The sequence below is a fragment of the Argiope bruennichi genome, chromosome 10 (assembly GCF_947563725.1).
Source record: "Argiope bruennichi chromosome 10, qqArgBrue1.1, whole genome shotgun sequence".
Classification (NCBI taxonomy): domain Eukaryota; kingdom Metazoa; phylum Arthropoda; class Arachnida; order Araneae; family Araneidae; genus Argiope; species Argiope bruennichi.
The window spans coordinates 101,639,462-101,711,550 of NC_079160.1; positions in this window are offsets into that span (position 1 = coordinate 101,639,462).

Sequence of the window (72,089 nt, forward strand, 5' to 3'; positions counted from 1 at the left end):
ACTTCATTTTTTGCTATTTTAAAATCTAATTATTTATTGATTATTAATTAAATTAAATTTTGTTTCGTACAAAGGTTGTCGCAAGTTTGTAGTTATCGTATTAAATTATAAACGAACAGCCGGACAGACAATCCTGTGAGCGGATTTTGATGAAACTTTGATAATCCACAAATTTAGTATAAAGACCGTGTACTAAATTTCGTCCTTTAGATCAATGCGTTTTTTAATCATCTTTATCACAGACAAACAGACGGACGCATATTTTCCAAATATATGTTTTTTGAATTTAGAGAGATCTGAAACGGAAGATTCGTCAAAATATCGAGATCGAATTTTTTGACGGTTACTATGCTTTCTCTGTACTACGTTTATAAAAAAATAAAAATTAGAAAAAAAAAAATAAATTAAAATATCATTTTTTCCCGCCGTTTTTAACAATTAAAGTCTGTTTTAAATCCTTTTTCGATAAAATTTATTTAGTTAGTTAAAAAAACATTTTTTTAAATCGTTGTAATGCGAATAAAAAAATGCTTAGCTTTGCTGATTACTTACTATATTTTAAAATCAAAAACAACAGCAAAGAGCTACAATTAGTACACGAAAATATCTGTAGGAAGCAATTAAAACGGAAAAAGGATTCATTAAATAAATACGCTGCATTACTTTATGAAGTCGGCAATCCTAAAAGCATTAAACACGCCTCTAAGATATTTAGCTGTGTTTTTACTTAGAAACTTATTATGTATGTTGCATTATATATTTTCATACAAAAATAGATAGTCAATTTTGAAGGCATTTAATGATAGTTGACAGAGCTGTATAAAATGAGCTTTTGGATTTAACTATCATTAACAAAACATAAAGCTTTTTTCTTTGACATAGATTTAGATTTTAGTTTCTCTTTTTCCACACTAATGTTTAATCTGGTTGGTAATTTTACTTATTAATGACTTTCTAGCAACATATGCCACTGATTGCTCTGCAAATAATGATTTTAAATGATGTTTTGCCAATCATTAAAGATTCAAGGAAGAAGTTGTTCCTTTAAAAGGGCTAATTTACTATATAATTAATAATTTACTATAAAAAGAAAGTTCACTGTTATCTCTGAGCAATGCACATTTTTCTATTTAATATATTAGAAATTCATCGAATATCACTTGCACATATATTATAGTCTTATGAGTGAGCAAAAATATAATAGTTTACATGATCCAAATGCACCTAAGCACAATTAGTTTATCTACAAATTATAATCTCTTCGAACAATAAAAAAGAATATATATGTATTGACCTTCTACAGAACAGACAATTAGAGCTAAGGCTATATAATTCAGCTTAATTTATTTTGAAGGATAAGAATGTGCACTTTGGAGCAATTCTGCTTGAAATTTTTTTTATTATAATTTCTACTAACTTAAGATTTACGCGAAATTTTGATGTTGCACCATTGTAATTTTAAAAGAATTTAGGGCAGAAAAATGAATTTTCCTTCGCCTTAAAATAACATTTTTTTCCCAATGATATACCAATTTAATTGCAGCAAATTTTTTGTCTGAATTTAAATAATTTTTGAAAAGTTTTTCTTAAGTATAAATTTTAATAGTATTTTTCATCTTTATAGTGAAACTGAAATCGCTTTATTTCTTGCAGCAAATATTTCATCCTGGAATTTTACTCCATTTATGATAATAAAGGTATGAAGATATAGCTTCTTCATTATTTAAAGAACTTGTTAATTGGAACTGATTTTTCTATAACAATAAATTAGATTTCTTCGGTATTCAGTTGCTATATTAATAGAATTTATTTCCTCAGGTCAACCAAATTTTATGAGCTAAATCTTATCACAACAACTACTTTGAACTGTATTTGCAAAATAAATACTTTGATTTATGATTGGTTAGAGATGCATGCAAATTGGCGAAATTGATACAGTTGCTGAGCCTGGGGTTAGCAACTGTACCAATCAAAATTTCATTGTGATGTCTCTCTTATGCCTGAAGGGTAGTTACAGGCAGGTCATCAATATTGTTGTAATCAGAAGCCATGGGATTTCAAATGAAATAAAAATTGACGAAATGGATATAGTGGTTTTTAATGGGGGTCTTTGTCAAGGATTCCTTCAACAGAGAAGTAAAAGTTTTGAGATTTCTCACTAAAATGGAGCATGATGAGATCAAGTGACCATTGATGATTCAGCAAGGGAATATTAGCTTTAATACGAAGTAAACAAATTGACGGGATCGGAAAAGCTACGGAACTATCAATGGAACTGGGAATTGTATCTGAAAATAAGTCTTACAATCTGTAACAATTGTAAGTAATAGGAAATAGGTCTAGCAATTGGACCGATTTTTAACCTTGACTTAGCCAATTGTTTTAAATATAAGGTTGTGATTATATTAATTTTGGGCGTTAAATGAAGAATATTTGAGGTGTTTAAATATGGTATCAGATATATTTTTATAGTTAGATGAGTTTTAATGAAATAATTTAAATTCTAATAACATAATAAATCGATCATTTCTCAGTTTTCAACTGTAAGAAATGTAAATGTAAAGTATGAAGTATGCTTTACAGTTTATCAATTATATAAGTATTTTGGTTAATATAATTTATTATAGTATAAGTATTAAGTTTACAAAGTTTATCAGTCACAAAATTATTATCTATACTTATATAAAGCTCATTTCGTGTGTATGTGTGTGTTGGCGCTCTACAGAAAAGACTATTTGACCTACAGTTACCAAATTTGGTACATGTATACCTTAGAGGTCGGGAATGTGCACCTGGGGTCCCTTTTTTTGAATTTTTATTTAGATTTTTAATTATTAATTAAAAACTAACTTTCCCGCCAAAAACTCTTTTCATTTTCCCAAACGCCAAATGAGTAAGACTTCAGTTTTTTTCCCCAACAGTAATGAGGCTAGGGTGAACATTTTTCGGCCGATTATTTCAAACGATTCTGTTTTTTTTCTTATTGTTTTATGCATTTAAAATTAAACATTGTTAATGAATCGATTTTTCAGATTCCTTCTGAAGTACTTTTGAATTAAAATAAAACAGAATAAAGGAAATTAAAAATTTCTAATCTGCATAGCATTACCCCAACTGGCGTAGAAAAATTCACGCATTTTCGTTAACGTAACTGGCGTTGAAAATTCACGCATGCTCATTGTGTTCTGATTGTTGACAATATTATCAACGGATGATTCTTGATTTAAATTATTTTTAGGTTAGTTGCATGCTTTGTAATTAAATTGTATTTATGTTAGTTTTATATTTTTTATATATGCTTATAGTTTTAAGTACATCGTTTTTTAAGTAGTTTTTTTGAACCTGTTTTCGACCGATTATTTTAAACGATTCTGTTTATTTTCTTAGTGCTTGATGCATTTAAAATTAAACATTATTAATTAATCGATCTTTTCGTGATGAGCTGAGAAAATTTTGTTGACAAATTCTTGAGATATTACATAAATTCAGAAAGATATTCTTTAGTGCCCATAAAGTTTAAACGCTCAGTGACTCTGTTATCAGTAATCATATTACAAAAAAAATGCTTTGTTTCAGTAAAAAATATTATTATATTAATTGCAGGTTAATTCTTTCCACTTTAATTTAAAGCATAAATTCTACTGGAGCTAACAGAAAATGAGAGATATACATATTACGTTATGACTGAAGGCCTTTATAATATTATGAGTGTATTATATGAATATCAAAATTTGAAGTTTTAAAATATTTTGATAAAGAATCTATTAAAGTAGGAATTGCGTAAAATATTTAATGGTACGACCGGAGTTTAACCTCCTGCTTGGAGCAATTTTTAAAAATCGCCAACAACGACCTTGCGAAATGTTCAAAAGCAAAGGAGCAGATGTTCAATTATAGTGCATAATAAAGATTGCCAGCTTTGGAGCGTTATCGCAACTTGACGAAGAAGGGGGTTAAACTCTGGTTCAACCTATTTAATTATTAAAATTTAAACGAACATTAAGATTGGCGAACCGGCTGTTCGCCTTAGGCGGCTGGTCATAAATAAATTATATGAAATCGCTGCATATATATATATATATATATATATATATATATATATATATATATATATATATATATATATATATATATATATATATATATATATATATATATATATATATATATATATATATATATATTTATATATATACATATATATATATATACATTTGTTTTTTCGTATGTATATATATATATATATATATACATACGAAATACGTATAGTCTATGTATATATATATATATATATACATAGACTTTTTTCGCTGAGATTAATAAATAAAGTTTGTTATGCACACTATATTTCTTGTGGATTTATTATATTTCTTCATGTAAAAATAAAAGTTACAGTGAGACAAGTTATATTTTCTTTTGTTTATGAAAAATAGTATAATTTGATATATACCTGTAGGAAATTCTAAAGCAAATATGTTGTAATGTTATTATTTTGAAGAAGTCATCTGAGTTCAGATGCAACATTAGGTGTGAATTAAATTGAATTTCAGTGCCCACACAGTTTTAGAACAGTGGCTACAATTTCTAAATAGCATTTTTTAAATAATGACATTCACTGCAGTAATTTTATTTTATTTACAATTTTTTCCACAATGTTATTTGGATTTTTCTGTCAATACAATCTAGAATAATCTGAAAACTTCAAAATGCTATTTTTTTAAAAATGTATCTGACAGGAACCCGGTTTTAATGTCAGTAATTAATTTATTTGCTGAAAGTTTTATAACTGAGCTCCTAAAATAAAAATTTATACGTATAAAATTAAATATTATTGGAAGTAGGCGATAAATTTGAAACGGAATTTCTTTGTATAAACAATTTTAACCTTTTTTTGGTGTAATTTCAATTGGAGAAAACTGCGCTCATTAATCTCTATAATTTAGAGACATCGTAAAATAAATAGGAAAATCAGAGAAGAGTTGCTAAACAACTCTGCAAATTATCAATATTAGGATGACATTCTTGGGTTAGAAAATGTAACTCATTTCAGATTATGCAGCAGGAAAATCTACTAGAAAAAGCAGTCTCGAAATTGTAAAAATCTAAAACCGAAACTGCCTTTATATCTCTAACTCTTTATTAAGGATAAAGATATATATGCAGGAAAGTGAATTTTTGCTTGATTCCTATAAGCTTTTGAAATACTTATCGAAATAACTTTTCAAAGATTTCTGTTTTACTTTATGTTTATGATGGCAAAAATTGAATATTATTTAAATTTTCATTCACTTTCTAATAGTTTAGAGTATTTTAAAAATTTGTACTGTTTTATAACATCAACAATTTTTTTATTATTTTGCAATTACTGAATTATCAGTTATTAAATGAATTCGATGAAATTTCGATTAGGTATCAGTGGCCTCTTTTGATAATAAATTTCAGAAAAAAATATATTTCAAGATTAATAAATATTTTTAAGAATGAGTTAGAAATCAATAAGTAAACAAAAAAAAATTAAATTGTAATTAACAGTACAATAATACAAGTATATTATTATTAATTGTTTTCATTAATTCTAATTATTCATTGAAGCATCTTAAATACTACGAATGAATTGTTATTTGAGATTAATGTGTAGCGAAGTGGAAAAACCAAGCATGAAAATTAATTAATACTAATGAAATAAATACAAGAAAATCATAGGATTATTTTAAAAGGAAAATTATTTGTTTCTGATTTCATAACATATACTTGTTTAATCATCTCAGATTGAAGTTCTACCATTTAGCCCAATATTTAGTTGCTGAATTTTGAAGATTAAATTAATTTTCTCAAACAAAAGTATCCGGGAGGCATGTTTAGTTCTTATAATCCACATTCAAATATTAAAAAGCAAAAGAACTGGAAAATAAATAGAAACTACATTCTATTTTATATGATCGTTCATGGCAATTTTCTTTGAAACAAAATGGCACTAGAAAAGTTTGAGGGAAAAATGGTAGAATATAATCTGACCACTCTGTCCTGCGTGATTGTGAAGATAAAAGGAACCCACTTGTTTAAACTCATGTGAATAAATTAATTTGAACCTATTCAATGAATTTTTTTAGTCATATAAGAGGAATGTTTTTTATCCTTGTTTTACAAAAATCCTCAAGAATAATTATTTTTATTTTCTAATAATAGAAAGCATCACTTGAATATAAGAAATATTTTTTAAAGGTTTATAAAAAAGGGAACATTTATTTTAATTAGAATAAATCATTGCTTTAATGATAATTATAAAGCAAAAAAATATTCTAGTAATATTTAGTTTAATATTTTAGTACTTCTCAAAATATTGATGATTATTTTTCACTTAATATTAGATAGTCTTCATATAGACAAACAATAAAATTTTGAAGTAGTCGTGGCAAATATAAATGAAGGTTGAAATAATAAAATATAACAGATTTTGAACAATAGTGTTCAAAGAAGTGGCATGTTGAAGTGGGGGAGAGTGCTCCGGAAAAAATTATTCTTAAACCAAGTTTTTAGTAGATTTCAGTACATGAATATGGATCTGGTTGTATTTCATTTTACACATAAGGCGATTTAATGCAAATTCAATAACTTTAAACCAAAAGACGGAATAAAATTTATAAGAACTTTTTTCCGAGAGGATGGGAAAAAAAAAAAGATTTTTTTAAAAAGCGAAAGATCAGAAGTTGAAACCACTTTGCAAATTCCAGAGGAATGCCAAATATCAATCCTATCTCTATTCGTCCACTTTCCGCCTATTTGGTCAAGAGATTCGCTTTCTGAAAAATTCAGTCATTTTAAAATGGAAAGAGAAATTTTTATCCTTTCTTTTATCTTCGAAAAGAGACATGAAGGAAGAACCGATATCTTTATTCTTGAGGACATTTTTGAAGTATGTGAATGTCTGAAATATAAACGACTTAAATATTTATTAAATTCTTCAATTTTGGTTTTTTAAAATAAAGAGAAATGATTATTTTCACTATTGAAAAAAAATATTTTAATGGGTAATAATATATTTCAAAATGTACTTCAATGGAAAAGGGGAAATTTAAATTTTGTTTATTGTATTAACTGTAAACTAGAAAAGTCAAAAAGTTATTTATTAAGAATTTCGTTACAAAAAGTTGCCTCTAATTATTAAGAATTTCTGAATATGCATAAGATATTATTTACGATTTTATTTAATTTAACTTGTTTATGATACTATTTAATAACCGAATTTTAACTAAGAATCCGTGGATTAACTATTATTTTACAAAATAAAACAAAAATTATACACGAATTGTTGTAATCATAAAACGATCTTTTATATTTAACAATACTTATATTAAGTTAAATAACTTTGCAATTTAATTTCAATTTTATAAATTTGTTTATTTTAAAATTATGTGTAAATCATGCATTTTAATCAATTGAGTTGTTATGGGTTAAGAAATCTGGATAAGAAAAGAAATCATTAATTCTTTAAAAAATTTTTTAGAATAAAAATCTGAAAAACGTTTCAAGATTATTACACGCAATTTTAACCAAAACTCAATTAAGAGTTAAGAAAAGAAGAATATTCGAAAATAACAAAAGTTAGCTCTTTGTAATTTTCCATCTTTAAAGTTGCAACAAATTAATGTTGTTTCGAAGAACATTCATTTTTCAGCGTTGTTCAAAAAATACAGGTCATTCTTTGTCACACAAAAGATTTATTAGAATTGAAAATTCATTCACACTTATTTTTAAAAAAAATCGGAACATAGTAAAATCCTAGATGGGCCTACCTCTTGGCGACTTATTTGAAATCTCGCCAAGTTGACTACTAATGGAATATTTGTTATTATTATTTTTCAATTAAAAAACGATACTTGAAGGCCAGAAATATTAATAAATAAAATAAAAAATATAATAAATAAATAAAATAAAAAATAAATATAATAAATAAAATAAATAAATAAATATATTAAAAAATAAAATAAAAAAAATGTATTTTTAATAGCCACATTGGCGACGTTATCGCCACTCGTTTGGCGAGAATTCAAAAAGACGCCAAGAGGTGGGCTGTGCTAGGATCCATCCCGGAACATTATCGAATTCCCTTTGCAAATGAACACGGTTGCTGTAATAAAATCCTCTCCACTCAGACTAATTTTTTTTCCTTGAAGCGGGCATAACTTGAATTAAAATCTTCCTTTCCAACCGTTAATTATCAGCTCCTGTAAACGTCACGGAATGAGTCTCTCCGTTTTCATTCATTAGATAGGCAAACATCAGAAAGTTACTTCAGATCTTAAAGTAACGGGAGCTTTAATTCTGTAAAACTTTGTCGGGGATTCATTTGAAGAAAGGCAGGGAGTTAGCAGTATTCAATTGCCACCTGTCTTCTCCTAAGTATAATGTTTCATATAATTTGTCGATGTTCAGAAACAAAGAAATTAGCATTCGGTTTGTCTAGCTGAATTGTTCTAATGAAGTTAAAATGAAGTCATTTGTAGCACTTTCGGAACAAACCGAAATTTGTTGTCATTTGTATTTTCTTTGTCTCGGTAATAATGTTCTTTAAAATTCAGAACGATTTTGTCCTCTTTGTAAATGAGAGACGTATTTCATCAGACTTTGTAATTTTCCTCGCCGCTTATATACTCTGACAAATATTGGTCTTAACGTTATTCGAAAGGTATTCTGGCAGTAACAAATTAACCCACCAAACAAATTTGTCAGCACTTGACATGCTTATTCTGTGCTGTCTGATTGCAAACTATCTTTTGACAAAGTCTTCTTTAAAAAAATTAATTGTTTCATTCGGCTTTTCTAAAAACGATTGAGGAATTGTATTATAAATATATGCTGGTATTGTCAACTAGTCGTATTCTGAGTTTGTGCATTTGTGGTGAATAGCTTATAAGCCAGTTAATAGCTACGCTACACGAGCATATGCTTTTGTATCCTGGTTATGTTACTGGACTGCGAACCACAAAGTCCCAGATTCTCTCCTCTCGCATACCAATCGGCCACATTGGTGACATTGGACGATGAACCTTTGTACAGCTGTTGTGGCGCCATCTACCCGCAGCTACCCAAAGTCGTCAGACTCACTTGGCGCAATAGCATCAGCAACCACTCACTCACACACGCTCGCCATAATGCTTTGCGCTACTCAAATTGTTACAGGCGCGTTAGAATCAACTGCTAAATACATCACCACTCAACAGCCATATCATTCGTCTCACCTCCGACTCACTGGAGGGAGAGTCTGTGGTGAAAGCTTATAAGCCAGTTAATTACTACGCTAAACGAGCAATTGCTTTTGTATAGTGGTCATGTTACTCGGCTCTCAGGTTCTATTCTCGCTCATCACAATTCGCTACATATTTATCCAATGAAATAATATGTAACAAAGACAGGCGAAGGAGAACTGCTGTGTTGCTGTTTAAGTATTTATTTTTATAAGTTCCTTATACATACACTTTTGATTAGGAAGGAAGGAAGGAATATTTTCAAACCTGATATCTTTAATTTAATAACATTTATATTGTAGATTTTCAAAAGTATCTCTTCATTTTGATCATGTGATGAAAAACATTACAATGCTATCCTCTTCATTCAAAGTTCGTGACCCGATTCCACCGAAAAACCGTCGTGTAAGGGGTATGTTGCACGTTAAATCCGTCAGACCAAACCTCCTCCCGCTGGTGTGGTGTGGAGAGTGGGGTGCCAGCTCAGGTGTCGTCCTCGTCATCTGACCGTGGTTCAAAATGACGAGGTCCGTTCTAAAATAGCTCTAGTGTTGCTTCACAACGGGACGTTAATATAACTAAACTAAACTTCATTCAAAAATATCTGAAAATAATCAACAGCTTATAAAATTAGAATATAAATACGAAAGGCATTCCAGTCTTTATTAATTTTTATTCATTAAAAACTATGCTTCCATGTATATATGATAGATTCCACCCCTAATTACTGCCATTGTTATTGAATGAAAACATTGTTGATATCTTAAAATAATTTTATTGGTTTGTCTTTGAGTTGCCACTTGCAATGTGTAAAAGATCAGAAATGTTCGTTTAGAAAAGAAAAAAGAACTGGAAGCAACATAGTTAAAAATTGTTTCAAGATACTAGCAGTCTAATTGGAATTAAAATGAAAATTTTGAAACGAGTGAAAACATCACCCTGCAAATATGAGCTACGGTAGATTCAGACTGAAATATAAAGACTCCTTTTAATTAATATAATCTGCAACACTCTTAACGTAAATATGCATTATGTTTATTTTAATAGCCTACTGATTCATTTCGCATTTTAAAAGGAAGAACATGTATGATAAAATTCTATTAACAAATTTTACAATGCCATGTGTTATATTGTGATCTAATGCAATATTAATTAGTTTTGCTATCGAGATACCGCAAATATTATTCAAATAATTGCCTTTATGTTTCACATTGCTCTTAGGATTGTTTATTTGCTTAGACAAATAAGCATTTACAATTAAAACAGAAAATAGGAATCATTATAAAGGTCATATCATATGCAAATCATGTTAATAGCATTGCGAAATGACAATTTGCGCTTCGTTTATTTCGTGGTGCACTAGCTTTTGTATATTTTAAATGACGCTCTTTCATACGAAATATCCTTAGGGGTTATTGAATCAAAGACAAGGATAAAAAGAATGTATTTAGGGACATAGGATTTTGATCAATTCATTGGTAATTACTAAAAAATGCAAATCCATTTTATATAGCAGAAATAAAGAGAGAAGAAATCATTTCAAAAGATTGAAAGATTATGCTTATGAAGGAAAAACAACTATTGAAAAGTGTAAAGTTAACTGACTGAATATGAAATTGATATTACAAAAAATATGCTACATTTTATCTTCAGTAAAGAAACTTTAGATTTAGAAACTTCAATTTTCCTTTCAAAGAGATAAATATTCAGAATCGGCATCAAATGAGGGACGATCCAATTTGTTCTGCGTTGATCGGGTTCCACGTCTTGTAAACTTTATTAAAGAAATAAAAAAAGTATCATGTGTTTGATCTTTTATGGAATAATACTTTATGATTTTATTTTGAAGGATTTTATAAGTTTTTTTCCCTGCAAAAAATGGCAGAGTAAGTATCAGAATTTCAAATGCAAGGACTAGAAGGAAAATAATAAATTAGATAGAAAGTAATTATTTAGCAGAATATATAGATTAATTTACTTAAAACATTTAGTGAACCAACAAGGTAAGTCCAACTTTTTATAGGAATCAACTTCTTTCAAAAATATTATTTATTTCATCATATTTTTGTTGTACCTAAGATCTGTGCTTTCTTACTTAATTAATACGAGGGAAAGTCAGAAAGTAAAGGGACTTTTGAAATTTCTCCTTCCAGCGACACTGTTGGTGACACTGTTGCTATCCAGCACTGAATGAGTGTAGTCAGCAACTCTTGTATGCGACGTGTCACTCTTATTCCCGGGATAGGCATTGGATTATAGCAGACTATTAAATATGGCAGCTCCATTTTCGATCTGCACCAAGAAAAAAATAAGGGTAGTGATTCACTTTTTGTTTGGGAAAGGTGTTAAACCTGTTGAAATTATTCGTCGAATGCAAGTGCAGCATGGTGACAGCTGTTTATGGCAAAGCAAGAACTATGAATGGATAGAGCGCTTCAAAAAGAGAACTTCTTTATTTGAAGAAGAAAGATTGGACAGGCCATCTTCGTCAACCACTGAACACAATTTAAAAGTCGTTGAAGGTATGGCGATGGAAAGCAGAAAAATCAAAGTGGACGAAATCGTTAAATATTTACATTACAGAACGGACGATTAAATATTTCCATATCAGTGCTGGTTCAGAGTATTGCATCTTATACGATGGGTAAATTTCGAAAAGTATGTGTTGCGGAAAGCAAGCAAATAATTCTGTATAGTTACTTTTAGCTTGAGTGGCGTCACCTTTTTATTGTTGTTATTCTATAAAACTACGTATATATTTGTAACGTTTACTGATTGTGAAGAAATAATGTTCTACTAACGTCGTTTCCCAATATATGGTGCCGAAACCCGGGAACGAACCAGGGACCTTTAGATCACGCTATTTACATGTTCTACGATTACAGCCTTGCATATCGAACTTGTTCCTGACCTTTCTATAGATAAGTTTCTTTTGGCCTTACAAAGATTTGTCAGCAGAAGAGGAATTCCACATACTATATACAATGACAATGCCACTACCTTCCATGCCGCAAGCAAGGAACTCATTTTCCTTTGGAATACAATGACTTCAGCGAAAGTGCAGCGATTCTATGCTCACAATGGTATGAAGTGGAAGCTTACTGCCCGATGAGCAGCTTGGTGGGGAGAATGGCTGGAGTGACTAATAGGTTTAACCAAACGATGCCTTCGAAAATCCCTTGGTCGCTCATTACTAGACGAGGAAGCCTTAACTGCGGTATTAATGGGAATAGAAGCCTCACGTGGATATACAGAAAGCTTTGACCCCAGCTCATTTCCTAACTGGTCGAAAGTTGACCACTGTCACTTCCAAACCTGAGCCTAAAAATAACAAGCTCACAAATATTTACAGGTAATAGCAAGATCTACTGGATGCATTTTGGGAAAGATGGTCCACAGAATATCTTTTGGAGTTATGTACATATCATCAAGTATGAAATGTAAAGCAATCACCACGAGTACGAGAATAAAACTTGGTCCTATTGCAAGAAGACCTACGACTACGACAGTTTCGAATAAAGCTCTCGTGGTGAAATTAATCGATGGTCGGGACTTAAGAATTCGAACCTGCATCCTTCATGTCAAAGTAAAGGAAATTTACCTGTCCAATTCAATTGGTCATACCTCAGGAGGTTGAACAGGGTTACGGCAAGCAAACAAGCAAACAATTCTGTATAATAACTTTTAGCTTGAGAAGCATCACCTTTTTATTGTTGTTATTCTATAAAACTACTTATATATTTGTAACATCTATTAATTGTGAAGAAATAAATATATGTTCTATTAACGTCGTTTCCCAATAGTATGTGCGAGATGGGTTCCCGAAGAATTTCGAACACTCACGATATAGTCCAGACTCCTGGCTCCAAGCGATTATCATATGTTTGGAATATTGAAGATAGCACTAAGGGAAAGAAGATCTGCAACCGATGAGGAAGTCATTGATGCGGTGCAAAATTGGTTACAGATACAATAGAAAAACGTTTCTTTTCTCGACGGAATAAAAAACAAACAAACTTGTGAAACGTTGGGAAAAGTGCGCTGAAGTCCAGGGTGGTTATACAGAAAAATAATGTATGTTTCAGTTTTCTGTCATTAGAATAAATGCATCTTTTCCAAATACCCCTTGAATTTTTGACTCCCCCTGGTAAATCCTTCTTTCATATTACTATAAAAATCAATATTGTATATCAAAGATTTTTAACTATACTGTAAACTCTTTTTTAACTGTAAACTTTGCTCAAAATGTTTTCTAAATCTCTTCCTTTTTCCCTTAATTCAAATTCTTTCCTTCAAGGAAAATTCAAAGAACATGAGAATATTAAAGCTTATATGATATTACTGGTGATTACTTTCTTCGGAAACCTTGTCCACAAATAGGATAAATGTCAGAAACTTCATGGCAATTATGTCGATACGCGAGCTTTTGGTGATAAATTCATTCTGTTCTCTACTTTGTCTTTTATATGGTGCATCGGTGCTGGAAAAACTTACGGCCCACCTGTTTGTGGATACCAGCTCTTAATATGAAGATAAATATTTGACCGCTGACTCTTTTTCCCGAAGAAAGAAGCAGTCACTCCCTTATATTAGATCGAATTGAGATGAATGGACTTCGGTCAATGTTTTTATCTTCTTCGTAAAGTGGACTTCATTTCTTTCACTTCTTCTTTGATTTGATCACAAATCCTAAAGGTTATGTAGTTGGTGATGGAAAAAATTGTTTTATTTCAGAAATTGTCTTTTATTTAAAGATGTTTCTCAGTTAGTTATAATGTATAGATAATTATTTATCTGTTTTTCCTTTCCTATTAAATAAAGTTGAATTTGATATGTCGCAATCGATGTTTTTATAAAAAATATGAAAGGAATAAACATTTTGAAAGTAAAACTCAAGTGTAAAAATTAATCGTCTGAGAATTTTTGTTGCTAAGAAATATGGCAATGTAATGTGTCTTTACCTTTTTAAAACAAGAAATTTCTCAAAAAGTAGAACTTTCTGAGCAATGATTATGTTTAAATCAGACAATAATTTTTTTAAAAAATTGAACCTTATTTATCAATTGCGTAAAGTAAAGATACAGATACTCACTTATTGTTGTTAAATAAATTTAATAAAAGTGATAAATAAGCTAAAATCTTTTTACACTTTTGTTTACGAGTCTTGCATACAAAGCAATTTACTCCGATGTGAAACAATGCGCATGATTAAGTTTAACTTAGTTCGTAAAAAGAAATATTATAGTCAATACAAGTATAAATACAATGAAAAAAAATCGTTTTCTCACACGTTTTAAAAGCTCTATTCTTCTATTTTCAACGGAACTAGTCTTCTAGTATTAGAATCAAATGCTCTGTTCGAACTGAAATAAGACAATTTCAGTTCGAACATTAGGACTTTATTTTACATTTAATACATACATAAATATTTTATTCTTTCTTATTTCTAAAGTTTCCTAGAATTGTATCCTCTTTTTTGGCTTCTTTCTAACTTTTTTTAATAGCAACCATGAATTATAATTAGTTTTAATTTTTATATAAATTTGCAATTAATCCTAAAGGGGATCTCTTTGGATAGCCGGAAGTGTTTTATGAACACATGGATAGAGCTGAGTTCTATCCAGATGTGTTCTTTCTTTTAATTTTCTTTTTTTTTTAAATATTGTATTTGACAAAGTAATTTTTTCTGCTAATAGATCACGGTTTGTTTCATTCAGATTTTATTAATTAGTTGGCAAATATTTCTAATTTTCTTTGGAAATTGTTTTTATTTGTTATTGCATTACCGTGGATTTCTGTGGTTTCGAAATTGACTTTTATCATGCTTTCATTTTCTTTTATGTAATGATTTTACAATATTATAAACATCTCAAGAACTTTCTGCATAAATTTATCATTTTATTGTTCATTTAAACATACTAGTTTGTATTGTCTGTTATTTAATCATCATTTATTTTCTATTTGAATTGAGTGATTAGTTTTGATTTGAGTATTCGTAAACTTTATGGATAAAGAAATTCCCACTTAAAGGAAAATAAACTTTTAACACTATTAATATTTACTTCTAAAGTTATAGCTGTCTTAAGGCGGTCATTACTGACAGAATCACTATTTTAATATTAGATCTCTCAACAACTTACATTGTTCGTATTAATTACACAAATAAGAATTAGTATTTCTTAATTAAATATTAAGAATTAATTAATATTCGATATTTAAGTATTTCAAATAAGAAATATTTGTATCAAACCGATATCTTTCATTTCTCTGACGAATATATTCCAGTAACAGCAATTTATGAACAATTCTTAATTTATCAATAACTTTCTATATTAAACAAAGACTTTGAGTTGCGAAAATATACAGTATTTTCTTTATTTTGAATCATTCCTCAAAAATATTTGGCTACAACTATTTAAAGAAAGTGCAAAAATGATTCATAAAACATTATAAAGAAAAATGTCTTCTTTCATGTTTCTTCTTTAAAATCAATTCAGTATTGAGTAATTCTTAAAAATAAATTATCTGGTTTTTTTATTCTAAAAACCACTGTTTTATTATTAAAAGACTATTCACAGACGATAAATATGAACTTCCATCCAATAAAAAGAATTCTTGAATTAATAACAGACCAAACGATTTCTAATTTTGTTACAAAAAAGAAAGATATTTTCTTACGATTCCAAAAATTTCGACGATATATTTCAATAAAGATATTAAATAAATTTAATAGTTAGGAACAAAAGCAGTTTTATGGAATCTGAGAAGATGAGCTCCTTTATTTTAAAGATTATATGCCAATAAAAACCATTAGTGCAGTGAAAAATATAATTCATCGTAAAATATTTTTGCTGTAATAGGTTTGAAACCATATCTGTTTTCAATTTAATGTTGTAAATAAATAATAAATATTGTTTGGGAATGATCGATCACTGATGATATAGTTGAATTTTTGTTGTATCTGAATATTTTTTGAAAGAATTGACAGTTTCTGAGAAATGATAAAATAATGGTTTAATGGATATTTTATTTTTCTTATAAAAAAACAGAATTTTTCAAATAAAAAAATAAATAAAGATGTAATTGACAGTGACAAAAACAACAACAGCTAAGTTTAAAAACATTTATCAAACCAGGAAATAACTCTTATCGGTGGAACTATGATCCATCTATGCAGGATGATCGGTAATTCATTCTAATCTCTTTAAATTACAAGCCAGGGAAGTCTCCTACAACCAGAGAAGTAACATTTGCCTACAGTAAAATGTTTTATGATGAATTCATAGAGACAGATTACAGAATTCGTAACAGCAAAATAATGCAGTTTCGAAAGAAACTTTCAGAAAATAAAGTAGTTTGGACAAAAGGTCCAAACAAAAAATTATACGATATACCATAAAAATAACACATAAAAGCATAAAAATATCTCTTAAAATTTCAATTGTTAACAGGAAATATGATTTTAAAATTGTTTAATTATTCAACAAATATTTCTGATAACATTTCAACTACAATCTTTTTAGCAATAATTTTTAGATTATTGCTTCAATATCAAACGATTTACTTATATGTGGAAGAAAAAATATTTTTGTTATTTATGATATATTAATATATTTAAAGGAAAAATATCGTTTGCTACAAAGCAATACTGAATATAATAATATATTATGAACAGCTGTCGTTTGATGGCTGTGTTTTTATTGTTTAATAGAGAAAAAATGATCTATTCAATCAGGAATCTTTCGTAATTCCCAAAAGCTGCTGTAACATCTTTTTAACATCTATTTCCTTCACCAGTCGGAGCTATGAAACGTGGAAATGCGCGATGGAGCAGGAGGAAACACTCTAGTTTTACTTTTTTCTAGCCTTGGAATAAAAGTCTCTCAACCAATTGACCCGATTGTGGAGTAATTGGATAAGGCCAAAAAGAAACTATTTTGACCATATAGTCATTTACCAAGGCAAATATTAATTATATATTCTTCCTATGCAGTCGCCTATGCTTTCTGTGATTTTATGTGAATTTATTCTTTAATTTTTTTATTATTATTTTAACAAATAATAATAATAATAATTTGTATGTGTATGTGGTGTTTATAATAGTCGTTGTATGGACGAAATTTGTAAAACTTTGTGAAACTGATTCGTTAATAATAAATGTTTGTGAAATTCATAATATGATGATATTTCACTCGAGTTATTTAACAATTATTGTCGAAATTGAAGGTTTATATTTTACACAGCGATTGAATATTATTTATTTTTTATTTATCTACTAAGGCAGAAATCTGCTTATGTATTTACCATTATGTAAGAAAATATGATAAATAAAAAAGATAATGAGCTAATGGGTAAACTTTGGCGTCTGAAATTTCCCCGAGAATTCTGGATGTAGATGAAATTGTAGAAGAAATCCATCCAAAGATTGACAACCTTTGAGTTTAATTATGTATAAGGTAATGTAACGACTCAAAACACATCGACCAAAATAAATTCAATTAGATATGTGTCTTTGATATTTAATTTGTCATCATTATATTAAATGTCAATTAAATTTGTCAATGACATTAATGGTACCAAAATTGGTGTCAAATGGTCAATGGAAGAAGTCCAGGATGCATACATGCTGATCTTTACTATATCACGAAACTAAAAAGGATGATGAAGTATGGAACACACTGATTATGTGCTTCGTAAAGGTGTCACACTGATAATGTGCGTATTTGCAAAGGTGTCACACCATTAAAAGCCTTTATTAGAATGTAATTCATTTTAGCAATTTCATTTAATTGCAATTAAATCTCTTATGCATAATTTTATGTCCATTATATCTGCAAAAGAGCAATTTTAAGCATGAATTTTTTATAGACTTTAAAATGGTACCGTCTTAATAACATGCTCTTTTATTGCATATAAGCATTCCAAATATGCCTGCTCTAAATCGATTTAAATTCTAAGCAATTTTTTTTAAATCACTCTGCGATTCGTATTTTTATCCCAACCAACCCAAAAAATATGTATAAACCAAATTTAAGAGATATAATTTAAATAGTTTGGTCTGTAGAGTCCAACATACACAACACCCTGACGAATAAGCGAGTACATTCTTTGTAGTAATAATAGAAATTGTATCGTTATTTCATTTTCCGTGAAATTCGCATTTTAAACAAAAATGGTCATCAAATATTGGCAAAAATCAACCAAAATATTTAAAATATCATTTGATCGGCAAAAATAAAATTCATTTATAAATAATTGAGATCAGTAGATAATTTGAAACAAACTTGCAAGCAATTTACAGAAAGAATTTGACAAAGGCATATAGTATCTAAATTTCAAAGATATCCTCATTTGAAAAGAAAAGGCATTTGCAGATATTAACAGCATTGTATTGTGATTAGGGATTGCAATACCGGTATACCGGGATACCGAATACCGGTATTTTGAGCCATTTGTACAATTTTGCAATACCGGTATTCACAAGTTTAAATACCGGTTTTTCGGTATTTACTAGACATTTTTAAAATTGCCTCCACTATATGTTCAGGTATTGCGAACATAGCAATATAGTATACTTTTTTGTTTTTATGTTTCCCTAACGGGCGAAATTAATTTGCTAATTAATGGCTTAATTAATTGCTTAAATCTAAATTAGCGAAACATGGATTATCCCTGAAAGAAAATATTGTATCCATAACGACTAATGGAGCAAAAATTATGAAAAAAGTTGGAAAGTTGATTGGTGCAAATCAGCATTTGTGCTATGCACATGGAATTCAATTAGGAGTAATAGATGTATTATACCAAAAATATAAAGAACAGAAGAATCCAAATACTGTGGATATAGAAACTTCGGATTCCAACTATATTACATTGAAAAATCGCACAGAAGAAAGGCATACCGAAATAGAAAATGTCTTATGGTATTTACATAATTCTAATGATTTTAAAAAATGAAAATGAAAAGAAGAAAAGAAAATAACCAATTCAAATCTGATTAAGTTAGAGAAAAGCTTCAAAAATTTTTTTCCCCACATACCTATCCATATTCAGAATTCGGTTCAATTATCGAAGATTATGATGTCCCTACTGTCGATAGTGAAAAGGAATTGTCTCTTGAAAAAAGTTAGAATTAGCAATAAATAAAAAAAATTTCAACGAACCAAAATACAATACAGAAATCAGCTACATCCAAAACCATCCGACGAGAAATCGATTTATTTGAAGATGAGGGATTTAGAGGTAAATACTTGGAATAAGTATATCGTGCATTGCTAACAGTACCACCAACTAGCGTAGATGCCGAAAGAGCGTTTTCGACAGCTGGTAATTTTTACACAAAATTACTTTTCAGGCTTAATGACAGTACAATGGATGCATTACGTTTTTTTAGATCACATTTCAACATTTTGTAATAGTACCACAAACTGAATAGTGATATTTACACTTTTTTTGTGATTTAAATAAATAAGATGTTTCTTTACTTTTTTGTGATTATACACTGTTATAATTTATAAGTTACAAATTATTTTTTGTGATATTTACACTCTCTAACAAAACTGGCAAATAAAAAAAGAAACACCTGCGTTTTCTTTCTTTTTCCAAAATTTCTAATACCGGTATTAAAACCGGTATCCCGGTATTAAGATTTAAAAAATACCGAATACCGGTATTGAAATTTTGGTCCGATATTGCAATCCCTAATTGTGATATTATTTTGAGCATCGTTTACATTCTAACTAACAGAAATAAGCAGATGTCAGGAAATAAACTAATACATTATAGGAAAAGATAGATAGTTCCCTATCATGACAAGGCAATACTCGAGCCCCAAATAGGTATCATTATATCCAAGCATCCACTCTCAATCTTAATCGTGACGAAAAGGAATTCTTTTTCTTAGGCAGTGTGGTCTCAGTGAAAACTCAATTCTCCTGTGGCCAGGAAAGTTGTCTGTGATGATGGATTGATGCACAGCTGAGGATGAGGTCTCCCAATTGCGCCATTTTATCTTCTTTGTGTAGACGAAACATCTAGAGAATAGTAAATAAAAAAAGAATACTTCAGAGAGTAAATGGAATTAAATGGATAATATTAGATTGAATCATTGTAAATGATTGAAATTAAAAGAAAAATGCAGGCGAATCCTTCTAAATGTAGCCCTAATTTTTGATATCTTTTCATATTGTACAACTGAAATTTTTCGCTTCAACATATTATTTTTTATTAAGTACAAACATTTATGTACTTATGTTTTATTATTGATATCCATTTATACGATTTGGTAGAAAATGTACGCTAGAGAATTACGTTATATTAATAGAGCGAATCACGAGTATGAAATTAATAGAGGGAAAATTTCTAGAATTCTTCGCTTATGCTGATTTTAAGCTTATAAAATCTGTAAGAGAATAATTTAGAATATATATGTCAGTACCAATGTCAGCACTGTACGAACAAACCGTTTGGCTTAGATTTATTGGTTTTAACATACACATACTTTTGATGATGATATATGCATTTCTAAATGGCCTTTTAAGTTTTAATCAATTAAGGACCAAATGAGATATTTTTAAAATTTTCAACAATAACCTCCTGATAATATTAGTGTCCATTTAAAAATTTAATAAAAAATTAAATCTCTTAAATCTTTTTTTATGATATCAATTCAACTATCATACAATTCTTTTATAAGTTTTGACAATCTTAAGAATTCTTATCTGCAGCTTTTATCATTACAAAAAAAAAAAAAAAATAAAGCCATTTCTATCAATTCACCAAATATTTAATCGCACGATTTTCTTTCCGTATTGAAAATGAGAGAAGTAACATCCTGCGTATTAATTTTTTTTTGTGACTGTTCACATAGAGAAACAGAAAAAATGAAATTGCATCACTGGAAAAGACAACATTCAATTTAATATAAACTGCTCAGACACTTCAGTTTTAATGGATTATGATGTCATGGGACTTGATTCCATTATGAAAGTTCATGTATATAATCAACAGAACAGATGTAAGGCTATTAAAATAGCGTTGCTTTATTATTTGTCCCAATTTGCATAGAAATTCTTTGTTGAAGGAATAATATAAACATGATAACAGTGGTTGTAGTCTCTCCGAAACTCTCTCGCATATTCTCCTGAAAGGGATGATTCCTCCTTTTCCATAAAATTGTGGACCTTGAGAAAGATAGAAAGCGCTTTTCATGGCATTTGAAAATAATAGTTTCGAGGTATAGTTCTTTGATGTGAATCTAACATTTATACTAATCCAATCTTTTTTACTTACCAACCGATTGAATTCGACATCTGATGAAGTGAAGACATTCATCAAGAATAAAGAATAAGATAATGCAGATGGAAAAACGATATATTCATTGCAATTAACAAAACCAAAGAAAATAAACAATCGGAAAAATTTCAAAATAAACAAACGATAAATTTGTCTGGTAGTATTGTTTTCTATAAAGAAAAAGTACTGAGTAAAAGATTTCAAAATTTTTGATCATAGTAAAATCTAGAAGTAACAGACCCGTAAATAAAATATTTACAAATTTCTAAGCTACGAATAAAATTTATCTAAAAAAATCTTTTCTTAATTGAATTGAATTTAATGGCATTCATTTCTTTCTATTAAATTGAATAGATTATATTAAAATTTTCGAAAATTATCACAAAAATGATTAAAATTTTATTTTATTTGATTAAAACAATTTACATGATGTTGATTATTTTTATTTGAACCTTTATAAAAAACTCACAATTATTTCAAGATTTTTTTTCTAAATTTGCCTTCATTTATTCTTAAAAGTGTCATGATTAAAGTCATGGTTGTTTGATTCATTCTTTAAACTTATTTATCATTAAAATTATCACCTATTAATATGATTGCAAAGCACGGAAGAATTCGTGATGCCTAAATTTTTACAAAATAACTTTGGAAATAACATGATTATTTATGAATTGTGATAAATTTATTACACTGTTATCAAATAACCCCCAGGGGGGCACCTCGAAATGAGGATGAGATGCTTCCGGCATGGTGGTTGGATCTCGCCACCCTGGAGGGTACACTAATAGGTGGGGCATCTGACTCCTCCCATCGATGACGGGACATATTTCCTTCGGGGAGGGTTGTACCATGGCCGGTGACGTCCTTTAGGACTGAACCACAGTTTCCGCCAATGTTGCTGTTGCGGCGGTCCGGTCATTCAGTTTCTATGGTTTAAATCCGTGTGCCTTCGTGGCGGGTCGGAGAGTTAGATGGCTGACTTACACTATTATTAAATCATTATATAAAGGTATACAGGTTTCGTATTTCCATACGAAATCTTTGAAATTAGAGCAGAATTTTAACCTCTAATATGTGTTGGACAAAATGTAAATTAAAATCTGAAAAATTTACGATGGACATATTTCAAAATCGGAAATTAAAAATCAGAAAGCAATCATTATTCAATGCTAATTATCTAACATTTGAATCTTTTCTCTCTTACAAAGTTATAGTAAATGAATGCCTAAAATGGAAAGATATTTATCTTTCACCAATTTTTGCCAGAGCTAAATTGTTCCTTATGAAACAAAGCTGACATTTCAGGAAAAAACCATGTTGAATAGGTCTGAAGAGCCATTGCTTGATATATTATCGAATTTACTCTGTTAAAAAACACAATTACAGTGTTAAAATCTCCTTGTCGGCACCGTTGACTTTCACCATTCTTTCTTTATGGACATTCCTTGGCATAAAATCTTCATTTGCAAACCGTTAATTAGGAGAGCTGGCGAGTGTAATGAAATAAAAGAAATCGTGTCTTCATTTCCATTCATTAACTCGGCGAATTTCTTCGGCTCTTAATGTTGCAGGAGATTTAACTCTGGAAAATTTTCTCAGATGAAGTTCCTGCAGAAGATGCTGAGGAAGAGAGAGAATTCAGTCGCATTCAATTATCGCCCGTCTTTTCCGAAACATAACGGATCCGGTTAATCCTCTGACATCAGAAGCGAAGAAATTCGCTTTCGCTTCTCTGGACTTCTGCATTTTAAAGGAATTTAAATGAAGTGATTGTTCTTTGAAATTTTCTAGACCATTGCGACATCTAGTTAATTACATAGTTTAATAAGGAGTACAAGAATGAAGTGGGTCAAATGAAGGACGCAACAGTTTATTCTTTGAATTGTTCTTAAACTTTATCAGTTATTCGAAATCATATTAGTATCATTCGGATGATATAATTGGTTAATAAAATGCGTTTCATATTACTCAAAGAATACAGATTCTCAATTCTTTTAATGCACATCAAAGCAAAGTGTTTGGCAAAGATGATAAGTGTTTCTCTGTGGGTATGTTTCACATCTTATCAAAAAGTGTAAACTTTGGAATAATGGTAGCATTCTGATAGAATGGAAATCGAATTGGGAACCTTATTAAAATTCCAACTTCTCAGGAACTCTGCCATTCTTATTGCTGAAAACTTATTGTCTACAGAACTAGACAGAGCCTAGGCATCAATAAACATGGATATCGACATATTTTCCGAGTAGAATTCTGTTTTATATTTATATATTTATTAATTTGTTTCCTTATTTTATTTACTATTTAATCTTATTGTTTAAAAGACTTTAGGGTGAATTTAGGCTTCGGGTCTTCGGTTTTTCTATTGGGTGATAGACGATTTTCTTTCGGCCTTTCCTAACGAATGGATTGCTTTATGGCGGTCTATCTTTCCCCATTTGGCTTTTACTTGGGCGGGTATCTTGCCAGTATCATCTGACAAGAATTGATGGTATTTTTCTTTGTCTCTTTTTTCATGATATTGTCACGTAAATGAGGTGAACGTAGTAAGTCCAATAGAAATGAACACACTCAAGATCAACTGAAGAGTTTAATAACAATCTAACCAATTGTGAAACTACTTATATACAGTTGAAGAACCTTCTAGAATTTGAAGGCCCGCAGAAAATTGGAAATTTACATAAATAACAAATCAGAATAATTAACATAAATTTGCATAATAAACATAAAGCGAACATGATAAACATAAAGCGAACTAATAATAAATTTTTGACAGTTCGCCTCGCTTTTATTCAAACCCGCAACCTTCCGCTCCGCTACGAGATGCTCGTTCAGCCGATTGAGCCATCGGTACTTGGTCGTAAGGAATAATTTTCGCTACAATATCGTTTATTGCACAATCGTCTATTTTCTGCATATAGTTGAATTTGGAAAAGATCTTACAACGCACTTTAAACCCATTTAAGCGTTATCTAAACCTTGCCACAACTAAAGAGAAATTTCGTTCTCTTCTCGATAACATTTTAAATCAATCAATTACTTTGGTAATGTTTATTCTAACTTGATTTTTGTTAAAGCAAGTCCTTTTTAATTCTCAATGTTTGCTAGAAAAAAATGGATCCCTTAAACATAAGAGTAAATATCAGATGAGAGCAAACTTTTTAAAATTCGTGCTTTAAAAACATGTAAGTGGTAAGGTTGTAAAAAGATATATTGTATGAAATAAGTAAATAGCAAAATTATCTTCTTATTTATTGCCTATAACTGATAAATAGGAAATAGAAGGCAATATTCAAAATCAACATACAAGTTTTCCCTTCGATTTGTATACTTTAGCAATCTAATGCCTTCTTTCATGTGCGCGTACTATCTTGTTATGTATCCCATGAGCAATTAAAGGTGATGAGCTTAAGTAGGAAGGAAGTGGAAGACCCTGTAAGGATATACTAATTCTCAATTTCTAGTGCTGTCTCTCCCCTCCCTTCCCTTCTTCCGATTTCCTCGCATTGCGACGTCGTATGGCACGGTTTGTGTTCCATAATATAATGGAGAAATTATATTAATTTTGATTGCATTCTACTCATTCGAACGAATGAAACTTTGGCATACATCTACAATTTTGTCCTAAAGATTTTCCTTTACCCTAAAGACCACATTTCACTTTCAACAAAGTCATTGTGCTGTTGAGTTATCATGGTTGCAAATGTCAACAAATGATCTCTTTTTGGCAGATTTTGTACAAATTTTAGTCAACAGTTCTGATGAATAATCCTATATACCAAATTGCGTCCATGTAGCTCTTCGCATTTTTAGAGACATTGTTTCACCGGAAAGGACATGAAAGTACTTCTTCTCGACAGAGTTTGTTCAAATTCTTATAGAAATAAAGAAATACTTTGATCTTAACTAAGCATGCCTAAATTTTATCAATCAGTCAATATAGTTTTGAGTTATTGTTTTTACAGCCCAACTAGCAGAAAAGACATATTTTCGAAAATATAGTTTTCGGACTCGTGATGTCTTAAACACGGCGATTCGTTAACATCCAGAGATCCAATGTTTTTGGAGATTAGAACTTTTTCTCATCTTCTAAATAGAAAGGATAAGAATTTCTTCAGTTTTTAAAAATATTTATCGAATGATTGATTACTTAACTTCTTTAACTTAAAAAAAATATTAACATTTTATTCAGTTGTTCAATTGTTATTATCAGTTTGTGTTCATGTATGTGTGTGTGTGTGGGGGGGGGGAATTTATTTTCATAGAGAAGATTGCGCTTAATCAAAACTGCTAGAAATTATTCCAAATTTGTTAGAAGAAAACCATTTTAAAGTAATCATTTCTGCATTAATTGTTTTTAAATTTTCTCTCTTTAATGTGTTACCATGGTAATTATATCAGATTAATAATTTTATTTTCATCCTCTGAAACAATAATACATATAATTTCTTTTCAAAATTGATATAAAAATTGATATTGTTTTACTAGAACCTTCTAAAAGGACAACAATTCGCTTTGAAGTCAAAAAAATTATTTAAGCTATAAAATATGTATTCTAATCAAAATGTAAAAAAAGTAAAAATTAAATTTTTTTACTCTGTTCCTCGACCATTTTATGTTCATAACTCTGAGAAAATTACATAAATATTACAAGAACAAGCAAGGAGTTAATTTGTTTTATCGTTGAGAAATTCCTAACCCAATTTCCTTCATTCTTGAAATACGAAGGAGACTATTATAATAGCGTGAGTAGTAAGTAACCTCATGCCATCAGTTTCCCAAGGAATGCTGGGAAAGTTGCAAGAAACTCCGAAACCGTCTCGGGGAATAATAAGTTAATTAATAAATGCCAGAAGGGAAGAGGCGAAAGAGCGTGCTTCTTTGTGGAGATAAACATTGATAAGACAGTTGTATTAGGTGAATTTAATATCTCTGAGCCTGTGCCAGTGTGTTATGTAAATTGTATTTACTACTTTTAAAATTATTTTTTGCCATGTTTTATAACATCTTAGCAGAATGTGACTTGAAGCATATGTAATGTACGAATGCATGAGTAATCAACAGGTTTAAAAAATGTATAAAACTAGCCGCCATCGGCGATCATCTTTTTTGACGAGAATATTGGCTTTCTATACTTGATAAACTCTACATAAAGACTGCATTTATCATGCTATTTGGTATAATTGAAAAAGTAAAAATTGAATTGAACCAGTCTACTATAAGTTACCTCAAGTGCCAATTAAAAAGTTTATAAAAGTATAAATGAAAATCCTATTTTGAAGTTAATGTCCAAAATCAGCATTTTATAGCAATGAAAATTAATCATTAAGTCATTTCATACTTTTTCTTCCAAAGAAATTTTCTTTTAAAAAATTAATTTTGGAAGGTATTTTTTAAATAATTAATAAAATTACTTCTTCGGTATAATTTTGAACACAATGTAAATAATTACCGTCAAAATAATTAAGTATTATCAGCCAAAAGTATGTAAAATGAAACTTTTGTTTGGGAAAAAAATGAGTAGTTTCAATGAAAAGCTTTTTTCCCATGTTTTTAATTTTTTGTATCTTAATATAAAAAATTTAAAAAAATCAATTAAACAATCTGAGACTTGACATATTTAAATTAAATTTATTTCGAAAATTTTAATTCATTGCAAGTAATGTCACCTAGTAGGACATCTAAGAAAAACTGGTTCCAGGACAACATACCATTTGAAACATTGAGTTGCAAATTAAAGACTAAAATAAAAAGAAAAATTTATAAAATTTTATTTTTTAATATACCGATAAAATTGCATTTCTAAGATACTGTCTTAATTTATTTCCTTCACGAGGATTTCTCGTTCTCGATTCTTTCGATGACTTTTATCTTACAACAAAATTTGTGGTAAAATACAAATTATTATTATGTTCTTGGTGAACGTATTATTTAAAAGAAAATGTGAGTAGTAATTTGACGTACTTAATATTTATTTTTTATAGCAAGTGCATTTTATGAATGTCAGTTCTTCTCAGATGCTCTCAACTCGATTAAAAGCTTTTTTCAAGATTTTTTTGGTTGAGATATCTGCAAAGATAATTGAATAAATAAGAAAGATAAGAGACGATTCCTAGTGTAACACCACTAAAAGCCCATCTCTTTGCTTTCTCTTTCTATTTCGGAAGAAAACCGTATTCAATCAATGTCAACGAAAGGATCAGAAAACTGATGACAGAAAAAAACTTTCGGAAACAATAGACATCCCCATATAGAAGAAAATGTTATGTTCATCTACTTTTTTATGTATACCTATAAGAACAGAACTTACAATTGGTTAGCAAGGGAAATCGGTCATTCAAAAATTCACTGAAGAAAAGATTAAGATTTGTCCTCATATCATTCAAAGGTTTATCTGAAAATTATTGAAATCATATTGTTACGAATCTGTAATGCTGCTTCCCAGCATAGTTAGTTTCACCATCGGAAAGAATGTTTTACAGTCATCGGTATTGTACGGAGTCCGGTGTCGCATCGGAGGGTACCGGAGCTTGGCGACAAACTTGGCGACCCTTTGGCGACTTGGCGACGAATTTGGCGACTTTGGCGCCAAAATAGATTATACCCGAAACAGAGAATTTTCCCGATTCGTCCAGTAGGAACGGAGATACGCCTCGAACGTTCCTGATTGGTTGAGAGGCGTTCAACCCCTCCTCCTGAGACCTATAAAAGGAAGCGGCTGCAGCTGCTAGAGTAGAGTAGTCGGAATCGACAGAAGAACTGGCCTTCCAGAGATTAGCGGAGCAGCGACGGAGTCAAGTGAGTGCTGAACTAAGCTGTGTTCTACTGTCTGCATTAGAGTCTGTTGTATGCTGCACGTCTCGGCTGAAGATAATCGTCTTCTGTGCTGTATATAGTTGTCGTCTTTGTGTTACCCTGTGTGTCTTCGTGTAAATAAACGTCGTTGTTTTATTTTCTACTGCCGCCTGGTGATTGAGCGTTCTCCACACCATATAACTTCCACTATCCAAACAAACCCCGGAAATTTCGTAACAATATCAAAAAAAAAAACAACAAAAAACAATTGCATGCGAATTATAAAAGTAAAAGAGAACCATTATGTTAGATAATGAAAGATGACGCTTTATTCTTAGAATATTCTGGAAAATAAGGAGCACAAATGGAAGAAAAACAGTTAAATATACAATGAATAGTACAATAGATACTAACAGCATATTAAATCGCTAATTTATTAGTACACATTGTTCCGCATAACACAACCGTAGATTTCAACAATTAACACACCAGAGAGAAAAGACTCCGTGTGTGCTCACTTTGGTTTTTAAAATATTCCAACAGAGTATCGTATTTCCTAGGAGATATCTGACACTTTGCTCCTAATACAGATATTACTATAATTCTTTTCATTTCGTCGCCATGTTTAATCACTAGAAAATGGACTCGATGATCCGGCACTTATTAAGAATATCTGTAACTCTCTCTTTCAGCAACAACATTAACTTTCCAAGAAAACAACATTGCAAATTAATAATCGTATCATAGGAAGTAACATTCAGTAAAGCTTTTAAGAACTATCTTTGCTATTAATATCACAAATGTAAAATGATATAAACAAATAAAAAGGCTTTCATATTAACGTATTTAGCTTCTGAATAGGAAAATATTTATTTAAATTATTAATTTCTCTTTCATATTTTATACAACGAAAAGATATTGTAATCTCCAAATATTCGACACACAAATTTTGATGATTTTAAACTTTTTTCATTTCTCGGAATCTGAAAAATATGATATACATTATATTTATTTGTCCTTCCCCCATTATTATATATGAAATTAAATAACGGAGACAAAGTGGAATCTTGAAAGTCTTTGCAATAATTAATATAAAATTTTATCATATTATCAACAAAAATTTTCTCGATATAAAATTATTTTCACTACTCACCCACGGAGAAAAAGTAATTTCTCCATTGCCCTTCTTCGATTTGAATGAAAAGATAGGATGACTGACTTTATTCCAAAACTATTGATGATTACATTGATTCTAAAACTATGATGATTACAATACTTCACGTTTTGCCCTTCATTCAAAACAAATTAAGAATGATGTTAAAAATATGCTTAATAAAGTATTCTGAAGAAAAATGTAAAAATATTTTTGTGTTAAAATATTTTTTTATAATTAAAAATTTTAATTCGATATTAATTTATCTATTCTTTTCGTTCTATATAAATATATTTCTAAATTATTCATGTTTCGCGCTGAAACGACAAACTTCATTTGTTTCTATTTCGCATAATTTAACACCCAATTCCAATACATTTCTTTAACTAAATCACACTTATACGAGCCATTTTTTTCCATTAAAGTTTAAACAGTAAAGATAATGATTTTCTTGAAATATCTCAACCAACACACACATATCAATATTTCAAAAAATTGGAAAACTTTATAAGAATGTTCCCAGATTATGGTAATTGACTGATTCATTGTATAAAATATGGAATAAGAAACTTTTATCATCCGCATCGCCAGAGAGTAATAAAATCCAAACTTTATCATTCTTCGATACGATGGAAAATTCCGATTATTGATACTTTTGACAATCGATCATATTTCTTGATTGAAGATTCTCAGGGTGGCCCACAATCAACATATTAACCCTTTCTAGGGCCATGGGAAGTATGCTTCCCACCAAATTTATCAATCTTTGTATGAAATTATGTAGGTTGGCATAAGTTCTGACAATTTTTTTTTAAAAATTCAGAAACTTAGATGCTTCAGTTCTTTATCTCACACAAAATGATGTGTCTTGGATTGTTACTTAATTATTAATTAACCAAATGAATTAATGAATCAAATTAAATTTATCTAATAAGCTAAATGAATCCCTTTTCTTATTCTAATTTCAAGCCTAAAAATATTTTAACATAATATGATTAGAAAAAAAATGACTCTTTAAAGGGTTAAAATGGAAGACTTATAATTTTCTATTATCTAGAGTAAAGTGAAAAGTGGTTAGAAACTTCGTAAATCTGAATTACAAATCGGGCTCGGTGAAATGCGATTTACGTTTAGATTCATTTTCTTTTCGAAAACTGGGAAGTTTGGTCCTCTGATTTTTAAAAATAAACTGTAAACAATTAAAATGCGATAATGTGTAAAAATAAGTTATGGCTATTATTCATTTATAGTTTAAGGAACCTCCTTGAAGAAAATTAGGTATCTTAGATAAATTAGACATCTAATATGATTTTATCTTATTATTATCTTAATATATATAAATTACGTGTCACGTTGTTTGTCCGCGATGGACTCCTAAACTACTTAACCGATTTTAATCAAATTTGCACACCGTGTGCAGTTTGATCTAACTGAAAAGATAGGATAGCCCTTTTTTTTAATTTTTAATTAGAATTTTAATTATTAATTAAAAACTAACTTTCACGCCAAAAAAATCTTTTCATTTTTCCTATCGCCAAATGAGTACGGCTTCAGTTTTTTCCCCCAACAGTCATGAAGCTAGGCTTAAGATTTTTCGGCTGATTATTTGAAACGATTCTATTTATTTTCTTAATGTTTGATGCATTTAAAATTAAACATTGTTAATGAATCGATCTTTCAGATTCATTCTGAAGTACTTTCGAATTAAAATAAAACAAAATAAAGGAAATTAAAAATTTCTAATCTGCATAGCGTTACCCAAACTGGAGTAGAAAATTCGCGCATTTGCTTTAGCATAATTGGCGTTGAAAATTCACGCATGCGCATTGTGTTCTGATTGTTGACAAATATTTTCAACGGATTCGGATTTGGTTTTGATGGTTTAATATGTTTTCGACAGATTATTTCAAACGATTCTGTTTATTTTTTTAGTGTTTGATGCATTTGAAACTAAACTTTGTTAATTAAACGATCTGTTTATGATGAATCTGAGAAAATTTTGTTGAAAACGTCTTGAGATATTATATAAATTAAGAAAAATATTCTTTAGTGGCCATAAGGTTTAAATACTCAGCGACTCTGTTTTCAGTACTCATATTTAAAAAAAATGCTTTGTTTCAATAAAAAAAATATTATTATATTTATTGCAGTTTAATCATTTCCACTTTAATTTAAAGCATAAATTCTACGGGAGCTAACAGAAAATGAGAGAGATACATATTACGTTATGGCCGAAGGCCTTTATAATAATATGAGTGAATTATATGACTATTAAAATTTGAAGTTTTAAAATATTTTAATGAAGAAGCAATTAAAATAGGAGTTCTATAAAATATTTAATTATTAAAATTTTAACGTGTATTAAGATTGGCGAACCAGCTGGTCGCCAAAGGCGGCTAGTTTTAAATAAATTATATATGGATTTGTTATACTTTATTTAAATAAAGCGTTATTAACGTATGGATCTGTCCCGAGGGCTGGTTCTTTTAGGAAAAGTATTTGCTTGGCATAAAGAGTTATGCTGTAAATGATGTTCAGAATATTCTTTATGTCCTTTGTGCTAATAGATTCACTGCTGAAAAAATTAGCAAGAGTGAAATTTTATAAAGTTCACCAGTTCTATAAGTTATAATTAGTAAGATGTTCTTCAAAACTTATATTTTTTTATTAAATAAAAGTTCACATTTTTTCCAAAAGTTCACAAAATAAACTGAATCAAAAATACGATATTCGAAAATATAGGATAATCTGTTTATTTATATTATAGCTCGCAATATCAATTCACCTGACATGGTTTATTTAAAATATTCTTCGCATGCTTTAAAAGACACTAGACAATATAAACCTATTATTCCTTAAAAGAATTTCGTCTTGTTAAGCTATGAACAAACATTGCGATAGAGAGTAATAGAATATTTTAATCTATACCCGACACTGAAAATCCTTGATATTCAGAATAAGCTAGCTTGTGTTTGTTGACACGAGAAGTTTTAAGAAAATTGAATTTTGAGTCTCTGACTTTACCTATTATATCAAGCTTGTATTAAAATTTACTGCAGCATCTGAGTTTGTATAGTGAGTCCTGTCATAAAATATACTGATGTCTATAATACTTAGAATTCTTTTTTCTAAAAGTAAATTTCTCTGAGGCTTAAAAAAATTTTCAATAAAAATTTGCAGTTTTTTTACTATCGAAATTCTGTAAATTAATTAGTTTATCTCCATGCATGAAAGCCATTATTGCCCACATCATTTAATATCAAACCGTAATTTTTAAATAGGGCTGGGGTGACGGCTAGATATTGATTTCTTAGTTATAGGGTTCCAACCTCCAGACCCAGATATATATGCTCACTCCAAATTTTCCGGAACAAATACTCTATAATCGATGTGATTCAAAACTCGGAGAGTGGTGTGTCGACTCATCATCACCCTCTGATTAGGGTTTTAAAGTTGCGAGATCCATCCTCCAAAACCCTCTAGTATTGTTTCTAAACATTACTTTAATATAAACAAACTGCCGGCTTCCTGGCATAGGGGTAGCGCGTCTTCCCCGTGATCTGGGCGTCCCGGGTTCGAGTCTCGGTTTGGGCATGGTTGTTCTTCTGTTGTTCTATCTGTGAGATGTGTGAATGTGCCCTCCTGTAAAAAGGGGTTGTGCAAACGAATGAATGATGCGTGAGTGGCAAAGTCGTACTCTTGGCCCTAGTTGGCGCTGCTATAAAAAATAAGAGACGTTCCCCCTCAGGCTTAAATCGCTGTCTTCATAACAGCGGGCTTGTCAGTGCAAGTGCCATAATAAACAAACTCTCTCGCTCTGTGATGTTATATCGCATTCTTCTTTTTACCTTCTCGAATATGAAGTATGAAGTTAGAAAATATTTTCATCGCGAAAAATTCGAGCTCGAGATTCTAACGAATTTTCTCACTGCAGGTCTTCTTGAATCTGAAAAACACATTATTCGAAATATTTCGATCTTTCTGCCTGTGAACGCCATAACTCAAAAGGGGTTTGAGCAAGAAGAATGAAATTTGGTGCAAGGTCTCTATTCTAAATTTACAGATCGTTATCATTTTGAAAGAAATTTTTTAGACGAAATGTATCTGTTCATCTATCAGATCATAACAATAAATACAAAATGAAGAAAGCCAAGTCGATAAAATTCAGTACATAGGTTAAAAATCTAAACTGTAGGAAAATATGAAATTTGGAGCCAAATTCAACAAGAAGTTGGTGTCTTCAATTAGTACTTTCTCAAAGATACAAATGCAATTTAAAAGCTCAATTACTTGAATATTGTTACGAAATTTCAGGGTTCGTTTGGATAGTAGGAGTTATATGGTGTAGAGAACGCTCAATAAGCAGGCGGCAGTAGAAAATAAAACAACGACGTTTAGTTACACGAAGACACACAGGACAGCACAAAGACGACAACTATATACAGCACAACAGACGATTATCATCAGCCGAGCCGTGCAGCATACAACAGCATACACAGCAGCATACAACAAGTCTCTACTGTAGACAGCAGCGCACAGTTTAGTTCAGCACTAGCTTCACTCCGTCGCTGCTCCGCTTACCTCTGGAAGGTCAGTTCTTTACCGTCGATCTACATCTACCGTCGATCTAGATCTACCGTCTACTACAACCACCCTGGCAGCCGCGGCCGCCTCCTTTTATAGGTCTCAAGGGGCGGGGCTAGAAGCCTCTCAATCAATCAGAGACGTTCGCGGCGTATCTCGGTTCCTATTGGACGGATCGGAAAAATTCTCATTGTTTTGGGTATAATCTATTTTGGCGCCAAAATCGTCGCCAAGTCGTCAAATGGTCGCCAAGTTTGTCGCCAAGCTCCGGGACCTCCGACGCGACACAAGGACTCCGTCCAATATAGATGACTGTAAAACATTCTTTCCGATGGTGGAACCAACTATGCTGGGAAGCAACATTACAGATTCGTAACATTATATAGAATCTGGAATGTGATTTGATGATTATAATTTTAGTTATATGTAAAATTCTGGTTTTAATCTGCATGAAAAAAATCATTCGGAATACGCATTTGGTTTCATGGTAATAGGTAAACCACTGTAATAGGCTCTTTCATGACTACTGTTCGCTATCATATGGTTAATAATACACAAGTATGTTTATTAGAGATTATGCGAGAATGTTTTGGGAAAACCTCTGGTTTCTTCAAGTCGAAATATGCAGTAGATTGCAAAATTAAATCGTCGTGAACACATAATGCATTTCATTTGAGCATGGAGTTAATAGTTAATGAAAATATGTATATTTAATACGACAGAAGAATATAACCAGTTCCACATCACAAATAGAAAAAATGAAGAAATTTTATTTAATAACGTTTATTAATATTTCTTATGGGATGGGACCCTTAGCATTGTTCCCAAAAATTCATAATTTACAAAAACAAGAAAAAATTCCAAGAGAAACTTTTAAAATTTCTCTTGGAAAGTTTATTAAAGTTTATAGTTGTTGAAGTAAGTATGCCTAATTTTTTTTAGAATTCTCATTTTGAAATTTTTCTTGAAGAATTCAACAAAATCTCAAAACTTTAATCAAATGTTCTGTACCATTTCTGCCTAAGTTGAAAGAGATCTATAGTTCTAAGCTAATAAAAGCAAGGATTGATTCGGCAATAAAATATTTATGTTCTACTTGTAGATACTGTGCTGAATAATTTCTCTATACTACGTAATGACGGCATTAGGGCCATTTTTTTAATTCTACCTTTGTTGGACTATTTTAAAAAGATAATAGTACAGGAATCATTTGATGAATTTATTTCCGAAAGTTATTAACAGTCATATTTACCTTTCGATGTAATCATCGTGAAGACTGGGACATTTGTCATATCGGATCAATTAGATTTTCAATCCCTATTCGAAAGACATTCAGCTAGTAATACATATGAGATGGATCTTAACTCTCCACTCAAGATCCTCATTGGTCCGGCATTATTATTTTGGCATCCTAGCCAATTCTTCATTTGAGATGAAAACTACTCAACTCTCAATCTCACCCTTCCATCAAGGGAGGGGAATGACAAAGGCAACAGATGATTTTGTTCAATGAAATGATCACCAAGTCTTTCGAAAGAAATGGATGATGCTATAATAACGGGAAACAAGCCAACAACCCAAATAGCATGCTGAAATTCCAAATTTATAGCATAAATATTTAAATATTCCAATTCTACATTCTTTCCACAAAACCAAGACTGATGAGAAGCTACAAATGAATATTAAGATCCATTTCATGTCACTATCATTAGGGGCAACATTTTTCGAAGAATGTTATTCATTCCTCATCTGACATCATCAAATGACAAAATTATCCAGGAGATAATGTCAAAAAGTAGACATGATTGAAAACTTTTCGTAAAACATGCATTGTTTTCCTCTATTGCCTTATTTATGACCCTTTCCTTATAGTTTCTTTTTTAAATCATTCTCAGCTTGAGAAAAAGGACAAGGAAAAAGAACATAAATTCCTAACAAATGATTTAACAAATTTTTAATGTATATTTCTTTGCTCTGAATTCCTTCTGAATGTTTCATATAAAAGTATCGTTATTCTTTTCATTCTGATAAGAGTTGAGAAACGCGGTGAATTTTTTATCAAAAATTATGCGAAAACACGGCTATTTTCCGACATAATCTTCTTAAAGATTCAGGCATTCACCCTTTTAAAGGATCAAGTTTCTAATCCTTTGTTCTAAGAATCTTGTCCCCAGTGGTTTGAGATGAGTTCTTAGCATTCTTTCAAAGCTCCTCCTTTATTTTGCCATCCTAGCCGGTTCTTCATTTCAGAGAAAAAGGCAAAATCGCTCGTCTCTAAACCGCATTCTCCGTGAAGCAGGGAGAAAGCTACAGGACTGTCGAAAAGGAAAACTTGCTCGATGAATTGATCATGGCTTTTGAAAGAAATGGGCGATTTTGGAATCGCAGGCAACAAGATGGCAAAACAAATGACATTTTAGTGGGGGGCGATGTTTAGACATTAATATTCCCAGTTCTCTCCTTAAAGAAAAATTCAAAAAACTTCAGAAGGCTCATATCACATTACTGTCGATTACTTTCTTCGAAGAGAAAATCGGAAACTTTGTCCATCAATATGTAAAATACCTGAAACCGCACAGTGATTATGCCGATGCACAAACTTTTGGTAATAAGTTCACCACCAATATAGTTGAAATAGACCACCGACTCGTTCTCCCGAGGATAGAAGAAACAGTCACACCCCCTTATATTAAATTGAATCGTGAGGAATGGGCTTCGGTCGTTGCTTCTGTCTAACTCATGAACTGGACTACATTTTTTCACAATTCTTCCTTTGCTTTGAACACAAGACCTAAGAGGTATGTAACTGGTAATATAAAAGACAGATTTACTTAAAAAAAATTTTTCAATTAAATTTTTTTTATATATAATGTATAAATAATCATTTATCTTTTTTTTTCTATTCCCCTTAAATGAGATTGAATTTAATAATTAGATTGCAGTCGTTTTTTTTTTATAAAAGTATAAAAGGTATAAAAATTTTGTGAAGGGAAAACTCTACTGGAAAGATTATTCATCGGTGAATATTTTTTACTTAGTTACAAAAATTGCAATGCAAAGCGGCTATACTTTAATGGCACAGGAAATTTCTGGTAAGTAAGTGGTGATTATGGTTTAGTCAGATAAAGAATTTTTATAACTGAACCTTCTGCTTATTTATCAGATAAACACATAATAAAGAATGAAAATTATTGATTGCTGTTAAATAAACTTAATAAAAGTGATGCATAAACTAGAATCATTCTGCAATTTTTCTAATGAATCTTGCATATTCTATACGTGATTCAGAAAAAGATACTATAAAGAAATGATCATAAAAAATGCAGGATAAGAGAACAAAACGATTTTTTTACAAAAAGTCTTATCCAACAATACGGTTATTAATCGGTAAGATTTATCACTGTAAGACTTATTATATTCACAGTTTTGAGCGAAGAAGATTCAACGATTTGTTATATCGAGTGGTTTAGTTTTCCTATCACTTCTTCAGAAAACGTTGCCGCCATTGATTTGAAATGGGCCTTACTCTTCCTTTGACACATCATTATTCTGGAAGTTCTTTGGGTTAAGGAAAGAATGTAGAGCGAGCATGACTTAACGTTTACCCTCAAAGTTGAAAAGGAAGTTTGTCGGCCAGGTTCTTGTTTGGGATTCCAGCATTATCCATTTCTTTCGAGTGACTCGAGCATTTCAATGAACAATATCTTCTGCTATCCTTGCTCCTTTTCTCTTCTTTCGTCTAATGCGGCTTATAGTCGAGTGGTTTTCATCTGAATTGAAGAATTAGTTATGATGCCAAATTAATGGTGCCAGACAAATGAGGAGCTTCAAAGGGAGATTTAAGGCCCATCTCACATCAACAGGGGGGGGGGGGACACATTCTTAGAAAAGGCGATTGGAAACTTGATCCATCGAAAGGTCAAATGCCTGAATCTTCATAGTGATTTTATCAAAAAGCAACATTGATTGTTAATAACTTTTAAAAATAAATTCTTTTTGATCTCTTCTTTTGTCAGTAGTTTTTGTGATATATTGGAACTTTAAAAAATGACCTCTTATATGGAAGATTCAAAAGCGTTCCAGTGCAAATCAATAAACATTAAAAATGAGTTAAAAAGATATTTAAAAATCAATGATAAGAAATGATGATTTTTATAATTATGCGAAAGGAAGTTTTATTAACAAGTAATAACAATGCAAGTAGGCCGGGATAGCCTGGTTGGTAAAGCGTCGGATTCGCGTCCCTGAGGTTGCGAGTTCGAACCCCGCCGGCAGAAGATTCCCCGCGCGCTTGGTGGCTGACGCGCGTATAAATCTGTCGTGGTCTCAAAATCCTGCATGTCGAGAGTAATACCACTGGGGGTACTGGATCAGGGGTGATCGTTCTCTGATTCAGGTCTAAATTACGATCTGTGTTTGAGTGAATGAAATGCGTGAATGAAGTCCGCCCCGTAAAAAGGGTTGTGACGTGTGTGTAGCTAAGTCGTTCTCTTGGCCCTAGATGGCGCTACTATAGAAACAAGAGGCACTCCCCCCCCACAGGCTTAAATCCGCTGTCTTAGAACAGCGGGCTTGCCTTTGTTGTTTCTTATGGCACTTGCCTATGGAAGTGCCATAAGTGCATTTCATTCACTCAAACACAGATCGTAATTTAGACCTGAATCAGAGAACGATCACCCCTGATCCAGTACCCCCAGTGGTATTACTCTCGACATGCAGGACTTTGTGACCACGCAGATTTAACGCGCGTCAGCCAAGAAACAACAAAGATTCAAGTAATAATGATTATTATATTCAAGTTGAATCTAATAAAAAATTGAATTTAAGTTGTTTGTTGACTTAAATTTTTCAGTAAATTAATCTATATATTCGTTCGAATAATTATTTTCCCCATTTATAATTAATATTTGAAATTTTGGTTCTCATGGTGTCGTTTAACACAGAAAAAAAAACTTTTATAAAATCCTCCCATTTACAACCATGGTGGTAGTGTTATGAATGGAGTATACAATAAAAGATCAAAATGCTACATGTTTATACCTACTACAATTACATGCTAATTGTTTATTACTTTAATAAAGCTATGATCTAGAAAATGCGGATTCTGATCAACGAAGAACAGAATAGGCAGTCCCTCTTTTGACACTATCTCCAAAAAACTTATTCCTTTGAAAAGGAAAATCATCTTCTAAGGTTTCTTTATTGAAGATAAAATTCGGTACTTTTTTCTCAAATATCTTAACAATTTTATGTTTAATCCGTTAACTTCCCATCTTCCTTTATTTATTTTTCATATGTAAGCATACTCTTTCAATCTTTTGGTAGAAAGAAATTCTCGCTTTATTTCTATTATGTGAAATAGATTTGCTTTTGTAACTATTACCAGTGAATGCGTCAAAATCTTACAGCCATAAATACATTATTTTATCATTGCAATTGATTCATAACAGCTAAGGTGTTGTAATACAAAATAAACTAATTTAAAATATACCAAGGCCAGTACATTATGAAATAAATGAAGCGTTCATACAATTTTCGAAATTTATTCAAGTCAAAATACTATTGGCGTGATTATTCTTATTTTCTGTTTGAATTGGAAATGTTTATTTGTTTGGAAGAATGAACAATTCTTAGAGCAATGGAAAATATAAACGCAATTGTTTCAATAATATGTGCAGTATCTCGATGAGGAAACTCATTAATATTCCATTAGGTCAAAATATACAGCATGGCAATGTAAAATGTGGTAGCAGAATTTTAGGATACATGATACTTTAAAATATGAGATGAATCAGAAGAATCTTAAAACCAAAATTATGGAATGTTTATATTAAATGTAAAGCAAATTACGTTAATTATAAGAATTCTGTACATTTCAGCCTGAGTCTGTTGTAGCTCATATTTGCAAGGTCAACTTTCCACTCACTTTAAGAGATGTTTAGTAAAAATAATTTTTTCAAATGGAGCTAAATATTTAACATGGAAGAAAAAATTCCTCGCATTCGTATACTATTGCAATATTATAATTTTCTAATTCTTAATAAACTTTATTTTTCACTCCAATAAGAATATTAGTTTCTCCAAACAGATTTTAACCTTATTGCTTTTAGAATTTTATCACTCATTATCACTTTAGAAACTCATTAATATTTCATGAGATCAGAATAAATGGCCTGGCGTTGTAAAATTTGTTAATATGTTATCATATAGTATAGTACTCCTTTTAAAATATGAGATATATCAGAAGACTATTAAAATAAAAGTTAAGGGACCTATACATTAAATCTAATGCAGACTAGATTAATTATAAGGATTCTTAGCATTTCAAACTGCGTTTGAAATACGAAGAAATCTAATATTTGTATCGTATCTAATATTTGCAGGGTCATTTTCCCTCTTGTTTTAAGAGATGTTTCATCAAAAAACTGATTCTCACACTGAACTAAGCGTCCGTCACTGAAGGAAAATAGTTCCTTGTATCGTTATATTATTACAATAGTCTTATTTTCTAACTATTAATATTAAATTCTCTTTTTAATATCAGTAGAAATATTAGTTTCTAAGTGTATTTAAGAAAAAAATAAAAACTTTTTTAAACGAACATTCCGAATCTTTTAAAAAATGCTAGTGGCCACTCACGGCAAACCAATAAAATTATTTTAAGATATCAACTAGGTATTCGTTCAATAGGAATGGTAGCATAGGAAAAATTCTTTCAGATATACATAGAAACCAAATGAAAAGGAAATTTTTAAAGACAGTTAAGAATGAAGATCATCTTTCTTATTCGTATTATATTTTAATTAGATGTTGTTACCATCGATTATTTTTAATGAAGTTTTTAGCATTGTAATATTGTTCATCATGTGATACAGAATGAATAAATAGTTTTGAAAATTTATAATATTGTCACGTAGGTTCTTTAGTGTGGAACTCAATGACACACACAAGAAGCACAGTTAAACTAATTTATTAACTCAACTCTGAACTGAGAACACAGTGACTGACAGATCTTCTGCTTTTATACTAGCAGGGAAAGTTCCTGAATACTTTTCTGGCGACAGTAAGAAAAGTCCAGAACACTTGTCTGGTAAACTAAAGAAATGTCCAGAATCTTCTGGAACACAAAATAAAGGAAAACATAAAATCAAGGAAATAAATATTTAGACAGACTTTGAATCGCACTGTCTCTAGCGGGATTCGAACTTACGATCTCTTGATTAAGAGACCAGTGCTATGACCATTCGGCCATGCAGAGTCGATTGCCTTTTTTCAATGAGGCATTATTTAAGCGATTAAAGAAAAGACAACAGGTTTGAAAACATTGCATGTAAAGGTAACAAATATGTAAGAATAAGAAACTTAAAAAAGAAATACATAAATAGCAAAGCAGCAATATTCCCACAGCTATCTTTTTACAGCTTATTTATCATATTGGATACATTCATACACTCAGAATATGAAGAGCTGACAATCATCGCATATTTTTTAAATACACATCATCATTTGTTTTAGAAAACGAGTCAAACAGTTAATTTCTATAAAGAAGTGTTAATTTGTAATCAGATACCATGAGATAAATATTTCAGTTCTCGATAAATTTTTGGGTGACTTAATTCGTCTTATACAATTCATGAGAATATTCTTCAAACGATTTTAAGATCAAAATTTGTCAGAGTATATAAACGGCAAAGGATAATTTCAAACATTTGTGAAACACGTGTCTCATTTCCCTAGTTAGTCAGACGAGCACAAAATTGTTCTGAATTTTAAACAGCATAATTACCAAGACAATGCAAATACAGATGACAACAGATGTCGGTGTGTTCCGAAAATGTTTCAAATGACTTCATTTTAACTTCATTACAACAATTCAGCCTGACAAACCGAAAGTCAATTTCTTTGTTTCTAAACGTCGACAGATTAAATGAAATATCACACTTAGGAGAAGACAAATGACAATGAATATTGGTTTCTCTCTGCCTATCTCTCAAAAAGAATCTCCGACAAAGTTTTCCAAAATTAAGGCCTCCGTTACTTCAAGATCCGAAGCAACTTTTTGATGTTTTGTGAACAATGATTTAAAATGAAGAAGCTAATTCCACTTACGTTACATTTACTGAAGCTGCTAATGAACGGTTGAGAAGGAAGATTGTACTTCTAGTTATCTCTCCTTCGGGGAAAAAGACGCAAGTCTGAATGGAGAGAACTTTATCACTGCAACCGTGTTCATTTGCAGAGGAAATTCAATAATGTGCAGAAGTCTTTTCAAAATAAGTGAAAATAATTTTTCTCTTATCATAAATGCTTAGTGTTTGACAAATAACGACCTGCATTTTTCGAACAACAGTGAAATATAAATATTCTTTTGTTCTAAACGAAATAATTCATTGCAACGTTAAAGACGGTAAAATACACATCAGATAAATATCAAGCCTTTATTACTTTCTAACATGTTTGATTCTTAAAATTTAACTGCCTTTTGGCAAAAATGGATTTAATAGTTTTGGAAATTTTAAACAGATTTTAATTCTGAAATATTTTAATACACGGCATTAATGTCTTTTTTATTTAAATTTCTTCATCCATGCTACTTTAATTTCACAAAATTCATGAATTAGCACATAATTTTTAAAGAAACAATTTCATAAATTTTACTAAATCAATGCCTTCATTTCATTACACGTTTATAAAACCTGAAAGAAGTATAGTTAGTTAAAAATCTGGTTTTATGATGGCCCGTTCTTTTATATTTTTTTTCTATAATTCTAAAAGTATATAATATAAGCTGAAATAAACATCAATGTTCATTTTCGAAAAAAATTATTCTTTCATTTTACATTTTGCATCCCCATTTCTAGAATTTACAGAATTTCAGAATTCTATAATGAGCCACTCAGTATGTTTAGAGTCATGATGTGAAGTTGAATTGGTTTTGTAAAAACCAAGAAAATATAATTTAAAAAAAAATGCAAACGGAATGTATGATGATATGAAACGTTCTAATCATGCATTTTATAAGAAATTGAAGAATTTTTTTTTCAGATTGGCTACATATATACTTCTTTTATGTTTGCTTTTCTTCTCTGCAGTAATATACCACCAAACTCGGAAATGTGATAGCTACTTGTCTGCTAAATGTAAGTAGTATGAGGGTACCCTTATAGAATACTGAAATTAATTGTATTTGTAATGATAATTGTTATTAAATAATTTATTTTAATATTATTTTTTATACCAAACCGTATATTAAAATCATGGAAGTAAGTTTATACGTTTTTTTCCAACCCCCGGGGGGCACCTCGAAATGAGGATGAGATGCTTTCAGCATGGTGGTTGGATCTCGCCACCCTGGAGGGTACACTAATAGGTGGGGGATCTGACTCCTCCCATCGATGAAGGGACGTACTTCCTTCGAGGAGGGTTATAACGTGGCCGGTGACGACACTTAGGACTCAACCACAGTTCCCGCCAGTGCTGCTGTTGCGGCGGTCCGGTCATTCAGTTTTATGGTTTAAATCCGTATGCCTTCGTGGCGGGTCGGAGAGTTAGATGGTTGACTTATACGTTTCTTCCGCATTTCGGCTTTAAAACTTTTTTAAACCAAAGCGATCAAACATTGCATAAGACTTCCTCAACGGATTTTAGATCCGTTGTTTTTTTTCCTTTTTTGGTATCAAAACATTGATATTAAAATAATTCAATAGTATTTATCATTACAAAGGGTTGTAATTTTTTGTAATTTGTCCCATAATGGTAGTAATCATACTATAATACTTTTAATTTGTCCTATAATGGTATCCACATATGACTACCTTCCTGTGAATTCATATTACTACCTTTAAAAGATTTCATATTACTACCTTTAAAAGATTTCATATTGACTTATTGTGTCATTTGGTTCTGAATTTAATCATTGACAAAAAATAGAGTTGCTCATTTATAGGAAAGGAGAATCACTAAAATGATCCTTTTATTAACCGTTAGTCACCCTCGATGTGTTGACCATTAGTCACCTTCCAAGAATAGTGCAAATATGAAAAATAATCTGAAGCTCGTCCTAGAGGTTTAGTTCATTTATTATTTTTTGTTAAACTATAATTATTTTAGCTGAACTGAAACTTATTCGGTTAATCCAACAGAAATTTCAAAATTTTATTTCCGAACTCCAGGTTTTCAAATATACAAATGCAACATATTGCAGAAATGATCGTTAAGATTAGAAAGAAATTCTTTTCATGGAATCCAGAAAAAAAATAACTGATTAATTAGCTCAAAATTGCATTAAAATGTTTGTGGAGACTGGCAATCGAGAATTTTTTTTTTTTTTTTTTTTTTTTTTTGTACAAAATAGAATAATTTTTCAGCGGAAATCGTAACATGAGGAATAAGTTTCGATTCGCTGACATAAGACAGGTTTGGTTGGCACAAGACTTTAAGGGTAATTGAATTCCTCACTTCTAATATCAGGTCCTATTTTATGGCTCAAAATTATTTTACAACGGAATCAGGGAACGGAATTTCGTTAACTGAAGGGTACTTAAATCTTTTTAATGCGAATTTATAAGGAGTTAATTTTTTTTATTAAATAACCTTTGTCTGAATTCGGAAAAAGAGCATAACTCTAATGATTTCCTTACCACGCTCTATTATATTTCAATTTTTTCTTTTGGTCCTTAAAAAAAGAATTAATTAATATAAAATATTATTTTAAACTCATTCTCTCATAGAGCTTATCTCAAGTAACCCGAGAATTTTTTTGTTGCCTTTAGTATTTATTATAACTGTAAATAACTGTAAGGTATCCTTGAAGGATTTTATTTTCTTTGAAGAGATTATTTTACTTATATTTGTCTTATTTTTCAAAAGCTGTAATTATGCATATATCCCTCATTCGCCTATTGTAATAAGAGAAGCACTTTATAAATAATTTTTTTTTCATTTTTCTATGTAGATAAATTATTATTACTGTTTTTTGTATATTCACTTTGTGGTATCTTTTTTTTATACGTACTGTAAAAGACAGACGGTATTTACTGCAAAAATCAAATATATTTGCACTGTTTTCCGATGTATTATAATTAATTTCTCCAAGTGCCGCATTTGTGTCTATGTTGATTGTATGTATTCAGTGGAGACTGCAAAGAAGATGAAAACGATTTGTCAATGCATTAATCTAAATAATTAGTCCAATAATTTTTATATCAATTGCACCGACAGAGCCATCTTTGTGCAATTGGAGACAAAAATTAATTAAAGTTTATTTGTAGACTTTTTGGTATCCTTTAACACAAATTACAAACCTTTTTTCTAGGTTTTTCTACTTTTAGGGTTAATATATTTTCTTTTTAATCTTCCTTCTTTATTTGTTTTCAAAACATAAAACGATTTCTATTCTATGCTTTCAACAATATTTAAAATACTTTACTTTTATGATATATTTTTTAATAAAGTAAACTTTTTAAAAACAATAAACATGGGTTTGCAGAATTCCTTGGACAAACATAAAATTGTATTATAATTATTGTTTGTAGGAATTTTATGAAAAAGAATTATAATTATATGATTCCCTTTCTTTAATTTCAAGTATTTTTGCCTTTTAACGTTATTTTTTTCATAGAGAAAGAAGTGATAGATATTTCAATGCTGTTTCAAGCCTTTATCAGTACCATAGTCAGTCTTGTATATTTTTATAGACATAATTCCCTCCCCCCCCCCCTTTATGATAGAAATGTCTTGCATATATGTCACATGCTAAGTAAGTATTGGATCTATAGTAAACCAAATCAATTCAAATTTTCTTAAATAGTGGTCATTCCTCTTTCCCATCGGGGATGATACATAAAATTTAAATTAATAAGAACTTTAAAAAATTAACTTTTAAATTTAAAAAAATTATTTTCTTATTTTTAACTTTTAATTCTAATTAAGTATTATAAATAATTAGGAATATTTGAATTATATTTCTCGAATTTCCATCTGGGGAGCGCCACTTGTATAGATCAAAATTTTATTCATTAAACAATAAATTTGTGATAAAATTCTGAAAAAAAAATAAAATAGAGAATTTTTATAGAGAACACACAAATCTGCAATGTTTGGAATTCTAGTAAATAAAGAAATTGATGAAATATCTATTACAAAATCCCATCTTTACAAGCATGAAACAATTCAAGTTAAATAGAAGTGTGAAAAAAATTGTTCTCTATAATTAAATAAAATCTATATCTAAAATACCTCATACTTCCATAAATAATGACTTTCATTCAGCTCACAATTGATATCTACCTTCGTTCTCAATGGCACTTCTCCTCCTCACAATAGATTTCAATTTGGCTCACTTTTGATGAAATTTCCGTCTATGATTCTTTTCCCCGGACGGAAATTGTGAAAATAAACCACATTGGTGGCTAGAGATATAAAACTGAAAATTTGATAAGCTTCGAGGCCTTTCCTTTAAACCTTACATCTCGGTGACAAAAATTTATAAATAAAATTCTTGAAGACTGAAGTGTTACTTGTTTGTTATAATTGTTTTTATTCTCAAAAAAAAAAGAAAAAAGAGGAACTGAATTTAAATCTTTGCTTGTAAGGTCATTTTCAGAAAAATGACCTCTTGGCCTAACAGAGTCGAAAGTGGGTGGAGAGATATTGATTTTGAGTTGTTGGCATTTGCTGAGTGGTTTCCAATTTTGAAACTTCGCTTCATGGAAAGGCTCCCAACTGTAACTTCAGTTTAAAACTTGACATTTAAAAGTATTGAATTTACTTATATTCTTTTCAGGATATGAAGGAATATCTTTAACAAGCATTTCTTTATATTTAGATGAGAGTTATAAGGCCACAATCGAGTCTTTATTTTTCTAAGCAAGTGCGCTTTTATCCGAAAATATTGGCAGCTTGTTATTCTCGAAAATTGAAAATTCTATTCTGCTTTTCATACAAAATGGTTAACTGATGAAATGCTTTTCAGTGCTTAAAGAATAAACTTTTTTTAAAAAAAATATTCTCTTATTCTTTTTAATATTCTAATATTTTCAACTTTCTTTTTTAAATATTATTACTCTTTCAATATTCTTCGCTTTAAAATTGTATTTAATAATCTTTATTTTATTCTTAAATGTCATTCAATTATTATATTAATCTAGAATTGAGATATGAATAGATGCATTTAAATTCAAGAATGAATATTTTTATAATATTTATCTTCATTGTATTCATTTTCAGTATTGTTGTCATGATTCTTGTTTATTTTATAAATAAAGAGAAATCTCCACCTATGTTTCTAGCTCATTATCTGTACACTTCGGCAACGAGAAATCTGTTATCTGCCATTAATTTCACTTTTAAAATTTATGAAACTCTTGAATTTTGTCTGTTTAGTTATGTTAACATAGCATTTACAAGTAATATGGAGTTCATTTTGGGACGAAACTCGTACTTTTGCAACCTAATCAGATGACGAGGACATCATCTGAACTGGTACCCCTTCTCCAAATTTTCACACGTAGCGGGATGGCTTTTGGTCCATGATGTGAGATTTGAAGCGCACCAAGCACATTTAAACGACGGATTTTTAATGGAATCGGGTCTTGAAGTGAGAACTCACAGTCTCCAAAGCCAAGACCTTGCCATTAGGTTACCTCGCCCCTTTGAATTTCGCCGGAAAGAGCTAAGTAGGCTATGCACATGCTGTACAACAGGAATTCATACAAATATATAGTGTGTTGTTACACACCCAGATAGTACAATGTTTTATAAAATGAAATTTTCGTGACGACTTTGAAGTGTATTGAACCAGTAAAAAAAAATCATTTCGTTTTCGTGAATGCAATTCCATTTTTTTTTTCACTTTACTTCTTACTGAACTTCAGATTGCATGAATTTCTACTCAAAATTTTTTCTTCTTCAAAATAATGAAATAATTTCATGTCTTGAGGGATTATCAGGGTAGATTAATACTGAACTTCAAAGTGGCATTCCTGAAAGGCGCAAGCAGTGTTAAGACTGCATACATGGTGGATCTTCCATGAAAAGATGTCGAACCCATGTATTTGTTTTCCAAAATCCAGAATTATAGTACGAGCTCATCATGACATTTAAATAGAAAGAAATTTCCATTAAATCCTTTATTTTCAGAACATTCATTTATTTAATGTTATATTCCACAGACAATTTGAATTATTACATATTTCTTGAAGGATGACATTTGTTATATAAGATATTTAACATAAGACTTTGATATAAAGATAAATCAACCATCTAACTCTCCGACCCGCCACGAAGGCACACGGATTTAAACCATAAAACTGAATGACCGGACTGCCGCAACAGTAACATTGGCGGGAACTGTGGTTGAGTCCTAAGGGCCGTCACCGGCCACGGTACTACCCTCCCCGAAGGAAGTACGTCCCGTCATCGATGGGAGGGGTCAGATCCCCCACCTATTAGTGTACTCTCCAGGGTGGCGAGATCCAACCACCATGCCGGAAGCATCTCATCCTCATTTTGAGGAGCCCTCCAAGCAATGTAGTTTATTTACAACTTTTTATATATATATTTCCATCTTTTTAAAATTTTCCAAACTTTGAGTTTACTTTTCATTACAATCCAATTAAGCGTTACCCAAAAATTAAAGCAAGAAATATTATTTATCCAAAAATTAAAACAGCAAAATTCATTTGTACTTGATACTAATTATCTTGCATCTGTATCCTTTAACAAAGGCAAAATTGAGAATGAATGCAAAGAGAAGAACGGAAAAGAATTATCTATTGGAACACGAATCATTCTTCGCCGAACGCTAATTACTTTCGTGGGGAAACGATCACCTCATTTATTTTTAAACTCTATCCGTTTGAACTTTATCAGAATCGTTCTAGAAATGAACACAGTAATAAAGTTCCTTTTCCCTTACTTGCACCATTTTTCTTTTAGCGGACATCTCTAGAAGTCAAACTATTTCTAATCGTTGATTGGGAGACTCGGTGAAAGTAACGGAATTAAGACTTAAATCTACGTTTTAATTCATTAAATCGGCGAACACCAGGACATTGGGCCAGAAATTTTCGTCCTGTAAAACTTTTCAGATTATGTATTAATTTAAGAAAGATAAGATCTCTTTTACATTCAACTATCGTCTGCTATTTTCCAAAATGTAACGGGTCCAATTAGTCAGAAGTCATCGAAAAGAGGAAATTTGTGACTTTTCGAGTTACTTTGTGCTGATGAAGTTCAAAGGAAGTGATTGTTCGTTGAGGAACGAAATGAAATTCGAATTGGCTTTGTCTACTTAATTCGACTATTGAAGATTGAATGTGACAATACAAAATGTCTAGTTAAGGAAATTTATGGTAGTTATTATAAGAGTTAGAGTTATGCTTACTGCTATAATTTCCATCAAACATATATAATTTGGATAACAATTAGTAACAATATTTGTATTATATAAGTTCAACAAAAGTAAGTCATTAATATATCTCCAACCGTTTATTAAATTGTGTTTAATTATTTTTTTTCTCATAGTAATGTTGGAAAATATTGGCTAATGCACTTGAGAAAGCTGTTCCCATTGGAATGCCTTATACTTGTTTATAAAAATTAATTCCATTAAAAGCGTAATTTTCGGTAATATTAAACGTACATAATTCTAGTCAGTTATTTTTTATAATAATATCTTCCTTTAATATTCTTCATATATAAAAGTAGAGACATTTATTAATTTTTCATAAGGCAGATTAGTGTATAAATTTTCAAAATCATAAGTATTAAGTTTATTAATGTTGTTATATTTTAGAAAATCCAAAACTTCTTTGTTACGATTAATTATAGTTATCTTCATCTTTAATTTTGTTTAGGATAAATTTTAAGTATTTAAAGAAATGTTTTCCCGTATAGTAATTATAACTGCCAGTGCTACAAGTCACGAATCTAAATTTTAATTGGTTTTTTTTATAAAATTTTTCTATTGGGAGCAAATAAGAATAGTTTAAAGAGAAAATCAAATTTTATAGGATTAAAAGAATTCGTAATAACAAAATTTCTTATATTGAAGCAACAAATAATCTCATTAAAATCTTAACTAGTAATGAATTTTCCAGAAACTATTGCAATATAGAGGTTTTAATAAGAGAAGGTTGGACTTTTTAAAAATCTTTGGCAAAACTAAAAATAGATCGGTTACATGTCAACTAATCCAATAGATGGCGCTGAAATCCACCAATTATTTATTACTTTGAATGACGTGGCGTTTTTATACAGGGGCAGTAAATGACGTTGGAAAAAAAGATATGAGCCTTTTTTTGTAGAGATTTACCTGCTACTGGTATGCACTTTCCTTTTTGTTTCAATAATTGGTTATGAATGTTTTTTTAGTTTATATTATAAATTATAATATAATTATATTATATTATAATTTTCGCTAAATTTGAGATTATAATTTATTGTTTTATTTCTGTAAAAAATTGTTTATATCTAAGACATCAATTTCAAGCGATTTTCGGGTCAAGAGGGGTCAATATTGTTAGACAAAAGTCAGACCCCTCTCAGAAAAAATCCCTTGTTTGAGTCCCTACCTTAGGGTTACCATTGAGAAAGTCTTCAGGCGGGATTCTTAATTTCTTCCTTTTTGATTCTATTTTTATTCTTTATGCTAATATTAACCTGGTATTTTTACTAATTTGCTTAAGTTCATCTGTGTTTTAAGAGTCTCTAAATACAATTGTATCTTTTACAGTTTGATTCAGAAATAATTTTTAATTTTTTTAGTTTGTTTTCAGAAATAGGTTTTAATTTTTAATTGAAATTTCATAATTCAATTAAGTCTGTAGTATTTAAGGCGAACATAGTATATATATATATATATATATAGAAATAATTTCTATCTATCTATATATAAACTATCATGTTTCACGTTTATTTCATTTATAGACAGTGCGTTATTACACACGCGTGTAAAATATATTAGACAAGTGTTCAAAATATATTTTTCTAGGTTTAATTTGCAGTAAAAATTAATTTAATCTTTTAATTTGAGCTTTTGACAATGTGTTGGCAACGCGTCGATAAAAACTAATATTTTTCCCATGCACGCGTAACTTGCTCGATTTTAATTTTATTCTGTGTGAAATAAATTACTACAAAATATGCTTAAAATATTTTTAAAGATTGGTTACAAATATAAATTTTATTCCATATTAAAAAAACTTATATCAATGAATATTTTTTTTCTATTCTAATATGACATAAAAATTATTTTAGTCCTACAATATTTTATGATATTATCACGGTAAAATGCCAAAATTTAGCTTCATTTTTACTTAATTAAAATTTCATAACTCTCTTTCCGAGGTGCATATTTCTATCTTATTGTGCAAACTTTCCAGCTGATAAAATATATAGTACCGAATTTGGTAATGCTAAGTCAAATTATCTATATTTAGGTCTCCAATGCACACACACAAACATTATTAGAAGAAATTATGAGGAATTATTCCTTAAGGAAAAAAAAAGGAATTTTCTGACAAATTTCAGTTTTTTTTACATATTTCTTATAGTAGAATTTTGCATTTCTGAATGATTAATAGGCAACCCATGTTTTGGTGGGGAAATAGGCTTCGTTCATCACTACATAAGAGAATGTGTCGAACTCAGTGAAATTAGAGATGGACTCATTATGGATAGTGATAATTTTAACACGATATAAAAATACCCTGAAAATTTCAAAACATTAAAAAAATGACGGAAAAGATTTTTAGGCTTTTACTAACAATTTGAAGATTCTTTGAACCGTTCTTTTTTATGCAAAACTTGGATGGATACCAATTACAGCCAATCACAATAATACCTGTTTATACGGCTCAGTTCTGTAGTAACGGGATGACTGACTGTAATTAAAAAAAAATAATAATAAATTTTGCAACATCGATAATCTTGATATAACGTATATTTCAATGGAATCATAAGAAAAGATTCATTATGTTTACTTTCAAAAATAAAAGATGATATTTCATGATTAAAATATACATAACAAGAGATTTTAAGTTTTCAAAACAATTGATTTGTGAATGTACAAAAAATTAGTTAATGTAACACAGTTAAATAATTACTTATTTCAAATTCCTATATTTAACATTTTATTATTCCCTTCCATCACGTAGATTTATGTCTAAATAATATTTATCAAATCACTTAAGCAAAACAAAGTAGTAATGAAAATTCTTTGAAATAATGACACAGAACATCTTTTTTAATTCTTTGTAACACAAGCTTTTAATCGCATTTTCCGTTTTTCTGTATCAGTTGTCTAAACATAAAAACTTGCGCATTGGACTTTAAAAGTGAAGTTCCGTAAATTTCACAGAATAGAATATTTTAATCCACTTTGAACTCTTTGTTAAACCAAACGTAAATTCAATTCAAACTTTTAGCTCGCTGACAACTAGAATAAAATCTACCAGGGACGAATTGTAAATCTGTGAATATTCATGAAGCAGTATTGAAGTGAACGTAACAAAGGGCTGAAAACTCTGGCAGCGAATGCTAATCTGATTATTAAATTGATATTTTTTTTACTGGTACTCGCTGCTTTCTGCGAGTCTTTTACTACAGTCGCTTACCAGCAGAGAAAATGCAAATGTTTACAAGAATTCTATGAATTTGTGATTCATAGTTAAAAAGAATCTTCTGCTAGCTTAAATATAATTCTTTTGCTGAACAAAATAAAGTATTTTTTACATATTTAGAAACGCACAGTAGAAATCTTTTGCAAGGTTTTGCGAAACCTCAATAATAAACAAAACGATATTCCGACTTGCGTTAGAACTGTTAGATCTATTTAAATAAACCGTACTAGACATTCCTTTAGGATATTTAGAATAAAGAATTCCATTGGAAATATGTGTTCCTTGTTATATTGTTGATAATTTTAATTTACCATAAAGATAAATATATAAATTTTGATTTTAAGAAATTTTATGATTGCTAATTTCCTTAAATTTTATCATGATACTGAGCATAACATGAGTCATTTTTATACAAGAATCTTAACATGTATATTGCCTTTCAGGTTGAATGAAAGTGCTCGATTCTTTTTGAATCACTTTATTTATTTTTCATCGGTTCGTTGCCATTCAAATTCAAGAAATATATTTTTCATTTGTTATCTTTATTTATACGTTTATATTTGTACATTTATACATATTGCGTTTATTACTATTATTATTGGCCATGCTATTAAATATCAAAATTAGTTTCTTTTAATTACTGTGAAAATTAGAGAAAATGATAATACATAAAATTAACATTAGTCATTATATCGTTCTTTAACAGTGGCATGAAAATGCTTTAAAATTATTAAAATTTCCCAAAACATAGCATAAATGCTACTAAATTACGAAATAAAAAATAGTGATGGACAATAGCGATAATTTAAAATGAAAGTTTTTCAGGAAATAATTATGAATCATTATAGAGAATATTTGGTTGCAATAAGTACTAACATTAATTGATTCTAATCTCAAATTATAAATAACACACTCTAAAACTTTCATGGAAGAACATTTTCCATTTTTGAACTTTAAAGAGAACTAAAGCTTTTCATTATCTTTCAATAAAATCGTTCGTCGTTAAAGAAATACAAATAAGCTTCAACAACAAGTTTGAGGAACAGAAATCTAACAGCTCTTTAAAGGTGGTTTATCATTGACAATTTTACTATTTTAATATTATACTTCTCAACGGCTTATATTACTATTAATTACACAAATAAGAAATAATTCAGATAGTAATTAATTTTTAATACATATTAATTAATTAACTAAATATTGATTCATATTTAATCCTTAAATATTTCAAATAATAAATATTTCCATCAAAGCAATTTCTGTTATGTATCTAACGAATATATTCCAATAACAGCAATTTATAAATAATTTTTAATTTATCGGCCTTCAATATTAAACATAAACTTCAAGCTTCGGAAACGTACAATGCTTTCTTTATTTTAAATCACACTCAAAAATTATTTGACAAAAATTATTTCTTTTTCATATTTCTCTTTCGAAATCAATTTTACATTAAATTTACAATTCATAAAAATAAATTCACTGGTTTCTATTCAAAAACAATGTTTTATTATTAATAGACTATTACCAAACGATCAACATGATCTTCCATGAAATAAAAATCATTTATCGAATTTATATAAGGCCAAACAATTTCTAAATCCATTACAAAAAAAAAAACATTTTATGAAAATTTCTACGATATTTTTCAACAATAATATTAAATACATTTAATAGTTCAGAACAAAAATAATTTAATGGAATTTGAAAAGATGAACGTCTTCATTTTAAAGATCATATGCAAATACAAGACGTAAGTGTAATAAAAAATATAATACATCGTAAAATATTTTTGCTGTAATAGGTTTGAAAGCATTATTATATTTTCAATTTACTGTTGTTGTAAGAAAATAATAAATATTGTTTGGGAATGATTAGTCACTGATGACATAATTATTATTTTATCTGAATATTTTTCAAAGGAATTGACAATTTTCTCTAGGAAATGAATAAATAATTTAAAAAAAATATTGCTTTAAAAGAAGGGATATTTCTATCGCCTTATCAAGTATATAAGTTTTCAAATAAAAATGAACAATGACAAAATTGATAGTAGCTATAATCAGAAAGTGTTTCAAAGAATTTGTCAAACCAGGAAATTATTCTTATTGGTGGAAATATAACGCACCTATACGGGGTGAAAGGTAAAGTCCTTTAAGCCCTTTAAACTCGAAGCAGCATCTTGTGAAGTGAACGAAGTATCGTGTACCTATAGTAAAGGACTATAATAAATTCATTGATACAGGTTGCAGAGCACTTAACGGCTAAATAAGGCAATTACAAAAATTAACTGAAAAAAATAAAGGAAATCAACTAAAACATCCAAATAAAAATGTAATCTACATCATAATAAAAACACATGAAAAAGTTCCCTCGAGTTATCTTTAAAATATCTGGAGATATTCGATATTAAAATTTTGAATTTCCCTTAACTTTATAAAAGAAAGTTGAACCAAATATTAAAAAAATGTATTATTTTCCCCCTCCCAAGCAAGTTTAAAATTTTTTAAATTATTATTTATGTTTACAGTCTTCATTTTTTAAATTTCCCTCCGCCTTGATTTACTCGGAAAAAAAAATATGGTAATAGCAGAGATACATTTTTCAGTTTAGGACGAGCCTTTTTTTTAGTCGCTGAAAGTTCATAATTTTAATCGCAAATATCTCCGTCAATTTTGCAAATAGCACCATGACATATTTTATATGTTTTAATCTTGTATAACGTACAATTTTCTAATTGGCCTGTTTGAACGATCTCCTATATTTTTTGTAACTATCTCTTATTTTCCTTATCGGGGCAGTAACCCTTTCACTATAAATTCAGTATAATCACTTTACTATAGGTACATGTTACTTCCATGGTTACAAAAAGACGTCATTTTGAATTTGAAGGGCTTAGAAGAGCTTTACTGATCATTCCCTATATAATATTTATTTTAATAGCTTTTCAAATAATAAAATTTGTCCTTAATATTTGATTTCTTTCTTGCTATAAGTTTTAATTTATATATCATTTCAATTGTCTCGTTTTACCGTAATAACTTTTTTTATGCATTCCCTCTTTTTACTATTATTAAACCTTCTATTAATATAATTAGCAGAGATGACTTCAGCTTCCACTAGGTGACAATACACTACGCAACTCACTTACGTTACCAAAGAGTTTTATCCCAGTGTAATCCAATGGAGGTAATGCTGGAATGTTTATGGTCGGCCAAGATATATTTGGAACTCTTGACGATTGAATTAAAAAAAAAACAAGCACTTTTTACTTACGTTATTTCTCCTTAAGCATTTCTTTTATTCCAAAGTGTCTAACTGTTTGTCCAATAGTGTAATTAAAAACTTTAAAAGGTGAATTTGTCTGCTTTTATCAATCCTCATGTATATATCATTATAAGTGTTATTAAACATAAACTAATTTATTACTCTTTATAAGTACTTAATAACTATAGAAAGTTGTAATTTTACATAAAATTTTTGTTTTCGGTCACAGATACAATATCAATTTAATCTGAAATGCTTGCACGTACAGGGTAAGCCTGCACTCCAACACTCCAGTAAGAAAAGAATAATTAAGTTTCTCTCATTACCTCTTTCTCTTGGTCACCTACCCACCAAACCACTCGTGAAGTTATAGAACTAATATCTGTATGTTTTGAGGTATTTCAAGAAATTGAAACAAAATGTCATCATTTATGTTCAGATTAACCCAATATGCAAAATATTTCAATGAAACTCTGTCGGTTGGCGAATACATCTTGAAGTAGATGCTATTTCGAAAAGAATTACAAAAATACAGTAGAAAAGTTTAAGAGCTGTAGAATAAGTCTTCTTTATTCCTTAGGGCTATTGTCATTCAGTGATATCTGTTATTAAGTAAAGGTAGGCAAAATATATGAATTTTAGAGATCATAGCAGAGAATAACATTTAGTGCATTATTGATAAACCTTTGTAAAATGTTTTTAAATCTTACAAAGGCCATTCGTTGTTTCTTTTCAATTTTTGTTCATTTAAAAACTTCCCACTTGGGTTTTCAAAATGTCACTTCCATTACATTTAAAGCAAGCTTCAAATTTTATTAACTCTAAGTGAAATGAGAAGCCATACAAGTTATTTAGCAAAAGAAGATGGACAAACTGGCGATTTCTCGAGTAAGGTCGTTAAAGATCGTTTTTCTTTCTGTCTTTATATCTGATGAACCTCGTATTCGATCAACGTCAGTGGAGGGACAGAGAGCTGCCGATGGAAAAGACTTTTCATAGACAATGGGCATCTCCCCTCTCTGATCTTTTGGACTCCTTTTAACCCTCTTGGGATTCTGGAGTTGTGTTATTTATTCTGAGTTGGCTCAGAAAACAATACATCTCTGAGCATTCTATTGAAGAAAATTTATTTTTTTCAGATGTTCACTAAGACTTAAATTGCGACGATTCTAAGTTGTTGATTATTTTGCATCTGAAGCAAAATATAATAAGTAAAAGAAATTTTAATTTAAAAATGAGTAATATTCTTTTTTTCGTTATTTAGGATAAGAAATTTTATTCATTTAGTTTTGAATGTAGGAAATATCAATTACTATTTATTTATGCAATAAATGCTTCTATAATATATTTGTTACGGTCAATACGATCAATCGTGTATCATTAATGACAATAATCAACTATGGTTACGTAAATAACAGCTTGTTATCTACACACACATACAGTGGCTCAAAAAATTGAGAGTGCACCTTACTTTTACTTGATAAATCCGACTTTGAATAAAAATAACACATTACCGGGAATTGCAAACATGTTTTTATTTTTACGCATGACAAATGGTTTAATTTAGAGTAAAAATAAAGAAAAATCAACGAAAAATTTCTAAATTGAAAAGTTTCAGAAGCATTTTAAATAAACATACGCAGAATTTTGCCTCAAAAAATTGAGAATAAACCAATGAAATTTTTGCAATATCAAGCATAGAAACAAAGTGTCACTATTAAATTGCATGTCTTTTGATTCATATAATGACCTCTTAATGTCGTGGTATCCATTTGACCAATTTTTGGTGGTATCTGAAGATATTTTATCCCCTTCTTCTTGCAGCACTTGTTTTAAATGGATTTTGTTTTTAATTTTGTGTTTTTGGACCACTGCTTCGACTATGGCCCTCGAAATGGCATTGATGTCGGGGTATTGTGGTGGTGTGTGCAGCTGCTGTTTACAATGAAAAAGACACCACATTTTGACGTTACGTGTATTCTGTTTTGGGGTCGTTGTCCTGCTGGAAAATGGAATTTCCATCTAAACCCAAATTTTTAACACTTTCCTTTAGATTGCTGCAACCATATGGTTAATCCAACTGGTTGCAGAAACATTTCAAATGGTAGACAGAAGTTTAAGTGATGAAACTGTGTGAAATGCCATTAGAGAAGCTGGATATAAAAATCACATTGTTAGAGAGAAATCGTTCATCAGCTTTCAAATTCATAAAAAGCATTTGAAGTTTGCAAAAACTCATCAACTGAAGATCAATAACGTTAGGAAGAAAGCTATATTTAATAACGAAAGGAAACTCAGTCTTTTTGGCAGTGGCAGCCATCGTACTGCATGGAGAAAGCGTAATACTGCTTTGGATCTAAAAAATGTACGTCCTACTTTTAAATATGTTTATGACTCCGTCATGATTTGAGGTTGCTTGGCTTCATCCGGGGTAGGAAATTTAATTTTTATAGATGATATTATAAATGATATGGTTTACTTGGATATACTTCACAGCAATCTAAAGGAAAGTGCTAAAAATTTGGGTTTAGATGGAAATTTCATTTTCCAGTAGGACAACGACCCCAAACAGAATACACGTACTTAAAACTATGGTGTTTTTTTCGTTGTAAATAGCAGTTACAGACACCACCACAGTATCTCGACATCAATGCCATTGAATATTCGTGGGCCATACTCGAAAAAGTGGTTCAAAAACACAAAATTAGAAACAAAACCCATTTAAAACAAGTGCTGCAAGAAGAAGGGGATAAAATATCTTCAGATACCACCAAAAATTGGTTGAATGGATACCACGACATTTAGAGGTCATTATATGAATCAAAAGACATGCAATTTAATAGTGACACTTTGTTTCTATGCTTGATATTGCAAAAATTTCATTGGTTTATTCTCAATTTTTTGAGGCAAAATTCTGCGTATGTTTATTTAAAATGCTTCTGAAATTTTTCAATTTAGAAGTTTTTTGTTGATTTTTCTTTCTTTTTACTCTAATTTAAACCATTTATTATGTGTAAAAATAAAAACATGTTTGTAATTCCCGGTAATGTGTTATTTATATTGAAAGTCGGATTTATCGAGTAAAAGTAAGGTGTACTCTCAATTGTTTGAGCCACTGTATATATTATCAAATATTATTCAGATTCATCGGAATTTTTGCTTAAACTTAAAAAAAATATTTCAAACTTTACATGCTATAAAGCATAAAAATCCCGCACAACTTTAGTTCTTTACAGAAAGTAAGATTTTAGAATTGTTTTATTACGCAACAAATATTTCTGATACCGATTCAACTGCATTGTTCTTCACAATAATTATTAGACTATTGCTTCAATATCAAACGATTTACTTATATGTGGAAGAAAATATATTTTTGTTATTTATGATATACTAATATATTTAAAGGAAAAATATCGTTTGCCACAAAGAAATATTGAATATAATAATATATTATGAACAACTGTCGTTTGCTGGTTGCATATTTATTGCATTATGGAGAAGAAATTATAAATTCTATCAGGAATCCTTTGTAATTCCTGTGAAATGTCTTTAACGTCCATTTCTTTTGCCAGTTAGGGCGATAAAACGCTGAAATGACCGATGGAGTAGGTGGAGATATTCTAGATTTGTTTTTTCTCGACTTTCTACCAATTGACCCGATTGCGGGATAATTGCATAAGCCGAAAGAGAATTTTTCTAACCACATAGCCATTTACTAAGACGAACATTCATTCAATATTCTTTCTATGCAGTCGCCTATCCTTTCTGTGATTTTACGTGAGTTTATTCTTCACTCTTTCATTTTTTTAACAAATAGTAATAATAATATTTTCTTCTGTCTTTCTTTGTGCATGTTGGTTGAAAGGGCGAAATTTGTAAAACTTTGTGAAGCAATTAGATATAAATTAATGTTTGCAGGATTTGTACGACTATTATATTTCAGTCGAGAAATTTAGCGATACTTAGCGAAATATAAGATTTATGTTATTTTTTACATGAAACTTACTAGGACAGAAATTAGTCTACCTGTTCATCAGTATGTAAGTAAGCAAAGTAAGTTCATGAGTATGTTGTTGTTAAACAACAACAACAAAGAAAGTTATTTTTTACATGAAACTTACTAGGACAGAAATTAGTCTACCGGTTCATCAGTATGTAAGTAAGCAAACTTGTTAAACAACAACAACAACAACAAAATGAACTAAATAGTTAAAATTTGGCTAGTGAAAGTTTCGAGAATTCAAGATATAGATCAAGTTGTAGGTAAAATCCATCAATGGATTGACAATTTATGAGTGTAATTCTACATAAAGTGATTGCAACGATTCAAAAGTATAGTGTCCAAAATAAATTAAATTAGATAAGTGATATTTTTTATCTAATTTGTAATAAATATAATACTTGATAATAATCTGTACCAAATTTGGAATCAATTGGCCAATGGAAGAGGTACAAGATACAGATACGTACTTTTTTTTTATTCTTTACCATACCACGGAACCGAAATGATTGAATTAGAATCATATTATGTGCGACTGTAGCACACTCACTATTTATAGCTTTTAATAATATGTAATGCATTTAAAACAATTTTGATTCGAATACACACACACACGCATAAAATATTCCACCATTATTTTATTTTTAGTTCAAATTATTAACCAATTTTGATTTTATCATCAAATATTAAAAAAATCATTTTTACATGCTATCAGTCTGTTTCAGGAATGAAAAAATAAAGCAAATGATTTCTTTAAGATTTTACTCTTATTTACTCAGTTTTGGACAATATTTGAGAGAAAAAAAATATCTCAAAAATCTTAACGTTATTTAATATTTCGATTTATTTGTATTCAGAACTACTGTAATTTTATATCCTTTAAACTAAAACATGTTTATTCGGAAAGGGTAATAGGCCCAATTCAAGGTAATATATGTCAATTCGATGAGTTAATTTCTGAATTCAAAATGACTAGATATAACTATTTCTCTTTCAATTGTTCAATTTGAAAATGTTCTGTTATGCATATAAATTAAATTCAAATTGTTGTTTAAAAAGAGATAAATATTTCTGCTGTTCAGAAAGAAAAACCATATTTTAGTAATAGTGAATTGCTAATCGCATAAGGTTATCAGTTGATTGCCAAGAACATTGACCGAATTAATTCCAATTTAATCTCCTATTCATATTTTGATGCCCATGAGACCTATTTAAGTTAAATTATCTTCGTTACAGATATCCGTTCCTCCAAAGGGCGCCGTTTAGCGTCATCTTGTATTGAATGTAAGGTTTGCTTTACTTGTGTGGCAGACAATGGAACTAACGGCTGTAAGGCTCCGGAGTAGCCTTAAAATTTACTCCCAAAGCAAAATTACTGTTCATAATTATATAATGTATGATGTATATAATGTACATTTGTATATAATTTCTAGTAACTAGTAGTGAAGAATAAATAATGGGAAAGGGAAGTTGAAATTCATGATCCAATCGACCACATATGCAACAACAACCTTTAAATTTGGAATTTTGAAAGGCATTAAATTGGCGTTATCTTAAGAGCCTCACACGGGTTACTGGTTATTATATATGGGTATTCCTAGTATTCTAATTCTTAATCAATTAAAATTTCAAAATGCATCTCTCGAAATTTTATATTTCCATCCCGATCTTACCCCAAAATATATATGTGCCAAATTTGATACTAAGTTAACTTATCTGGCTGACTTTGACACATAAGTTCAGCATTCTTTATATTACGGAATATTACAGCATATTATTCCAAAAAGGACACTAATAATGGCAAAAATTCACCTAACAATTCGAATTTTCACATGATTAGTAGAAGAAAAACTCATTTACAAATAACCAAGTCAGATGGACTTTTGAAACAAACAAACAATATAGAGAGAAATTTGATAAAGGCATATATTATCTAATTGCCAAAGAAAACATCACTTGAAAAGAAAAATAAAGTCATTTGCAAATATTAACAGAATTCTATTACGATATTATTTTAAGCATCGTTTACATTTTATCAAACAGAAATAAACAAATCTAAGGAAACAAGCTAATCCATTATAGGAGAAGATTTAGATTGATTTCTATTTTGACAAGGCAATACGCGAGTCCCAAACAAGTAAATATCATTATATCCAAGCATCCGCTCTCAATCTTAATCGTGAAGAAATGGAATTTCTTTTTCTTTGTCAGTGTGGTCCCAGTGAAAACTCATTTCTCCGGTGGTCAGGAAAGTTGATGGATTGTTGCACAGCTGAAGATGAGATCTTTCAATTGCGCCATTTTCTCTTCTTTGTGCAGATAGAACATTTAGAACACAACAGCAAGTAAAAAAAAAATACGTTTGTGAATAAATGGAATTTAAATGATAAAATTAGATTGAATCATGGTAAAATGATTAAGGTGTATGTACACACTTTAAACTTCGAAAATCGTTCAAAATATCGAATATTTTTTATTGCTTAATAATGTTCTCTGATCCTTTAGCTTTCAAACGATACCAAGATGTTGTCAATATTCGAAATATTTCTCGAGTTATAATTATTTTTCTTGAGGTACTTTCATTAAAAACTCTAATTACGGTGTTTTTAAAACTCATTTTATGAAGAATGATATTTTTCCACTATGTTGCTTCATTCAAACAATCATAACTCAACAAGAAATTAACCAAATACACTTATTTATATATCAAAATAATATGTATGAAATGGCGGATGTTTTGTGCCTCAATCAAAGTTATATTTATAGAAATAAATTTTTAACAGTTATTTAAAAGTTAAAATGACAGAAAAATCTCACTTTTTCTATTCATTGTTGATTGTTGAAAACTATATATTTTTATAACTTGATTCAGGCAGACAACCTGAAGACTAATATTAGGCATCATTTCCAACTAAAATTGTGTGTCTGTGCAAATTTAGAATTTAGGATATCATGTTTCAAACAATAGGCTAATTAGATCATTAAATATTATTTAATTAATTAATAATTAGTGTAATATAGTTTTTTCTCACTGAAATGAGTTTAAACATATATTAATGATCTACTGTAAAAAAAAACAGTATTTTTAAAGTTAAAATTAAAAAAAAAAAGATCTTCTAGTGTGTACGTACACCTTAAAATTAAAATAAATGTGGTTGAATTTTTGTAAGGTGAGACCTAATTTTGACATCTTTCCATATTGTATAATTGATATTTTTTGCTTAGACTAAGTCATTTTCTATTAAATATCAACAGTTATATACTTTCATTTTATTATTATTACCCATTTTTATGGATTTGAAGAAAATACATACTAGAGGATTGCATTATATGAATAGAGAAAATTACGATTATGAAATAATGAGATGAAAAATCTTATATTACGTTAATTTTTAGCTTATAAAATCTCCAATGATAATAGCGAAGAATAATCATTCATAAATATTAGTGGTGTACCGGCAAACCGTTTGACTTAGATTTAAATTACTTTCACAAAATTTAACATAATGCCACTGGGGATACTGGATCAGGGGTGATCATTCTCTGGTTCAGGTCTAAATTTCGATCTGTGGTTGAGTGAATGAAATGCATGAATGTAGCCCGCCCCGTATAATGGATTGTGACGTGTGTAGTGGCAAAGTCGTACTCTTGGCCCTAGATGGCGCCACGGTAAAAACAAGAGACGCACCCTATCGGCTTAAATCGCTGTCTTCGTATCAGTAGGCTTGTGCCATAAGAAACAGCAGTACACAAAATTTAACAGATCAGTAAAAATTATATTTAGAAATTTCTAAGCTACTAATAAAACGCAGCTTAAAAATCTTTCCTTATTGTATTGAACTTAATGGCATTCATGACTGAAAATTTCTTTTAATGAAATTGAATAGATTATATTTAAATTTTAGAAAATTATTTAAAAAATTATTAACATTTCTTCTTTATTCTATTAAAGGAATGTGCGAATTATTATTTATTGAACCTGTATTCATAACTCGCAAATTTTTCAAGATTTTTTCTTTCGCGTTTGCATTTATTTATTCATAAAAGTGTGATAATGTAAGTCATGGCTAGTTGATTCATCTTTAAACTTATTTATCATTAAAATTCGCACTTATTTATATCATTGTAAAACACGAAAGAATTCGTTATGCTTAGATTTTTACAAAATAAGTTTGAAAGTAACTTGTTTACTTATGAATTGTGATAAACGTTATTACACTGCTACTAAATCATTATACAAACATATACAGGAAATAGAACCATGCAAAATCTTTGGAATTAGAGGAGAATTTTAACCTCTTATATGTGTTGGACAAAATTTAAAGTGAAATCTGCCAATTTTACGATGGACATATTTCAAAATCGGAAATTAAAATTCAGAAAACAATCATTATTCAATACTAATTATCTAACATTTTAATATTTTCTCTCTTACAAAGTTACAGTAAATGAATGTCTAGAACGGAAAGATAGTTATCTTTCACCAATTTTCGCCAAATGTAAATTGTTCTTTATGAAACAAAACTGACATTTCCGGAAAACAGCCACGTTGATTAGGTTTGAAGAGCCATTGCTCCATATATGATCGAATTTACTCTGTTAAAGAACACAGCTATAGCGGTAAAAATCTTCTTCCCCACATCATTGACTTACGCCATTCTTTTTTATGGACACTTCTCGTAGTGAAATCTTCATTTCCAAAAGTTAATTAGAAGAGATGGCGAATGCAATGGCATTACGGCATTGCGTCTTCATTTCCATTCATTAACTTAGTGAATAACAGAAAGTTTCTTCGGATCTTAATGTAGCGGGAGCATTAGTTCTGGAAAATTTTCTCAGTTGAAGTTCCTGCCGAAGATGCCAGGGAAAAGCCAGAATTTAGATGGTTTCAACTATCGTCTGTCTTTTCCGAAACGTAACGGGTCCAGTTAATCCACAGAAAAATTCGTTTTCGCTTTGCCGGGATTCTACATTTTAACGGATTAAAATGAAGTTATTGTTCTTTAAAACGTTTCTGAACCATAGTGACATTAGTTAATTGCATAGTTTTGTAATGAAGACGAGAGTGTGTGGTTGATCTAATTAAAGATGCAATTGTTTACTCCTTAAATTTCATCAGTTTCTTCAAACAATATTAGTATTATTCGAAAGATATAATTGGTTAATCAAATGTTTTCATATTACTCAGAGAATACAGATTCTCAAAGGCGATGATTCTTTTGATGCACACCAAGGCAAAGACTTTGGCAAAGATGATAAATGTTCCTGTGTGGGTACGACTTCACATTATCAATGACTGTTATTGTTTTATAGTACATCCAGATAGATTGTTTGGCGAAAATGATGAGTGTTTCTCTTTGGGTGTGTTTCACACATCATCAGAAATTTATAAGCTTTACAACAATCCGCACGAATGCTAGCTTTCTGACAAGACAGAATTGGAATTCGAAACTGTATTGAAATCGACCTTGTTAGGAACTGTGCCAACTTATTGTTGAGAAATTATTGACTAAAGGACTGGATAATGATGCCTAGCCATCAATAACTATGGAAATCGTCTATTTTCCTCGTAAATCATTCTTATTATATTTTTATTTTTATTAATTTGTTCTTTAATTTCTGCTTTAATTTACCATTTAAATCTGTTGCTTAATGCACCATAAATTTCTCTAAGGCTTAAAAAAAGTTTTCAGATAATAAATGCAAAAAATATTTTTATTATTATCAAAACCTGCAAATGAATCAATTTGTTTGTTGCACGAATGGAAAACGTTATTACACTCGTCATTTCATATCGAACCGTAAATAAGGTCCCAGTGACTTGATGAATTTTTTGGTCGGAAAGCTCCACCCTCGAGACCTATATACGCCGAAGCCAAATCCGTCGAGACAAATATCCTTCCGTAAGTCTGGAGAGAAAACTTGGAGAGTATTTTGCCCGGCTCGTCATTGTCTTCTAACTGCGATTTAAAAGTTGTGAGCCCCCCCCCCCCCAGAAAATAAACCCCAGTATTGCTTCTAAACAGCACTTTAATATGAATTAATTCTTTCATTCTATGTTATGCCATCAAATTAATGTTTTTGTTTTCGAATATGAAATATAAAAGGAGAAAGTTTTGTAATCTTTAAAAATTCAAGTTCGCGATTTTGATGAATTTCTTCATTGACGATCTTCTTGAAGCCGAAAAGCACATTGTTGAAATTATGTCAGTCTGTGGAAGCATTAAGTCAAATATGTTTTTAGTTAAACGAATGAAATTTGGCATATAGTCTGCGTTCTATAATACAGACTGCATTCTTTTTATGCCATCTAATAGGCTCTTTAGCAATTATTTTTTCCGCCAATGTCATACAGTTAATAATACAAAATTATGTATGTTAAAGATTATCCGAGAATGTTTCGGGAAGACCTCTGGCCAAACCTCAAGCCAAAGTAAGCAATGGATTGTGAAATTAAACGTGAATGCATGATGCATTTCATTTGTGCATGAAATTAATAGTTGCTGTAAATTTATATATTTTATACGTACATAAAATTTATAGCTAAAGAACCAGTTCCACATCCCAAATGAAAAAATAAATAAAGAAAGAAATTTAAATAAATAGCATTTGTTAGTATTTCTTACAATATAGGCTATTAGCTTTTCCATGAGTTCACAATTTAAAGTAATAAGAGAAAATTGCAAGAGAAACGTTTGGATTTTGAAAGTATATTATTTAGAGTTGTTGAAGAAAATATCCGTAATTCTTTTAGAAATCTCTTTTCGAAATTTTCTTTTAAAATCCCCCCCCCCCCCAAAAAAAAAAATTAATTAATTTGGCATTTTAAGATTTATATTCTTCTTATAGATCCTGTACCGAATAAGTTCTCTATACTAAATAATGATGGTATTATGGCCATTTTCTTTTTCATTCCATCTTTCTTAGACTATTAAAAAAGGCAATAGAAGACAACAAAATACGTTTTTGACCAAAAGTTATTAGTAATCATAATTGCCTTTCGATATAACTGCCGTGGAAATTCAGGCATTTGTCATATCAAGTAAATCAGGTTTCCAATCATCTGTTCGAAATAAGTTGCACTAGATTATTCCAAGTTCGAAAGGCAGAGAGGGAAATTCAAAAGAACTTGGGGATGTAAAAGTTCATCTCACATCACTGGCGATTGCTTTCTTCGAAAAAGATATGGGAAACTTTGTACAACAATAGAATAAATGCCTGAATTTTCACAGCAATTGTGTCGATATCCATTCTTTTAGTAATAAATTCAGTTTATTCACTATTCTTGTGAATCGGTGTTGGACAATTATGGAAAAAAAGGCCCTTCTGTTTTTGGGCATTAGGTCTTAACAAGAAGATGAATATTTGACCACCGACTCGTCTTCCCATGGAAAGAAGAAACAATCACTCTAATCTTAGATTGAATCGTCATGAATGGACTTCGTTCATTGTTTCTGTCTACCCAGGGCCGGCCATCCGCTGTGTGTGGCGGATGCTATGTACCGGGGCCCAGCAATTGAGGGGGCCCCCAACATGATCAAGAACTAAAATAATGTTCTGAACGGTAATAGCGGGATGGAAAGAAGGGAGGAAGAAATTTTACTGGAATAATAGATGGGTTTTGAAATATACGAAGTTTACAGATATATTACAGTTTAGCGCAAGTGTGCAACATATTATAAATTTAAAGTACGGTCATTTACCTCACCTACTAGGTTAAATTGCATTTATAAATTTGATAATTTATACCATAAAATATTTAATATTGTTAGATATAATCATGTCCAGGCCAAGGAAGTATCCCTTTAGGTGTCAGGACTTGACTTCAAAATAAGAAAAAAGAACAAAAGCTTAATTTCGAAAAGTCATGAGTGTGTCTTCTTATCTAAAAAGTAATTCTGGCAGTGAAATTGCTTCGACTTCAGAAGTTACAATTCAAGTCTCAACTAGCGAAGAATGTTCCTCACAAACTCCACAATCTTGGAATGAAAGACTAGAAACGGTGAAAACCTTTGAAGAATCATATGTTTTTACAAATATGATTGAATCAAAAAATAACGACATTAAAAAATGTGATCAAGTGTATATAAGTGATTCAGGTTTATGAACAAGCATTATAACAGTTAAGTTTAAAATGTTTTCTGTTAAAAACAGACCTGAGCTACACAAAGAAGTTTTTGCTAAGGTTTCTGAAGGTAAATTATTTTCAACTACTTGCTACTTTTTTTTAAAAAGTGCCAAATGGTGAAATGCAGCTTCGCATCTGTTTGATTTATTCAAAAACGCAAGACTCGGTATTTTTTTTTTTTTTTTTTTTTTTTGCTGTACATTATTTCCAGATGAAATGAAATTTCTCTATAAATAGGTTCCACGATTTATAGGTGTCTATAATAATTGGAGACAGCTATCAATTGTAATTAAAGATCAGGAGCGTTCTATTTGTCCCTTAATTCATTTATTGCTTGGAAATAATTACTGAAACGACTAAATTTACGCTCGACTATTGATAAAACAAATCAAGTTAATATAAATAAGGAAACGGAACGACTTAAAGTATTATCTCAAAGAATTGTAGATGTGATTCCATTTTTAGGATATTATAATTTTCTTTTCGAGGAAACCATGAAATAATAGAAACTTCTAATAATGGACATTTTTTATTAATGCTCTGTCTTTAGTAAATACGACTCTGTGCTTATGGATCATATTCAAAAACAACCGAAAAATAGAATTGTGCATGATTTAGCACATATATTACAAGAAACAATTATTCCTACGTTAGGAAATGAAGATATTAACAAAATTAAAGACTATACAAAAGTAGCCACCTATTACAGTAACCAGATGTATTCTACAGTTGATTTTTCTTATAAAAAACAAACCTCCTGTTTTATTAGATATGTAAATTTTGAAGAGAAAAGATTAAGTATAAAGGAGACATTCATAGAGTTTATTGTAGTTATTGATGTGACTGGAGAAGGACTAGCAAAAGCTCTATTAGAAATATTAAGTGAGGTTTATTTAGATATTATGGATTTTTGAGGACAAGTATTCGACAACGGTAGCAACATGAAAAGAAAATATAAAGGTATACAATCTAGAAAAATTGCTCTAAACCCTCATGCAATTTATGCGCCTTGCCTGTGACACTTTTAATTTATTAATTTGTAAATTGCTTAATTAGTAACTGCTATTTTAAAAGCTTTATCGTTTATTTCAGATTGTTCTGCAGATAGCTATAAAATACCCAATGATTCACTTACTACTCTGGAATACCTATCATCTTACAAGCTCACAGTCATCCTTTGCTTTTCAACATTTTAAACTTGTATGACAAACTTATTTTGAAGGGCTTTCAAATTATTTTATGTTGTGCCTTCGTACATGTGGGAATTCCGAGAAATGAAAAGGCTGATATGGCAGCTAAATTCGCTACTACTTTCTTTACAACACAGATTCCACTTTCTGATTATAAGAAATATATACTATGTCACATTTTGCATTCCAAATGGCAAACTGAATGGGACACACAGATTCGTAATAAGCTTCATGCATTTATGTCTACAATAGATTTCTGGCCCATTTTTCACAGAAGAAAACTGGACTCGGTTTTAACTGGATTGAGGATTGGGCAAACTCGATTCCCCCACCGACATTTGTTGATGGAGGACTCAACACCATTTTGCTCGATTTGTGACAGTCCTGTGTCTCTTTTAAACATTCTTATAGAATGCCCACTATTTTCTTTACAGCGTCTTACATATTTTTAGAAATCTCGTCGTGATTTGGGCTTGATGATCGCCATATAATCATTAGCCGCTCTTTTTTTTAGTACTGTATCATTTCTTACATCATTGTTACGCTTTTTCATGGCTCGAATTTTTGCGCTTTTAGACAATTGTATTTTGTAAAAATTAAAAGTTTTGAATTTATTTTAAATTGATACAAATATTTTAATTTCATGATTGAGACACAGCTTAGGCAGAGATGGCTTTTGTGTCATAAATAAAGCCAACTCAAAGCTACCAACAGGCAAGAAAAAGGCTAATTCTCATAGATGTTTTACTAGTTGAAAAATCTTCTAGTACTGACTGTTTAACGCTGATTGTATCATAGCAGACGACAGATAATCGCCGACCCAAACCATTCCCATTTGTACTATTGTTCATTCAATTCCATGCCTTTCAGAAAGGATCGTGGCAACATATTGACCATAAGGCTTTTAATCTGTTTTGTCATAACCGGCTATAAATATATGGTGACGAATTATGTTATGAATTTGTAAATTTTTGTCACTATAATTTTTCAAATTCAAGTCATTATAAGATTCCTCCATCAGATTTAAAATTGTCAACGCTACTGATTTTCTATATGTGTAAGTTCTACAACAATTCTTTGTCAAATATATATTTCAAATTCTCTTTTATTTTTTTGTGATAAAAAATATATAATTCTTACGTATATATAAAAAACATCGCAGTTGTTGCTACCATAAATACACGTTCTGCATGTTCTGAATTTGATGCTTTTAAAGAAAATTTGTGGCATTAAAACGCAAAATCAAAAATTAGGTGTGCAGTTTTGTCAAACTAAATAATAAGCTCATTATTTATTTATTTTCACTCTTAAGTAGCCTCTTAGCCGATGCAATTCCAGAGAACTGCACCGTTGCCCAGGGAACACCACGTGGAGGTGGGCTACCTTCGTTCCCCACCCACCCACCCTCCATCGCTGCATCCGAAGTCAGTTCTGATCTGAAAACTGCATCGGGCAGCCGACGACAGTTTTGATGTTAAACTGCGTCCTTCTGCGACCGGTACCTCACTGGAATATCCAAGGCTAAGCAGAACTTGTAGATCTCAAAAGATTCTACTACTGGCACTCCGACAGGAGCCATCCGTGCAGGCAAACCCAGAGCAGAACAAAGCTTGTAGACCATGTAGGATTCTACAACTGGGATATCAAACTTCTGGGTTGCAGATGGAGCCAGTTTTGCTGGAAGTTCTAAAGCCTGGCAAATCCTAAATACCATGTAGGAGCGAACCACTGGAACGGATTCCACTCTAGTCGCAGGTGGATCAGATGGTGTATAATCATCTTGATCCAAATCGGGATCGAAAATCAGATCTCCGATTGAGGGTAAGTGAGGGAACATGTAATATTTCAACAGTTCCAAGATCGTCCAAAGGACGATCCATCCAATGATGGCCGTAGCCTCATTGAAATGTTCAAAAAACGCACTAAGCATAGCTCAGCAAAAAAAAGTCACACAACGATCAGTTGCAAAAAGAGAAATGATTCTTAACAGAGCAGTACAAAGTTACCTCTATTATATTGTTTGTATTTTGTGGTTTTATTTAACGTTAAACAGTAATATTTCTGCTAACAACAATAATAAGAGTGATTGTTGAAACCTTTCACATCCAAAAACAATTGAAGTTTTACCAATGATTATTACTAAGTAAACAATGGAATAAATCTAATAATCAAGCATAGAATACTAGAGGGGGGCAAAGAGGGCAGTTAATATTTAATTAAATTATGTGGTTTTAATATATATATATATTTTCGAATATTAACTTGATTTTTCATGAGGGATTTAAAACGAATACTATCGATAGAGATTGAAATTGAATAAAATTTGTAAAAAAATGTATTGAGTAAAATTTGGAAACAATATTTCCTTTTCACTTAATAAGTTGATAAATAATTTTCTGCTCTATGCTGTTTTTCAGGCAAATTATCATCTCAGATTAGAAGTTTAGTAATTAGTTAAGCAAAAGAAATGGAAGGAAAAAGAAAAGTAAAAGTAAAAAGAAGAAACACACAAAAATATTCTGAAAAATAAAATGCACGCGAAACTAATGCACAAAACGCTGCAAATTTTTCAAGTCTCGTACATGAGCGTTTAATGCTTCATTGTTTAATGGGAAAAACGAATATGCAGTTTGGACGCCCTCTTATCTACCAAATGAAACACAAAACTCCACACCAAACTATTTTAATAATAAGACCAATTATTGGATTTAATTTATCTAAGTGGCTGTTACCACGTTTAGACGCTTGTGAACGGGCAGACTGCCAGACTGCCAACCCTTTAGCGGATTTGGCTCCAAATTTGAAACATA